Raw genomic sequence first — 71,322 nt, 5'->3', positions numbered from 1 at the left:
ATACAAAATTATATATATATATACGGTGAATACGAGTAATATAAGGGAATATCTAATAACAAGCCCCTATTGTTTGTTGGTTAATTCTTTTTGTTAAGTTTCTACTTTTCGGTAAGGAAAACGTTAAAGAAAACGCGAGTTGCAACCGTTGTTATCCTTTACTCTGCACCTTATCTGTAGACATCCAGATGTCTTGGGAGGTTAGTCCATCGATCTTTGTCCATCTGGATGTCTATGACCTCTCTGTGACCGAAATCTTACCGTTTTAATGGCCCTCCATGTTTCATGGATTCCTGGTGTGCTTGTGAGGAGGAGTGGGTTGTTTTCATTATTAAATAAAAATAGAAGAAAAAAAATTTCTTCATTATTCTTAATATAAAAAGGGGGTATAAACACAACAGGAGGCACGTCCCGTGCCCCGCGGTGGGAATAGGCATTTCTGTTTTTTCGTCCGTCACCTTGAAATCGGTCCAATTTTCGATTTAGTGCGGTTTCTCTATATGTATTTATTTACTATTGCCGACCGGCACGTGACGAAGCACGCCGTTGCGCATGCGCGAGACGCCGACCAGGGCGGTTGCCCCTGGCAACGGGCAGCAACGCCGTCGCTGCAGGGTGGACGCCATTTTTAATTCGCGTTAAAAATATGCGCACGCATTAACACGCGACGCTGAGGTAAATTCATCAAAGTTTCACGTCCTCTTCACTCCCCCACCCCTCTCCCTCACCACTCTCCCTCACCACTCTCCCTCACCACTCTCCCTCACCACTCTCCCTCACCCCTCTCCCTCACCCCTCTCCCTCACCACTCACTCTCACCACTCACCCATCTCCCTCACCACTCGCCCTCACCCCTCACCGCTCACCACCCACGCTCATCCTCACCCCTCTCCCTCACCACTCACTCTCACCACTCACCCATCTCCCTCACCACTCGCCCTCACCCCTCACCGCTCACCACCCACGCTCATCCTCACCCCTCTCCCTCACCACTCACTCTCACCACTCACCCATCTCCCTCACCGCTCACCGCTCACCGCTCACCACTCACGCTCATCCTCACCCCTATCCCTCACCACTCGCCCTCACCACTCGCCCTCACCACTCGCCCTCACCACTCGCCCTCACCGCTCGCGAGGAATTTAGCATATGTATGGGAAATGCAGGAATGCGACTAGTACTACTTGTGAAATCCGCTTGATGCGGAGCTTCTCCAATTTTTTCATGCTGGAATTTCAGTCCACACACCCTGGCACTGACCAGAGTGTGGAAGATGCCCAGGCTGCTGGCCGGACGTTTCCCCTCCACGACCACCCTCCTTGCCCTGTATATGGTGAGCTTAGCGTAGCCCACCCAGTACAGTGACCAGCCCCTGAAGATGTTGGGATCTGTCGCCCTTTGGGTGTCCAAAGATGAGGAACGTTGGATAAATGGAGGTTGAACCTTTAGGCCTTAAATGTACGCTCCAGCTTCAAAATACGCTCCAAGCTTGGCGGCGTCTCATTCTTCACCTGAGGACGGCTGCTTGCGTTGTAGCCGAAACGTCGTGAGAATTCTGACTGTGGCAGAGCGAGGCAACTCTCAGCAGTGTGGAGGTGGAGGTGTGGGTGGACTTCCCCCGAGACAATAAAAAGTGAAATGGAGACCCTGTAGATGCGTAAGCTTGAGACGATGTCGCTCCAATAGATGCACCCTTGTCACAGGCCTTTAATGACAAGAATGTGAAGTTGAACACTCAGTTCCTAGGTTCAACCTGCAGGGTAAGAGCGGCCAGTCTTTGTGGACCTGTGGGTTGCGTAGATCTCTAACCAGGAGCGAGATCCAATAAGCTCCCAAGCATTCACTATGTTATCATAATTGCATTTATATGGTGCTCGCTTAATTGCCCCAGCAACACTGAGTTTTGTATCGTTTCTCGTCTCAAACACTCGAAGAGCATCCCCAAGTAGCAGCTGCCCCTGTGTGGCACAAGGTGGTGGCCCTGCACCGGCCTGCGTGTGGACAAGAGCCTGTCAGTAGGGGGCGATGGTTGATGTGGCATCTTAGTTGTGGAGTTTGTAGATAATTATTATTTGGTTCTTTTCGGTTAAGTCACGTCTAAAAATAAAATAATAAATTAAAATAACATATTACGACGTTTCGATTGCAACACAAGCAATCATCATCAGGTATAAAAGAAATAGCAACAAAAATCTAACTAGAAAACTATAGACAGACATACAAGCAGACAGACATCACAACGGCACACATGAGAGGACACAAATCGGCACAAAGAGAGGGGTCGTTTCTGTGACGGTCCCTTAAATATAGAGAGGGGGGGGGGCGGGGACGGAGAGAGGGAGGGGGCAGAGAGAATTAGCATATCAATGAGTGTACGGCAACGTACTGCTGTTGCAAGTAAGATGACAATGTGGAACGGGCACGCAAAATTGAAAACGGGAATGCAAAATTGAAAATTAGGAGACAGGCACACGAAAATTAAATAACCTAGCAAAATATCGAAATGTGATGTAATACAACACAGAGAGTTGGTTAACACACAATTAACGCATAGCCTGGTTGATTACGTGTTTCAAAATTTGCTAAGTTAGAATTTTAAGTGTGAAAATTCCAAAGAGAGGACACAGGCAGAGAGAACAAATAGCCAGAAAGAAAAAGGATAAGCTTAAAACTTCCCCGTAGAAGTGGTTCAATCTTAATTTAGGAGCTTTCGTGACTGCAGGAATTATTATTTGGTTCTTTTCGGTTAAGTCACGTCTAAAAATAAAATAATAAATTAAAATAACATATTACGACGTTTCGATTGCAACACAAGCAATCATCATCAGGTATGAAAGAAATAGCAACAAAAATCTAACTAGAAAAACTCTCTGTGTTGTCAGATCAGAATCTTGTCATAGCGCTCGGGTTCAATCAACCCGAGCGCGATGACGTCACCACACACGGGGGCGCCCCAACCAGCCCCCCCCACCCACGTGACCAGCCCCTCCACCCACTGCCCACGTGACCAGCCCCCCCCTGCCCACGTGACCAGCCCCTCCCCTCCCCCGCCCACGTGACCAGCCCCTCCCCTCCCCCACCCACGTGACCAGCCCCTCCCCCGCCCACGTGACCAGCCCCTCCCCCGCCCACGTGACCAGCCCCTCCCCTCCCCCGCCCACGTGACCAGCCCCTCCCCCGCCCACGTGACCAGCCCCTCCCCCCCCCGCCCACGTGACCAGCCCCTCCCCTCCCCCGCCCACGTGACCAGCCCCTCCCCTTCCACCCACGTGACCAGCCCCTCCCCCCCCACCCACGTGACCAGCCCCTCCCCCCCCCGCCCACGTGACCAGCCCCTCCCCTCCCCCGCCCACGTGACCAGCCCCTCCCCCCCCGCCCACGTGACCAGCCACTCCCCCCCCCGCCCATGTGACCAGCCCCTCCCCCGCCCACGTGACCAGCCCCCCCCCCGCCCACGTGACCAGCCCATGCCCACGTCACCAGCCCCTCCCCTCCCCCGCCCACGTGACCAGCCCCTCCCCCCGCCCACGTGACCAGCCCCTCCCCTCCCCCGCCCACGTGACCAGCCCCCCCCCCGCCCACGTGACCAGCCCCTCCCCTCCCCCGCCCACGTGACCAGCCCCCCCGCCCGCCCACGTGACCAGCCCCTCCCCCCCCGCCCACGTGACCAGCCCCCCACCCACCCACGTGACCAGCCCCTCCCCCCACCCACCCACGTGACCAGCCCCGCCCCTCCCCCAGCCCACGTGACCAGCCCCGCCCCTCCCCTCCCCCAGCCCACGTGACCAGCCCCGCCCCTCCCCCACCCACGTGACCAGCCCCGCCCCTCCCCCAGCCCACCTGACCAGCCCCTCCCCACCCACGTGACCAGCCCCGCCCCTCCCCCTCCCCCAGCCCACGTGACCAGCCCCGCCCCTCCCCCAGCCCACGTGACCAGCCCCGCCCCTCCCCCAGCCCACGTGACCAGCCCCACCCCTCCCCCACCCACGTGACCAGCCCCCCCACGCTGCTACTGCTGCGGCGGCGTTCTGGCGTTTGTCCCAAGCGGGTTGGCTGCAATGAAGCCGTGAAGACACCGAACAGTTCCACTGCTACAATTAGCGCGCTGAGGCGCTGCAGTTGCACTATGTGTCCACACGGTGGCGCTGCAGCAACCATGTTAAATTTCTTCTTAGGTTTTTTCCGGTAAAGTCACGTAGGTAAAACATCAAAATGAATGAAAATAAAATAAAATAAAATCAAAAATCACGACGTTTCGGAGGCAACACAAGTCTCCGTCATCAGGTGGGACCGTCACAGCCAGATTAGCTGCATCAAGTGAGGCAATGATTCAAGATGTAATCCCTTAAAAGCGAGTTGAGGGGGGGAGGAGAGGGAGGGGGGAGCTCATCAGACTATGGTAGCCAATGAATGGAACGTATCGGGAGGGAGGGGGGGCGAGGCCAAAAGGGTGGGCGACGGCGTGCAAGCGATTGTGCGCAAGCGGCTAATTACTGCACACGCCAACACAATGGAGCGATTGTGCGCAAGCGGCCAACTGCCGCACACGCCAACACAATGGGCAGAGAGGGGGAGGGAAGCTCTAATACACATGATAGACAAAATAACGAAATTGCCCATGTTAATACCAATGCTGGCTGAACAATGAAGAGAGTACTGTTAAAAAATAACTGGGGATGTTAACACTCGGTAAAGTAAAGTAAAATAGTGCCTGTCAGATAAGATGGTCCAAAAAATTGTAATTAAGTCTTTTTTGCGTGGTTGATAACATCTTTCCAATGATTACTAAGTTTGTACCCATCATCACGGTTGAAATTATGTCTGTGTTTGTATATTTGTATGGCTTCGTGTACAAACCTTTGATGTTAGCCGGGAGGTTTGCAGAGAACCTTGGTCTCGGAAAAGACAATTTCATGAGAGCCCACCGAGTTGTAGCAATGATCGGCAACGGCAGAAGAATCAGTTCTGCCGTGTTTCAGATCTGACTTGTGCTCGCGGACACGATCAGAAACATGACGTTTCGTTTCTCCAATGTAGCAATCACCACAAATGCAACTCAATTTGTAGACTCCAGGATACTGTAAGTCAGGAACGACATCCTTCACAGATGGAATCAGATCACGGATTTTATGCACTGTACTGAATCGGACTTGGATCTTATGTTTGTTTAGAATTTTGGAGATCTTTTTGGTCACGCCAGCTATGTATGGTAACGTGATGGTTTTGGTCGGAGTTTCATGTGGCTGTTTCTGTGTGGTGGGAGAGACAGCTTGGCTGATAGTACGGTCAGAGTATCAGTGCCGGCCCGAGCCTCTTGGGGGCCCTAAGCAGAATTTGATTTGGGGGCCCCCCTCCCACCACGCAGACTCATCTGTGCTAGAAGATTATTGACACAAATGTCACACTATAATGTTATAGCGAATATTATAAACGAATACAGTGAGGTTATGTATTAATAAAAAATAAAAACAACACTTAAAATACTTCACTCTTTTATTAAAACTTCTGAATACAAACGGTCACAAAAAACATATTAAATAAATTATTTGCAAATGTGCATTAAATGTGCAATCTTTTAAATAAAACCAAAATAGACAAACATTAATCTAATCAAAAATAGAATGTTACAAAAAAGCCGTGACATCCGTGAGCCGTGACAAAGCAGCAGTTGTCGACAGAATTTTCTTGTCTTGAATCATTTATTCATTCATTCATTAATTCATTTATATCACTTGTTTAAGTTATTTAATTGTAAAAAAAAAAAACGATTCGGGGGCCCCCTGGTGGCCAGGGGGCCCCAAGCAGCCGCTTAGTTCGCTTATGCCTCGGGCCGGCCCTGCAGAGTATCCGTTCATCCTGAGGGCCCGATGTACATGTCTTAATTCACCAGTCAGGTGGTGTTTGTCAGAAATGCCATGGGCTCTGTGGTATAGCGTTTTGAATTTCGATTTAAAGCTTTCGTGACTGCAGCAGGGATTCATCTTCTTGGTTCTTTCGGTAAAGTAACGTAGAAAGGAAATAAATTAAATAATAGAATAGGACGTTTCGATTGCAACACAAGCAATCGTCATCAGATAGAAAACAAACAGTAAATCTTCTTGGTTCTTTCGGTAAAGTCACGTAGAAGGGAAATAATAAAATAATAAAAATTTAACATAATAAAATACAATTCTCACGACGTTTCCCTGTCCCCAGACGACCTGCTTGTCAGTTTTGATGTGGTTTCCTTATTCACCAAAGTTCCTGTACCTGACACCATCGCAATCATTGAAGACTTGGTTCATCAAAGCCTGAATGCTGGGGTACCCCCCCTGGTGAGACACTGCTTAACCAATACATACTTCACCTGGAATGGAACTTTCTACAAGAAAACTGAGGGCACCCCAATGGGCTCCCCCCTATCTCCGGTTGTAGCCAACGTCTTCATGGAGAAATTTGAGACTGACGCCATCCAGACTGCCACTCTACGCCCGACCTTGTGGAAGAGGTACGTAGATGACACTTTTGTCATCTGGCCACATGGCCGGCCTGCTCTAGACCAATTCCTCAACCACATAAATTCCATACACCCAGCCATCACACAGTGTACACACACACAGTGTACACACACAATGTACACAGTGTACACACACGCAGTGTACACACACGCAGTGTACACACACACAGTGTACACACACACAGTGTACACACACACACAGTGTACATACACACACACAATGTACACGTGTGTACACACTGTCCATGTGTGTGTACACACACAATAATGTCCACATTGTTGAGCTGAGCTCACACACCCAAGGGGTCTCTGTTCAAGGGAGGGAGCAATGGAAAATTAATCTTAATCAACTTAAACTCTAATCCCGCTACGTGACGTCACCACTCAGCATGACCTCATCGGCGTGAAACGCCAGGGGGAGGTGTACCTTGCTAGTGACGTCATGTCACCAAAGATTTCACCCCAACCCGTCTCAAGGGAGCGTGACGTCACCTCTGCCTGGGTCACTTCCGTTATCTGTTCAAGTACTATCCTTATTTGGGCAAAGCCACACCCACTGACTGGCGGCTCATTAACATAATTTATTCGTGAAAGACGTCACGAGTTCGTTGTGACCGGTTCGGCACCAACGGCCCATCCCTCCACGATTGGGCCAGGCTCATTAACATAATTTATGTAAGTTATAGAGCCGCTCATTGTGGGAAGGGAGTGTCTTGTACCCCACAAGTGACGTCATGTCACCTGCAGCTGCCGCCGCGTGACGTCACGAGGTAACGGAAAGTTGACGCTCCGCGCGGGAACTGAAATCTGAGGTGAGAAATTCTCATCGCGGTTGTGGTTGTTGTTGTTGTGGTGGTTGTTGTTGTTGTTGTGGTTGTTGTTGTTTACCGAGGTAGAGCCTCGCTCTCTCTCTCGTAGGGATGTCAATTGAGTAGCAGCGAGCATGGAAGCGATGTCCAAGTTGGAACTTTACAACGCGGGGCCTTGCCTCCTGCCCTCGCCTGGTCGCGTTCGCTTCAATTCTCTCGCTTAGTTGAGCAATTTCGATTTAAAGCTTTCGTGACTGCAGTGATTCATATTCTTGGTTCTTTCGGTGAAGTCACGTAGAATAGAAATAAAAAAATAAAACAATAAAACTATACAATTTAATTATGTTTTATATCACGTAGAATGGAAATAATGAAATAATATTCCCTTTTATTTTTTAGTATTTCCATTCTAAGTGACTTTACCGAAAGAACCAAGAAGATAGTTGAGCAACCTGTGGAAGAACGCGATCAGCCAGGCGACGCGTTAGTTCTAGGTGAAGTCACCGTGTAGGTAAGAAATGAATACAAATTCATAAAAGTAAAAATAGAATAAAATATAAACAAATCACGACGTTTCGGAGGCAACACAAGTCTCCGTCATCAGGTGGCACCGTCACAGCCACATTTGCTGTATCAAGTGAGGCGTTTTTATTAATTTAATCTATAATGTAGACTAGCCTGGTTATTAAGCTGGGTGAGTGTACTGGCAGTCTATAATGTAGACTGTAGCCTGGTTATTAAGCTGGGTGAGTGTACTGGCAGTCTATAATGTAGACTGTAGCCTGGTTATTAAGCTGGGTGAGTGCACTGGCAGTCTATAATGTAGACTAGCCTGGTTATTAAGCTGGGTGAGTGTACTGGCAGTCTATAATGTAGACTAGCCTGGTTATTAAGTTGGGTGAGTGTACTGGCAGTCTATAATGTAGACTGTAGCCTGGTTATTAAGCTGGGTGAGTGTACTGGCAGTCTATAATGTAGACTGTAGCCTGGTTATTAAGCTGGGTGAGTGTACTGGCAGTCTATAATGTAGACTGTAGCCTGGTTATTAAGCTGGGTGAGTGTACTGGCAGTCTATAATGTAGACTGTAGCCAGGTTATTAAGCTGGGTGAGTGTACTGGCAGTCTATAATGTAGACTGTAGCCTGGTTATTAAGCTGGGTGAGTGTACTGGCAGTCTATAATGTAGACTATAATTTTCTGCATCAAGTGAGGCGTGATTTATTATAATTTTATTATTTTATTTCTATTTTTACTTTTATTAATTTTAATTTCATTTTTTACCTACGTGGTGACTTTACCGAAAAAACCTAAGAGTACGTTAGTTGGTGTGTTGACCGACTCTGTGTTGCATTACATGAAGTGTCTCTCTCTCTCTGTGCAGTCACCAAACCTCGAAGTCTCTCATTGACACAAGGCCGTCATTATAACATGTTATAATAAGTATAATATTATGTTAAAATATATAATAATTATAATGTTATAATAAGTATAATATGTTATAATAATTATAATAATATATATGTATTATAATGTTGTAATAAGTATAATATGTCATAATTATAATGTTATAATGTGTTATAATAAGTATAATAATCAAATATGCCCCCCAATATGTTTCTGTAAAAATATTTGTAAATAAAAATTGCGATGCTCTGTTAATAAAGACAACAATTTGCTAAACCTTGGCCACGAAATCTGGACTTGTCTTCATATAACAATGCATAGATTCCTGTTTATAGGATTGCGTTGTACTTTATGAATCCCTAATCTCTGCCATTACATACTATGAAACAAGAAAGGTTAAAAAAAAACAGAGCAATGTATTACAATACACTATTAGACATTGTATCAAATAAAACAAAGTCCATCCCATGTGTTAGTGAACTTTTAAAAATATTTTAGGGAGGAAATGGCAGGAAAATAGTTTTCAAATTTAGATATTTTTCTGGGGGGGGGACCCCAGACCCGTGGAATATTTGGTCTCCCCCAATGTTGACTTCATGGCTACGGCCTTGCATTGACGTGCTAATTTCTCTACCCCCCCTCTCTCTATTTAAGGCCTCAACACAGAGGCGTTGTTTCTCTGTGTGCCTATGTGTGTCTCTCTCTGTGTCATCTCTCTCTGTGTGTCTATATGTGTGTCTCTCTCTGTGTGTCTCTGTGTCATCTCTCTCTGTGTGTCTATGTGTGTGTGTCTCTCTCTGTGTGTCTTTCTGTCATCTCTCTCTGTGTGTCTATGTGTGTCTCTCTCTGTGCGTCTTTGTGTCATCTCTCTCTCTGCTTATGTGTCTCCGTGTCTCTCTCTCAAATTGAGCAATCTTTGGAAGAACGTTATCAACCAGGTAGGGTGTTGACTGTTATGTTAGCTGACTCTAAGTTTAATAGGTTTTTTTTCTCTTTCATTTGTACCTGATGATGATTGCTTGTGTTGCAGTTGAAACGTCGTATGCTATTACATAATGTATTTATTTATTCTATGTGACTTTACCGAAAGAACCAAAGAGTATCTTGCTTAAGTTTTAATTTCCCTTCACCTGGCTCGCTACTTTGTAACTTGTTTTGTTTTAAATATTCACACAGTTTTTTTTCATTTTTTACCAGGCCACACCCGCTTGAGCTGCTATACCGCTCTTGTTTTCAGAAGCGACCTGCCCACAACCACAATAACAAGGTGAGGCACGTCAACAGCGTGGTGGTGTTCACTCTAGACACGTGGCGGTGTTCACTCTAGACACGTGGCGGTGTTCACTCTAGACACGTGACGGTGTTCACTCTAGACATGTGGTGGTGTTTACTCTAGACGCGTGGTGGTGTTCACTCTAGATACGTGGCGGTGTTCACTCTAGACACGTGACGGTGTTCACTCTAGACACGTGGCGGTGTTCACTCTAGACAAGTGACGGTGTTCACTCTAGACGTGGCGGTGTTCGCTCTAGACGCGTGGCAGTGTTCACTCTAGACACGTGGCGGTGTTCACTCTGAACGTGTGGCGGTGTTCACTCTGGACGTGTGGCCATGTTCGCTTTGGACTCGTGCTGGTGTTCACTCTAGACGCGTGGCGGTATTCACTCTAGATGCGTGGCGGTGTTCACTCTAGACGCGTGGCGGTGTTCACTCTAGACATGTGGCGGTGTTCACTCTAGACGCGTGGCGGTGTTCACTCTAGACGCGTGGCGGTGTTCACTCTCTACATGTGGAGGGGAAACCCGGGGATCGGGAAGGAAATCCACGCGACAACGGGGAGAGAGAGAGACACGTAAACTACAAATATACAGCAGGCGTCAGGGTCGGGATCGAACCCACGACTTCCTGTATGCCAGGACAGGTTGTTAACATCTCACCACAGAGAGACACGCAGCCTCGGCTGTGTTGGTTGATCCTCAATGAATTACTTGGTGGAGTGAGGAAGCATTAATACTGAGCAGGTGAAGGTGGCCAGGCGTGGGTCTTGACACACCACCACCTGTGAACCATGCCAGTGTGTGACAGTGGTGGAGCCAGTGGGGGTGGGGTGGCACGTGCCCCCCCAACGATCCGATAGAAATCCCTAATTTCGATAGGATCATTGGGGTTTATTAGTAACTAGCTTCACTACCCGGCTTCGCCCGGGACTTGGATTCTTGTCTTGGATTAATTTAATATTCCCTCATAATTCAATGAAAAACCCTGAAAAAATTGATGCTTGCAAGAAAGAAGCCGAAACACTTCAATTTACCTAAATCGGATGTTTTCACTCAAGGAAATTCAACCTGAACCCACTGCTACGTCAGGTCGATTTTTGCCACTCGGGAAGGGAATGACGTGGCGTTCGCTTAGACATTCCAGACAGCATAAGCTGTGAAAATTTCATGACGCCAGAGCTCAGCGTTGGAGAGTTTTTGCTGCTTCACACAAACAAACAGGTGTAAGTTCTGCTTTATATTTAAGATGGCAGTTGTACCTGTTCTTCACACGGATTTGTATTGAAACTCCGAGAAGACAATGATTTAATCGGCCAGGAGCGAAGCGCCACCTAAAATCTCCCGGCACGCTGTGAACAGCTGTAGAAGTACGGCGCGCGAAGAGCCATGTGGTAGGGGGGTTAGCATTGCAGAGCGCTTAGCTCAGGTGTGATGCGGGTTGATGCCACATACGTCATGGTCATTCCCCCCCCCCCCCCCCCAAAATACAAAAGTCTATTTTTCTTTCCTGAAGGCATCAACACGTTCAGCGAGCGCGATGACGATCACACGCGTCGAATGAAAAGCAAGGGACAAGTCCTTTCTTACTAACAACTCCTTTCTCACTAACAACTCCTTACTTAATAACAACTCCTGTAATTTTTCATTGCTGGAGGGGTTTCCCCCCCCTACCTGAAAACCCTGGCTCCACCTCTGAGTGTGTGACAGTGTCAAGTTTGTATTTGCAGTTAAGTCTATTAACTCTATTGAGCACAGAGGTTATATCAAAACAGTAGTTTATTTTAGTTTTCCTCTGGAACTCTTTGTAAGAATGGAGTCAGGAAGTGATCACAGCACATGTGCAGCAGCTGAAGTCGGAACTGTTCATCCCAGCAATCAAGGACATCTGAGCCTGGCTTCACACCTCTAAGTTGTGATAGAACATTCATTTATGCATTTGTGCATAATACAAATAGTATTATTTTCAACACCCTTTGCTTTGTCAGCTAAATGTAGCTTTCATAAACATTTATTTTGAAGCCAGACAGCCGAAATTGTGTGCTCAGAGTTTTGGGTTAACGTTTATTTTGAAGATACAAGGGTTTCCAGGCATTTTATGACCATTTGCCCTCTCATTGTGTGCCATAACAGCCCTTGTGATGAATTTGGGACACTTTTTCACTATATCATGAATATATGAATAAGTATAGACGTGTAAGTCACGTGTGACTTTATATATAGGCATTCCTCTGTGCATTGATACTGACGTGTAGATGGTGTGGATATTATATTTTTCTGTCTGCAGCTGTCGCTTCCTCTGCAGAATTTGTCTGATGGTGCAGAGGCAGTCGGCGCAGCTCGGTACGACAAGGCAACAATGCGGCTGGTGTGCATACAGCACGGATCATATTGAACATTTGACACAGCACCAGAGAACTCACACAGCAGAGAAACCCGTCAAGTGCAGTGTGTGTGGGAAGGCGTTTGCAGGGTCATCTACTCTTCATATACACCAGAGAACACACACGGGAGAGAAACCCTTCAAGTGCAGTGTGTGTGGGAAAACGTTTGCACAGTCATCTACTCTTGTAGCACACCAGAGAACACACACGGGAAAGAAACCCTTCAAGTGCATCCCCCTTTATACTCAACCCCCGCTGAGGGGTGGGGCCCCGGGCTGCCTGGTGCGGACGTCGTTGAGAGCACCCCCCCCCCCCGTGCACTCACGTAGCCCCGCCCACTGTTTGTTTCCCATAAGCTGCCATGCATAACGGCTCTCTCTCTAACACCCCTACACCTCCAACAAGGTTAAGAACCACTGCCTTAGACGATGCCGCTCCAATAGATGCACCTTTATCACAGGCCTGCGTGCGGGGTGAACGCGCCTGCGTGCGGGGGTGAACGCGCCTGCGTGCGGGGTGAACGCGCCTGCGTGCGGGGTGAACGCGCCTGCGTGTTGTGTTCGTAGGTTGGGGTATGCGGGGGGGTGATGTTCGTAAGTTGGGGGAATGCGGGGGGGAGGTGTTCGTAAGTGGGGGTATGCGGGGGGGGGGGTGTTCGTAAGTGGGGGTATGCGGGGGGGTGGTGTTCGTAAGTGGGGGTATGAGGGGGGGGGGTGTTCGTAAGTGGGGGTATGAGGGGGGGGGGGGGTGTTCGTAAGTGGGGGTATGCGGGGGGGTGGTGTTCGTAAGTTGGGGTATGCGGGGGGGTGGTGTTCGTAGGTGGGGGTTTGCAGGGGGGAGGTGTTCGTAAGTGGGGGTATGCAGGGGGGAGGTGTTCGTAAGTGGGGGTATGAGGGGGGGGGGGTGTTCGTAAGTGGGGGTTTGAGGGGGGGGGGTGTTCGTAAGTGGGGGTATGCGGGGGGGGGGGGGTGTTCGTAAGTGGGGGAATGCGGGGGGGGGGGTGTTCGTAAGTGGGGGTATGGGGGGGTGGGGGTGTTCGTAAGTGGGGGAATGCGGGGGGGGTGGTGTTCGTAAGTGGGGGAATGCGGAATGCGGGGGGGTGGTGTTCGGTAAGTGGGGGAATGCGGGGGGGTGGTGTTCGTAAGTGGGGGTATGCGGGGGGAGGGGGGGGTGTTCGTAAGTGGGGGAATGCGGGGGGGTGGTGTTCGTAAGTGGGGGAATGTGGGGGGGTGGTGTTCGTAAGTGGGGGAATGCGGGGGGGTGGTGTTCGTAAGTGGGGGAATGCGGGGGGGTGGTGTTCGTAAGTGGGGGAATGCGGGGGGGGGTGTTCGTAAGTGGGGGAATGTGGAGGGGTGGTGTTCGTAAGTGGGGGAATGCGGGGGGGTGGTGTTCGTAAGTGGGGGAATGCGGGGGGTGGTGTTCGTAAGTGGGGGAATGCGGGGGGGTGGTGTTCGTAAGTGGGGGAATGCGGGGGGGTGGTGTTCGTAAGTGAGGGTATGCGGGGGGGGGTGTTCGTAAGTGGGGGTATGCGGGGGGGGGGTGTTCGTAAGTGGGGGTATGCGGGGGGGGGTGTTCGTAAGTGGGGGAATGCGGGGGGGTGGTGTTCGTAAGTGGGGGTATGCGGGGGGGGGGGGTGTTCGTAAGTGGGGGTATGCGGGGGGTTGGTGTTTGTAAGTGGGGGTATGCGGGGGGGTGGTGTTCGTAAGTGGGGGTATGCGGGGGGGGGGTGTTCGTAAGTGGGGGAATGCGGGGGGGTGGTGTTCGTAAGTGGGGGTATGCGGGGGGGGGGTGTTCGTAAGTGGGGGTATGCGGGGGGGTGGTGTTCGTAAGTGGGGGAATGCGGGGGGGTGGTGTTCGTAAGTGGGGGTATGCGGGGGGGTGGTGTTCGTAAGTGGGGGTATGCGGGGGGGGGGTGTTCGTAAGTGGGGGAATGCGGGGGGGGGTGTTCGTAAGTGGGGGAATGCAGGGGGGTGGTGTTCGTAAGTGGGGGTATGCGGGGGGGTGGTGTTCGTAAGTGGGGGAATGCGGGGGGGGTGTTCGTAAGTGGGGGGTATGCGGGGGGGGTGTTCGTAAGTGGGGGTATGCGGGGGGGGGGGTGTTCGTAAGCGGGGGACCGCCCACCACCACGAGCGCGATGACGTCACCACGCACGTGGGCGCCCGCCAAACCGAGCGCGATGATGTCACCACGCACGGGGGGCCCGCCAACCCGAGCGCGATGACGTCACCACGCACGGGGGCGCCCGCCAACTCGAGCGCGATGACGTCACCACACACAGGGGCGCCCACCAACCCGTGCGCGATGACGTCATCTCACACGGGGGCGCCCCAACCAGCCCCCCCCCCGCCCACGTGACCAGCCCCCCCCCCGCCCCTCCCCCAGCCCCTCCCCCAGCCCCTCCCCCAGCCCACGTGACCAGCCCCGCCCCTCCCCCAGCCCACGTGACCAGCCCCGCCCCCTCCCCCAGCCCACGTGACCCGCCCCTCCCCCAGCCCACGTGACCAGCCCCGCCCCTCCCCCAGCCCACGTGACCAGCCCCCCCCCACCCACCCACGTGACCAGCCCCCCACCCACCCACGTGACCAGCCCCCCACCCACGTGACCAGCCCCCCCCCCGCCCACGTGACCAGCCCCTCCCCGCCCACGTGACCAGCCCCCCCCCCACCCACCCACGTGACCAGCCCCCCACCCACCCACGTGACCAGCCCCCCCCCACCCACGTGACCAGCCCCCCCCCACCCACGTGACCAGCCCCCCCCCCACCCACGTGACCAGCCCCCCCCCACCCACCCACGTGACCAGCCCCGCCCACGTGACCAGCCCCCCCCCCGCCCACGTGACCAGCCCCTCCCCCCCACCCACCCACGTGACCAGCCCCTCCCCCACCCACCCACGTGACCAGCCCCCCCCCACCCACGTGACCAGCCCCCCCCCCACCCACGTGACCAGCCCCCCCCACCCACGTGACCAGCCCCTCACCCCCCCCCACGCCCACGTAACCAGCCCCTCCCCCCCCGCGCGATGACGTCACCACGCACGGGGGCGCCTATCTACCTGAGCGCGATTACGTCAGCACGCACGGGGGCGCCTACCAAACCGAGCGCGATGATGTCACCACGCACGGCGGCGCCCACCAACCCAAGCGCGATGACGTCACCACGCACGGGGGCGCCCACCAAACCGAGCGTGATGACGTCACCACGCACGGGGGCGCCCACCAAACCGAGCGCGATGACGTTCACACGCACGGGGGCACCCGCCAACCCGAGCACGATGACGTCAGCACGCACGGGGGCGCCCACCAACGCGAGCGCGATGACGTCACCACGCGCGTGGGCGCCCTAAACAACCCCTCCCCCAGCCCACGTGACCAGCCCCGCCCCTCCCCCAGCCCACGTGACCAGCCCCGCCCCTCCCCCAGCCCACGTGACCAGCCCCGCCCCTCCCCCTCTCCCAGCCCACGTGACCAGCCCCGCCCCTCCCCCAGCCCACGTGACCAGCCCCGCCCCTCCCCCAGCCCACGTGACCAGCCCCGCCCCCCTCCCCCAGCCCACGTGACCAGCCCCGCCCCTCCCCCAGCCCACGTGACCAGCCCCTCCCCCTCCCCCAGCCCACGTGACCAGCCCCGCCCCTCCCCCAGCCCACGTGACCAGCCCCGCCCCTCCCCCAGCCCACGTGACCAGCCCCGCCCCTCCCCCAGCCCACGTGACCAGCCCCGCCCCTCCCCCAGCCCACGTGACCAGCCCCGCCCCCCTCCCCCAGCCCACGTGACCAGCCCCGCCCCTCCTCCAGCCCACGTGACCAGCCCCGCCCCTCCCCCAGCCCACGTGACCAGCCCCGCCCCCTCCCCCAGCCCACGTGACCAGCCCCGCCCCTCCCCCAGCCCACGTGACCAGCCCCGCCCCTCCCCCAGCCCACGTGACCAGCCCCGCCCCTCCCCCAGCCCACGTGACCAGCCCCCCCCACCCACGTGACCAGCCCCTCCCCCCACCCCCCACCCACCCACGTGACCAGCCCCCCCCCACCCACGTGACCAGCCCTCCCCCCCACCCACGTGACCAGCCCCCCCCACCCACGTGACCAGCCCCTCCCCCCCACCCACCCACGTGACCAGCCCCCCCCACCCACGTGACCAGCCCCTCCCCCCCACCCACCCACGTGACCAGCCCCTCCCCCCCACGTGACCAGCCCTTCCCCCTCCCCCAGCCCACGTGACCAGCCCCGCCCCTCCCCCAGCCCACGTGACCAGCCCCCCCCCACGCTGCTGCGGGTTGGCTGCAATGAAGCCGTGAAGACACCGAACAGTTCCACTACTACAATTAGCGCGCTGAGGCGCTGCAGTTGCACTATGTGTCCACACGGTGGCGCTGCAGCAACCATGTTAAATTTCGATTTAAAGCTTTCATGACTGCAGCAGGGATTCATCTTCTTGGTTCTTTCGGTAAAATCGTCGCGTAGAAGGGAAGTAATAAAATAATATAAATAAAACATAATAAACGTCGTGAGAATTATTTTATTATGTTTTATTTTTTATTATTTTATTACTTCCCTTCTACGTGACTTTACCGAAATAACCAAGAATAAGCAACCATGTTGGTAAAGTTATTTCAGCGAATTTTCATTTTGCTTTTTGGTTCTTTCGGTAAAGTAACGTAGAAAGGAAATAAATTAAATAATAGAATAGGACGTTTCGATTGCAACACAAGCAATCGTCATCAGGTAGAAAACAAACAGTAAATCTTCTTGGTTCTTTCGGTAAAGTCACGTAGAAGGGAAATAATAAAATAATAAAAATTAAACATAATAAAATACAATTCTCACGACGTTTCCCTGTCCCCAGACGACCTGCTTGTCAGTTTTGATGTGGTTTCCTTATTCACCAAAGTTCCTGTACCTGACACCATCGCAATCATTGAAGACTTGGTTCATCAAAGCCTGAATGCTGGGGTACCCCCCCTGGTGAGACACTGCTTAACCAATACATACTTCACCTGGAATGGAACTTTCTACAAGAAAACTGAGGGCACCCCAATGGGCTCCCCCCTATCTCCGGTTGTAGCCAACGTCTTCATGGAGAAATTTGAGACTGACGCCATCCAGACTGCCACTCTACGCCCGACCTTGTGGAAGAGGTACGTAAATGCCACTTTTGTCATCTGGCCACATGGCCGGCCTGCTCTAGACCAATTCCTCAACCACATAAATTCCATACACCCAGCCATCACACAGTGTACACACACACAGTGTACACACACACAGTGTACACACACACAGTGTACACACACACAGTGTACACACACAATGTGTACACACACAGTGTACACACACAATGTACACACACAGTGTACACACACAGTGTACACACACACAATGTACACGTGTGTACACACACACACTGTCCATGTGTGTGTGTGTTCACACACAATAATGTCCACATTGTTGAGCTGAGCTCACACACCCAAGGGGTCTCTGTTCAAGGGAGGGAGCAATGGAAAATTAATCTTAATCAACTTAAACTCTAATCCCGCTACGTGACGTCACCACTCAGCATGACCTCATCGGCGTGAAACACCAGGGGGAGGTGTACCTTGCAAGTGACGTCATGTCACCAAAGATTTCACCCCAACCGGTCTCAAGGGAGCGTGACGTCACCTCTGCCTGGGTCACTTCCGTTATCTGTTCAAGCACTATCCTTATTTGGGCAAAGCCACACCCACTGACTGGCGGCTCATTAACATAATTTATTCGTGAAAGACGTCACGAGTTCGTTGTGACCGGTTCGGCACCAACGGCCCATCCCTCCACGATTGGGCCAGGCTCATTAACATAATTTATGTAAGTTACAGAGCCGCTCATTGTGGGAAGGGAGTGTCTTGTACCCCACAAGTGACGTCATGTCACCTGCTGCTACCTCGTGACGTCACGAGGTAACGTAAAGTTGACGCTCCGCGCGGGATCTGAAATCTGAGGTGAGATTCTCATCGCGGTTGTGGTTGTTGTTGTTGTGGTGATTGTTGTGGTTGTTGTTGTTTACCGAGGTAGAGCCTCGCTCTCTCTCTCGTAGGGATGTCAATTGAGTAGCAGCGAGCATGGAAGCAATGTCCAAGTTGGAACTTTACAACGCGGGGCCTTGCCTCCTGCCCTCGCCTGGTCGCGTTCGCTTCAATTCTCTCGCTTAGTTGAGCAATTTCGATTTAAAGCTTTCGTGACTGCAGTGATTCATCTTCTTGGTTCTTTCGGTGAAGTCACGTAGAATAGAAATAAAAAAATAAAACTATACAATTTTATTATGTTTTATATCACGTAGAATGGAAATAATGAAATAATATTCCCTTTTGTTTTTATTATTTCCATTCTAAGTGACTTTACCGAAAGAACCAAGAAGATAGTTTAGAAACCTGTGGAAGAACGCGATCAGCCAGGCGATGCGTTAGTTCTAGGTGAAGTCACCATGTAGGTAAGAAATGAATACAAATTAATAAAAGTAAAAATAGAAATAAAATATAAACATCACGACGTTTCGGAGGCAACACAAGTCTCCGTCATCAGGTGGCTCCGTCACAGCCACATTTGCTGTATCAAGTGAGGCGTTTTTATTAATTTAATCTATAATGTAGACTGTAGCCTGGTTATTAAGCTGGGTGAGTGTACTGGCAGTCTATAATGTAGACTGTAGCCTGGTTATTAAGCTGGGTGAGTGTACTGGCAGTCTATAATGTAGACTGTAGCCTGGTTATTAAGCTGGGTGAGTTTACTGGCAGTCTATAATGTAGACTGTAGCCTGGTTATTAAGCTGGGTGAGTGTACTGGCAGTCTATAATGTAGACTATAATTTGCTGCATCAAGTGAGGCGTGATTTATTATAATTTTATTATTTTATTGATATTTTTACTTTTATTAATTTTAATTTCATTTTTTACCTACGTGGTGACTTTACCGACAAAACCTAAGAGTACGTTAGTTGGTGTGTTGACCGACTCTCTGTGTTGCATTACATGAAGTGTCTCTCTCTGTGCAGTCACCAAACCTCCAAGTCTCTCATTGACACAAGGCCGTCATTATAACATGTTATAATAAGTATAATATTATGTTATAATATATAATATTTATAATGTTATAATAAGTATAATATGTTATAATTATAATGTTATAATATTTTATAATAAGTATCATAATGAAATATGCCCCCCCAATATGTTTCTGTAAAAATATTTGTAAATAAAAATTGCGATGCTCTGTTAATAAAGACAACAATTTGCTAAACCTTGGCCACGAAATCTGGACTTGTCTTCATGTAACAATGCATAGATTCCTGTTTATAGGATTGCGTTGTACTTTATGAATCCCTAATCTCTGCCATTACATACTATGAAACAAGAAAGGTAAAAAAGAAAAAACAGAGCAATATATTACAATACACTATTAGACATTATTGTATCAAATAAAACAAAGTCCATCCCATGTGTTAGTGAACTTTTAAAAATATTTTAGGGAGGAAATGGCAGGAAATTAGTTTTCTAATTTAGATATTTTTCTGGGGGGGGGGACCCCAGACCCGTGGAAGATTTGGTCCCCCCCAATGTTGACTCCATGGCTACGGCCTTGCATTGACGTGCTAGTTTCTCTACCCCCTTCTCTACCCCCCCCCCTCTCTCTCTATTTAAGGCCTCAACACAGAGGCGTTGTTTCTCTGTGTGCCTATGTGTGTCTCTCTCTGTGTGTCTCTCTGTGTCATCTCTCTCTGTGTGTCTATGTGTGTCTCTCTCTGTGTGTCTTTGTGTCATCTCTCTCTGCTTATGTGTCTGTCTGTGTCTCCGTGTCTCTCTCTCAAATTGAGCAATCTTTGGAAGAACATTATCAACCAGGTAGGGTGTTGACTGTTATGTTAGCTGACTCTAAGTTTAATAGGTTTTTTTTCTCTTTCATTTGTACCTGATGATGATTGCATGTGTTGCAGTTGAAACGTCGTATATTGCATGTGTTGCAGTTGAAACGTCGTATGCTATTATATAATGTATTTATTTATTCTACGTGACTTGACCGAAAGAACCAAAGAGTATCTTGCTTAAGTTTTAATTTCCCTTCACCTGGCTCGCTACTTTGTAACTTTGTTTTGTTTTAAATATTCACACAGTTTTTTTTCATTTTTTACCAGGCCACGCCCGCTTGAGCTGCTGTACCGCTCTTGTTTTCAGAAGCGACCTGCCCACAACAACAATAACAACAAGGTGAGGCTCGTCCACAGCGTGGTGGTGTTCACTCTAGACACGTGGCGATGTTCGCTCTAGACGCGTGGCGGTGTTCACTCTAGACGTGTGGCGGTGTTCACTCTAGACGCGTGGCGGTGTTCACTCTCTACATGTGGAGGGGTAACCCGAGGATCGGGAAGGAAATCCACGCGACCACGGGGAGAGAGAGAGAGACACGTAAACTACAAATATACAGCAGGCGTCAGGGTCGGGATCGAACCCACGACTTCCTGTATGCCAGGACAGGTAGTTAACATCTCACCACAGAGAGACACGCAGCCTCGGCTGTGTTGGTTGATCCTCAATGAATTACTTGGTGGAGTGAGGAAGCATTAATACTGAGCAGGTGAAGGTGGCCAGGCGTGGGTCTGGACACACCACCACCTGTGAACCATGCCAGTGTGTGACAGTGGTGGAGCCAGTGGGGGTGGGGTGGCACGTGCCCCCCCAACGATCCGATAGAAATCCCTAATTTCGATAGGATCATTGGGGTTTATTAGTAACTAGCTTCACTACCCGGCTTTGCCCGGGACTTGGATTCTTGTCTTGGATTAATTTAATATTCCCTCATAATTCAATGAAAAACCCTGAAAAAATTGATGCTTGCAAGAAAGAAGCCGAAACACTTCAATTTACCTAAATCGGATGTTTTTACTCAAGGAAATTCAACCTGAACCCACTGCTACGTCAGGTCGATTTTTGCCACTCGGGAAGGGAATGACGTGGCGTTCGCTTAGAAATTCCAGACAGCATAAGCTGTGAAAATTTTATGACGCCAGAGCTCAGCGTTGGAGAGTTTTTGCTGCTTCACACAAACAAACAGGTGTAAGTTCTGCTTTATATTTAAGATGGCAGTTGTACCTGTTCTTCACACGGATTTGTATTGAAACTCCGAGAAGACAATGATTTAATCGGCCAGGAGCGAAGCGCCACCTAAAATCTCCCGGCACGCTGTGAACAGCTGTAGAAGTACGGCGCGCGAAGAGCCATGTGGTAGGGGGGTTAGCATTGCAGAGCGCTTAGCTCAGGTGTGATGCGGGTTGATGCCACATACGTCATGGTCATTCCCCCCCCCCCCCCCCAAAATACAAAAGTCTATTTTTCTTTCCTGAAGGCATCAACACGTTCAGCGAGCGCGATGACGATCACACGCGTCGAATGAAAAGCAAGGGACAAGTCCTTTCTTACTAACAACTCCTTTCTCACTAACAACTCCTTACTTAATAACAACTCCTGTAATTTTTCATTGCTGGAGGGGTTTCCCCCCCCTACCTGAAAACCCTGGCTCCACCTCTGAGTGTGTGACAGTGTCAAGTTTGTATTTGCAGTAAAGTCTATTAACTCTATTGAGCACAGAGGTTATATCAAAACAGTAGTTTATTTTAGTTTTCCTCTGGAACTCTTTGTAAGAATGGAGTCAGGAAGTGATCACAGCACATGTGCAGCAGCTGAAGTCGGAACTGTTCATCCCAGCAATCAAGGACATCTGAGCCTGGCTTCACACCTCTAAGTTGTGATAGAACATTCATTTATGCATTTGTGCATAATACAAATAGTATTATTTTCAACACCCTTTGCTTTGTCAGCTAAATGTAGCTTTCATAAACATTTATTTTGAAGCCAGACAGCCGAAATTGTGTGCTCAGAGTTTTGGGTTAACGTTTATTTTGAAGATACAAGGGTTTCCAGGCATTTTATGACCATTTGCCCTCTCATTGTGTGCCATAACAGCCCTTGTGATGAATTTGGGACACTTTTTCACTATATCATGAATATATGAATAAGTATAGACGTGTAAGTCACGTGTGACTTTATATATAGGCATTCCTCTGTGCATTGATACTGACGTGTAGATGGTGTGGATATTATATTTTTCTGTCTGCAGCTGTCGCTTCCTCTGCAGAATTTGTCTGATGGTGCAGAGGCAGTCGGCGCAGCTCGGTACGACAAGGCAACAATGCGGCTGGTGTGCATACAGCACGGATCATATTGAACATTTGACACAGCACCAGAGAACTCACACAGCAGAGAAACCCGTCAAGTGCAGTGTGTGTGGGAAGGCGTTTGCAGGGTCATCTACTCTTCATATACACCAGAGAACACACACGGGAGAGAAACCCTTCAAGTGCAGTGTGTGTGGGAAAACGTTTGCACAGTCATCTACTCTTGTAGCACACCAGAGAACACACACGGGAGAGAAACCCTTCAAGTGCAGTGTGTGTGGGAAGGCGTTTGCACGTTCATCTACTCATAAAAAACACCAGCAAACACACACGGGAGAGAAACCCTTCAAGTGCAGTGTGTGTGGGAAGGCGTTTGCACGTTCATCTGCTCTTAAAAAACACCAGAGAACACACACGGGAGAGAAACCCTTCAGGTGCAGTGTGTGTGGGAAGGCATTTGCAGGGTCATCTACTCTTCATGTACACCAGAGAACACACACGGGAGAGAAACCCTTCAAGTGCAGTGTGTGGGAAGGCGTTTTCAGATTCATCTACTCTTGTAAAACACCAGAGAACACACACGGGAGAGAAACCCTTCAAGTGCAGTGTGTGTGGGAAGGCGTTTTCAGATTCATCTACTCTTGTAGCACACCAGAGAATACACACGGGAGAGAAACCCTTCAAGTGCACTGTGTGTGGGAAGGCGTTTGCACATTCAACTGCTCTTGTAGTACACCAGAGAACACACACGGGAGAGAAACCCTTCAAGTGCAGTGTGTGTGGGAAGGCGTTTGCACATTCATCTACTCTTGTAGAACACCAGAGAACACACATGCATCAGAAGATCCACAAGGAGTGGAGTCTGAAATCAGCTTGTGAAAGTCAAAGTGTTGCAATGAGCCCATCCCTCATGAAACAAGAACTGGAAGAAAATCCCAGCATGGACACTTTTAACGGTAACGAGGTGAAATATGAAGAGGTGAAGGTGAAATGTGAAGAAGTGATGGTGAAGAGTGAAGAAGTGAAGGTAAAATGTGAAGATGAAGATTCAACTCCAAAATCGGACCTTCACATCGATGGAGGCAACGTGAAGCAGGAGGAGAATTCTGACTGTGAGGCAGAGCGAGGCAACTCCCAGCAGTTTGTGGAAGTGGAGGTGTGGGTGGACTTCCTCCGAGACAATACAAAGTCAAATGGAGACCCGGTAGATGCGTAAGCTTGAGACGATGTCGCTCCAATAGGCGCACCTTTGTCACAGGCCTTTAATGACAAGAATTTGAAGTTGAACACTCAATTGCTAGGTTCAACCTGCAGGGTAAGAGTGGCCAGTCTTTGTGGACCTGTGTGTTGGGTAGATCTCTAACCAGGAGCGGGAGCCAATAAGCTCCCAAGCTTTCACTATGTTATCAATTGCATTTATATTGTGCTTGCTTAATCACCTCAGCAACTCGGAGTTTTGTATCGTATCTCGTCTCAAACACTCGAAGAGCATCCCAAGTAGCAGCTGCCCCTGTGTGGCACAAGGTGGTGGCACTGCACCGGCCTGCATGTGGACAAGAGCCTGTCAGTAGGGGGCGATGGTTGATGTGGCATCTCAGTTGTAGAGTTTGTAGGTAATGTTTAGAATTTATAAATGTTGACCCACACGCCAGCATGCAATGGCCTACTCGTTTTGAATGACACAATAGTATGTTGTACATACACTATTAAGCAGACAGTGTTTTTTGTTTATCTTGGTAATACGATGTAACCTGATGCAGCATATTTCAGTGCAGTAATTTAACTTCATAAAAATGATTGTCAATAATTTAGAATGAATACTTGTCTGATGGTGTGCGTACGTGTAACATTTTGTCTATAAGGGTCAAACATTGATTAAGTGATGTTAGGACAAAGTGTGTGTTTTTGGAGTAACCTGTACAGATCACTCAGGTGAGATTCATTGTTCTTGTGATACAGGTCTAAGGGTATTTTTGTGTTTTCAGGAAGCATCTCCCTCTGGAACAACTCATTGTCTTTGAAATAGGGAGCACACTCGGATCATTCATCAGTTACAAGGCAAACCACTTAAAAGTTAAACGTAGAGGAGGTACATTCTCTACAACACGAATTATAATTTTGCATTACGTGTTGACGTAGATTTTGTCTAACTTGGACTAGAAATGTTCCTTGCTGATTAACGTCTGGATGTCCGTAACTATCGGTTGAAACAAGCCCGGCTGCTGTTGAGACGCTGTGCACCAATAAGGGTCCACAGGTGGCTTGCACTGAATCATTGACGCACTCCCAGACGGCTGTGCTAGTTATAGTTTGTGTAAAACATTCATTTGTTTCGTGGAGAGATCGATAAATGAAAGATGTCGTGTCTGCTGATCTGCTTCATAGCAAGGAGGTAATTCTAAGAGCACATTTGAAATGCATTTTTGGTACAGATATGTATTCGGTTACAAGGCAGAGCACATCTAGTAGATACATTCTCCACGACACTCATAATTTTGCTTGATGTCTTATATGTTGGCGAACTTGGACAAGAAATGGTTCTTGCCGATTAACGTCTGGATGTTCACAACCATGGGGTGAAGCAAGCCTGACTGCCTGTGATGCCCCTCGCAACGATTTACGGCCTTGGGCCAGGAAAGTCACGAAAAAATTGCATACGAACGATCCATCCACGCAAGCACCCGATGCTGCGTTTTGAAGTTTTAAAATGAAACAACTTTGAATTGTATTGTTTTGAATTGTGTTTCTTCAATAAAAGCTTATATCATTTTACATCTGGAAGACTTCGTTGAAAACGACATTTCATTTGATTTTTCTCCAGTTAACTAGATGGCCTTACCGGGGTTCGGTTCGATGCGGACTTTCACCTGGTTGGGATCGCGGGGTGGAGATGAGGCGACACAGAGCTGGCCGTGCGAGAAGACCGCCGTCTACAGTTCGATTCCAACGCGATCGAACGTCTGTCCCTGTACCTCCGTCGTTCATACAGGGTGCGTGTAGGTTTGCAGCGCCCCCTGCATAAAAACGATGGAAAGTGCAGCGTTCATCACAGATAGATGAAGTGTGCTTATATAAGAGTACTCGCGGGAAGTACCCGGCGTTGCCCGGGCGAAAAAGACACATGGACTTAGACCCACAAACATCGACCCACACACACAAACACATCGACACACAGACATTCGCTTTAGATACACACACATGTAGTTACACACAAATCGACGTACACACCTACAGCGACTCGAACACACACACATCGACTTACAACACATGGACTCGCATACAAATGTTGAGGTGCAAATGACGACGCGGAGACAGGTCTTCAGTTAAGGGCTTGCGCCAGTTATTTATTAAGCGTTTCGGGTAATTTCCCCAGGGGTAGGGGTCCTTCACACGAACCTTCACTCTGTTCCTGGCTCGGCTAGCTCCAGGGCTCTCTCCCTCGAGTCGGATCGGGGGTTCAGCCAACACCGACCAGGGAGAGCAGCACCTTCTTCTATCACTACGGCCGGCTTGTCTCCAGACTCCTTGAGCTCTACCCCTGGCTGGCTCTTCAACCGCTCTCTATCCCGGGCTCCCAAAGTGACCCTACTTTCGTCACGGGGTCCCCCTTAAGTACCTAGAGGAGACATGACGTCATCGCCTCGCCCAGCAAGCATAACGCCACATCCCATGACGTCATTGCACTGGACAGCGAGCATGACGTCACATCCCCATATTACTCCTCTACACATAAACTCACACTTGGCCAAAAACGGCATAGGTTAGTATGCCGATTTGCTTCTTAAATCCTTTATATTAAGTTCACTTCCTTGCTTGCTTGTGCGCTTACGACCGTGCAAATCTTTAGGTCGTTTTTTAACCCACTTCCCGTGATCCAATCGAGCTCGTTGTGCGTGAAAATTTATTTTCGTGAAAATTTTTTTCCAAAATTTTACACTTTTTAGGACATTTTTTTTAAATATTTAATTACCAATTGCTTAATGGTGGCAGGCAATCATCTGACCCATAGGTGGCAGCCATCTCAAGCCAGAGGACGAGAGGACTTTGTTTTTACGGGTTAATTTTTTTTTTTACATGAAATGTTCATGGTGAAATATCCTACTTTTAATGCAATATATAGCATACTAATGCTAAACAAAAGGGAGGAATTACCTTTTGTTGAAAAAGAAAGCTGTAAAAATTTGGCCACTATTGGCCAAAAACGGCATAGGTTAGTATGCCGATTTGCTTCTTTTTTACATGAAATGTTCACGGTGAAATATCCTACTTTTAATGCAATATATAGCATACTAATGCTAAACAAAAGGGAGGAATTAACTTTTTCTTGGAAAATGTAGCTATGAAAATTTGGATGATTTTGGCATAAAACTGCATAGGTGCCCTAATCCTTACTAACCCTAACCCTTTGCCCTAACCCTAACCCCTAAACCCTAGCCCCTAACTCTAAACTTAACCCCTAACCCTACCCTAAACCCCTAACCATTACTCTAACCCGCACCCTAACCATAACCCTAACCCGTAAACCTAATTCTAACCCCTAACCTAATTCCTAAACCTAATCCCAAACTTTCGATTTAAAGCTTTCGTGACTGCAGGGATTCATCTTCTTTGTTCTTTCGGTAAAGTCACGTAGAAGGGAAGTAATAAAATAATAAAAATAAAACAATTCTCACGACGTTTTGGCCACAACGCAAGCAGCCGTCCTCAGGTGAAACCAGGTCTGTCGAGGCGACAGCGTCATTCAGACATCATTCAGACGCTGTCGCCTCGACAGACCTGGTTTCACCTGAGGACGGCTGCTTGCGTTGTGGCCGAAACGTCGTGAGAATTGTTTTATTATGTTTTATTTTCATTATTTTATTACTTCCCTTCTACGTGACTTTACCGAAAGAACCAAGAAGACTAATCCCAAACCCCAATTGATATGCCTTTAAACGCGTCTCAGCGAGATGAGTTGAATTGTATATGGCGCGACTCTGTCGGGTAGAGTCGAAGGGCACACACCACTTGCTTGTTGTGTGACTTGTGGAACCGGGGCGGCATTTTGCATTGAAGTCAATGATGGCTGTGATTGTTGCCGATTTGAAGCGCACTGTTTGGGAATGCAGTGCGTTTCACTATTTCAGCACCGATGTTCACCAAATATGCAACGGTGTAAACGTATGGGACAGCTTGGGATGTCAATGCAGTAGTTTGTTACTTGAAAATCCGTGAAGAAATAAAGAATTGCGGAGCAAATCGGCCGCAGAGTTTAGTTTTTTTTTCTCCCGGCGTTTGACGTGTTACGTGTGCCCTCTAGTGGACAAGTGCAGTACCACAAGCATTCAATTCGTGGTGACGTCTGCTATGTGGTGGACATGTGCAGTGTAGGCCAACACAGTTCGCCAGCAGTTGCCGCTGTCAGACGTCACCCCGCGCGTTCCCCGCAGTTGTGAGTCGCTGCTGCTGCTGCGGCGTCCTGGCGTTAGTCCCAAGCGGGTTGGCGGCAATGAAGTCGTGAAGACGCCGCACAGCGCCACTGCTGCTGTCACCGCGCCAGGCACTGCAGTGGTACCACGTGACCACACGGTGGCGCTACAGCACCATGTTGGTTAAGTTATTTAGCGAGTGTCCATGTTGGTTAAATTTCGATTTAAAGCTTTCATGACTGCAGCGATTCATATTCTTGGATCTTTCGGTAAAGTCACGGAGAAGAAAAATAATAATAAGTTATGTTTTATTTTTTATTATCTTATTATTTCCCTTCTACGTGACTTTACCGAAAGATCCAAAAACATGTTGGTTAAGTTATTCAGCGAGTATCCATGTTGGTTAGGTTATTTAGCGAGTGTCCATGTTGGTTAAGTTATTCAGCGAGTGTCCATGATGGTTAGGTTATTTAGCGAGTGTCCATGTTGGTTAAGTTATTCAGCGAGTATCCATGTTGGTTAGGTTGTTTAGCGAGTGTCCATGTTGGTTAAGTTATTCAGCGAGTGTCCATGATGGTTAGGTTATTTAGCGAGTGTCCATGTTGGTTAGGTTATTTAGCGAGTGTCCATGTTGGTTAAGTTATTCAGCGAGTGTCCATGATGGTTAGGTTTTTTAGCGAGTGTCCATGTTGGTTAAGTTATTCAGCGAGTATCCATGTTGGTTAGGTCATTTAGCGAGTGTCCATGTTGGTTAGGCTATTTAGCGAGTATTCATGATGGTTAGGTTATTTAGCGAGTGTCCATGATGGTTAGGTTATTTAGCGATTGTCCATGATGGTTAGGTTATTTAGCGAGTGCCCATTTTGGTTAGGTTATTTAGCGAGTGTCCATGTTGGTTAGGTTATTTAGCGAGTGTCCATGATGGTTAGGTTATTTAGCGAGTATCCATGATGGTTAGGTTATTTAGCGAGTGTCCATGATGGTTAGGTTATTTAGCGAGTGTCCATGATGGTTAGGTTATTTAGCGAGTGTCCATGTTGGTTTGGGTATTTAGCGAGTGTTGGTGTTGGTGTGCATGTTGAACTTCTTTCACACCGTACATAGCCAACCATGCTCATCTGAGGTGTGGGGGAAGGACAACAAACTATACACAAAAAGCAGTTCTAAAGAAAATGCATTTTAAATCTAGATTTAAAAAATGTGTAGCTCCAGTGACTTCCTAATATCGGAAGGAAAAACATTCCAGACGGCTGCAGAAGTGCATCTGAAAGCGTGCAATGCAGAGACCGTCCTTATTCGATGACTAGCCTAAAGCTGCTGCGAGGATGACTAGAGTTTGCGTGATGGTTTATGGTCTTTGATAATATCAACAACGTATTGTGGTTCATTTGTGGCAAGCGCTTTGTATGTAATGAGTGCCACCTTATAATGTATGAGTTCGGCAACAGGAAGCCAAAGCAGTTTTGTTGATAAATAAAGCTGTGAAAATTTGGCTTATTTTGGCTTAACACGGCATGGGTTAGTATGCCGATTACCTTTTTTTTACCTGAAAGTGTCACGGTGAAATGTCCTACTTTTACTGTAATATAGGCTAAACACAACTGAGGAATGCCTTTTTGTTGAAAAATAAAGCTTTAAAAATTTGCCCAATTTTGGCCAAAAATAGCATAGGTTATATATTCTTGGTTCTTTCGGTAAAGTCACGTAGAAGGGAAATAATAAAATAATATGAATATAAAACAATAAAAATTCCCACGACGTTTCGACTGCAACACAAGCAATCATCATCAGGTGTGAAATCCACAACAAGAAATTTGTGCCGATTTTTCCTAACGTCAGCACCATAGACAGTGATTTGGCAGTTTGCAAGATGGACGAGTCCATCTATGTTCGGAAAAGGGGAGGGGGGAGCAGAAAATGGAATGCGGTCTGAAAGTCACCGTAAGCGTGAACACAATCAATTGAGACCCGAAATATTTATATTATTTTATTATTTCCCTTCTACGTGACTTTACCGAAAGAACCAAGATAATAAATCCCTCCAGTCACGAAAGCTTTAAATCAAAATTTTGCATAGGTTAGTATGCCGATTTACTTTTTGGGACGTGAAAGTTGAATGGTGAAATTTACCACTTTTAATGTAATATATAGGATGCTAAGACTTAACACAACCGAGGAATTAACTTTTTGATGAAATATAAAGCTGTGAAAATTTGGCCAATTTTGGCAAAAAATTGCATAGGTTAGTATTTCGATCACGTAGTTCGTGAAGCCTTCAATAGCTGTCCCGGAGGAATTTCCACCTGGTGCAGATACAATGGGAGGCTGATCGATGCCCGGGTGCGGTCAAGGGATGGCTCCCGATTGCTCAACTTTGTTACGTATGCCGAAGATCTGGTAATTGCTGCTCACTCAGAGAAGGAGTTGGAGGCGCTGCTGCTGAACCTGGAGCTTGCCACTAAGAGGTGGGGCCTTACCATTAGCCCCACCAAAACTAAGCACCTGCGTGGGTATTTTGTACCATTGGACACTCCACCCCACAACTCCCAATTGGTGATAGGGCAGTTGTGGAGAGAGTGGAGAGTTTCCCATACCTGGGCAGTGTGCTCATGATCGGTTCTGGTTTAACAGCAGAGGTCTCACTCCGAATCAGTCGAGCGGCATTATCTTCCTGGTCTGTCGCTCCACACGAATCTTCAGGTCTCCTCAGCCAATGTCATTCCCTCCCTTCTCTACGCTTGCGAAACGTGGACCCTCTGAATGGAACATCTTCGCCGGTTAAAAACATTTAGGCTGGTCTGCCTACGATCGATCCTGGGTTTAACCAGGCTGGATTGTGTGAGGAGCTCACACATCCTTGAAAGATCTGGACAAGTCCCATAAATGAGCTCCTCCAGCAGGCAAGGCCGGATCGAGGGTGCTAAATGGGTGCGGCACGGGATAGAGAAAGATGGAGTGATGTGGTACAGGAGGATGCGGAGCTGAGTGGACTTGCCGATGACTGGTACCAGCGGTGTCAAGATCAGCCTCTGTGGAGGAGGCTCGTGAAGGACGCTACTGGGCAGTTGGAGGCAGTTGCTCTCCAACAACAACGGAGAAGCGATGCTCACAATGAGCGGAAGGCCGGGTGGCTAAAGCACAGCAAGTTGGCACAGTAGGGGGCACAGGTGGTGCATCAGCCAGTCGTCTCAGTCAGTCGACCCGTGGCACCTGGGTCTGCCCCATGACCTGCCAGCGGGCGTTCGACACTTCACGTGACCTCAAGGTGCACATAGCCTGGCACAAGCGTCGTGATGACGTCACCGCCTCTTAGTTGCGAAGGTCGGTTGTTGTTGTTCTGTGCATAAGTCGATATGTGTGTGTGCGTGAGTCAATATGTATTTGTGTGAGTCGATGTGTGTGTCTAAGTCGATGTGTGTGTGTGTGTGTAAGTCCATGTGTGTGTGTAAGTCAATTTATTTGTGTGTGTGTAGTGAGTCCAACTGAGTCGACGTTATCTTGGGATCAACACTATTTATTATACAACAGCACGCAAGATAACACGATCTACACTCGGGTCTCGAATGCCCATATAACCACGCTCCAGCAGAACTAGACACGATTTGCGATCCCGTCCCGGATCACAAGCTGGGTCCCGGACCGCATGGCTAGAGGCTTCTTCTCCCCGACGTGGATCTTCATAACACCACGAGCACACGAAGAACCTCGAGCTCCTCGCGGGACCCTCGTTAGATACCCCCGGGCCGGGGCTGGCTCCGCCCTTCGCCCCGCCCACCTTCCAGGTCTCTCGAGCTCCTTCTTGAAGGTTCCCGAGAGCTCTTTTGGACCACGTGACCACCCCGCGGTCCCCGTCCACCGGTGGCCCCCCTCCAATATCATCCGGTCACGTGTCAGCAGGTCAGCCAGCGTATCATGCCCCAACGTAGCCCTGGCTGGCTGACGGTCTCTCTCGCTCCCTCACCGGGAGCCCGCACCGCACACTGCTCGCGGTGCCTCCACGCTAACCAGCACTCACCCAAGCCCCGCTAGGGTTGGTACTACCCCCCGTTTTCCGGGCTGCCCATACCTACAACACATTACATTGGTCAACACACTTTTTCTGGCATAAGGTATTACAACGGTTTTTGAGATATCAATTATTGCATTTTCAATAAAAACTGCAGAAGAAAAATATTAAAATGTGGATATCTACATAAAATGATATTATAAACACACTATCCTAAAAATACAGCACCATATTTTAACACTAAAGCAGTCACTGACTCGCAACAACTTGCAATCATAAGTGATAGAGTTAATTTCGGGTAAAATAAATGAAAATGGGGTATGCCGATGGCATAAAAATGATATGTGATAGAGTAAATCTGAGATCAGATTTGGAATCAGCACCCTGAAATTAGTCTAAAACAGCTGCAAAAGTCCAGGCCAGAAAAAAATGTTTTTTTGTTGACCAGTGTTATCCGCCGTGGCTTCGTAAGCCCCGGCACCATACAGTGACAACCACAGTCACTACATGTGTGTAAGTCCATGTATGTGTGATTCGATGTGCGTGTGTATAAGTAAAAATAAAAAAAATGTGTGTGCGTGTAATTCGCTGTGTGTGTGTGTGAGTCGATGTGTGCGTGCATAAGTCGATGTGTGTGTGAGTCGATGTGTATGTTTGAGTCTATATGTGTGTGCAAGTTGATGTTTTTGTGTGTAAGTCCATGTATGTGTGTGTAAGTCGATGTGTGTATCTTTTTCGCCCAGACAATGCTGGGTATGTCCCACTAGTTGTTAATAAGAATATGCAAAATAGTCATATTGAAACCTTTTGACCTTAGCTGCATCATCATATCGCATTACATTATATAATCAAATTAACGTTTAATATCATATTTGAAAATATTCCTAAGCGGTGGTGGTCAATCTATACTTTACAACTTTTCCAAACCAAACAGCTGAAGCAGCATGGAGTGCTCCTTTGGCATTTGTTGTTTCAAGGGAGGAGTTCACAGGCCTCCATTGCTGCGTTTTTTAAATCATTTATATTAAGTTCGCTTGCTTGCTTGCGTGCTTGCGTGCTTGCTTGCTTGCGTGCTTGCTTGCTTAGGACCGTGCAAATCTTTCGCTCGTTTTTTAACCCACCTCCCGTGATCCAATCGAGCTGACATTTTCCACACAGACTCGTTGTGACAGACAATTAATGTTCGTGAAAAAAAATTCCCAAAATTTTACATTTTTTAGGCAAAAAAAAAATATTTTACATATATTCAAATATAACTCATTCATCACTTTGGCTGAACGTCACAGTATAAGAGCCCAGAGCGTAACCCCTCCACAGGCCGTGGCGGAGTAGCGCAGTTGGTAGCGCCTTCGCTTCCCATGCCAAAGGTCGCGGGATCGATCCCCGCGTCCTCCAGAGGCGAATATATTTTAAATCCTTTATATTAAGTTCGCTGCCACGCATATAAAGGATTTATAGTGAAAAACTTTGTTTTTACGGGTTATACTTATTTTAGAACAAGCTAAATCCAGATATGTGTGAAAAGAGAACTATTATATTAAAAATAGGCAATATAATTTTTGGAAGAGGCATATATATAACAGTCCCCCTTTTAAAAATTAGTAATGGTCTATTGGCCACCAGTCATTATTAAACAAAATCAATGCCTTTTCTATAGTTAACCAACAATTATCCTGATTAAATCTCTGGACTGCTATTTTCCTTACAACATATGCATACTTATCACGAACTTATCATGGTTACATCTGAAATAAACAACATTATCAAGGCAACACGTTTAATATATTTCCCTCCTCTTTGGATTTTTTAATGAAAATTTCCAAGCAATGTCTTTCAGATTTCCCTATTTTGTTAGGGCATTTTCCTGGTGAATCAATTTTTTAAAGGGCTAAAAATATAACAGTGGAGAGTCCTGGGTCCCCCTGGTAGAGAGTGCTCGGGCTCCAAAAAGAGAGTGACAGTTCCCTGTTGGAGAGTGCTGGGTCCCTTGGAAGAAAGTGCTGGACTTCCTGGTAGAGAGTGCAGCTGCCCCTGGTGGAGAGTGATGATTTTCTGGTGGAGAGTACTGGGTTCCCTGCTCGAGGGTGCAGCGGTCCCTGGTAGAGAGTGACGATTCCCTGGTGGAGAGTACTGGGTTCCCTGGTAGAGAGTGGCTGGTGGCTCACCCCTGAAGAACTGCCCCAAGGAGATTGGCAGAAGCAAATCCGCACACTCGCAGTCGAAACTCACACGAGTTTGAGCGGAATCGATTCCGCTAATCTCCCTGGGGATGCTGGGCCGGCCAAGGAAGAAGCAACGGTGATCCCACACGCGCAGAGGCAACAGAGACGACTGGAAATAGAATGACACGTGGGGATGTGGCGTGAGAAACAGAGAGTCGAGGGGACATGGTGAGAGTCGAGGGGAGACGCGGAGACGTGAGGGAAGATGTGAGGAAACAGTTCATAATGATGAGACGTAGGGAACAATGCGAATAGGTTTTACCCTTTCTGGCAATTAGATACCTTTTTGCAAGGCATCAAATCTGCATTTATCACACGTATTTGTGACAAAACATGCCTTTAGGTGTTGTTCTCTGGGTTAAAACCTTTGGATAGACGAGGCCATAAATAAGATTTGGCCAATGAGTTTCAAAGACCATGCATACATTTATTATCAGAGCATGTGTGTGTAGTGGCATAGCGCTGGCTGCTGGCGGAAAAGGGTAACTGCGGTGTATAGGAGTACCCACGTCAGCAGGCCACGATAGACACGAGAGGGGAAAGGCCACAAAGGGGGGCCATCAGGAAGCCTTGGGAACCCGTTAGTAGGTTCCAGAGAGGAGGGGGCCGGGGCGGAGCGAGGTCTCGCTGACAGCATCTCTATGAGTCTTTATGCATCTCTATGAGTCTCTATGTTTCTCTATGAGTCACGATGTATTTCTATGAGTCCCTATGTATCTCTATGAGTCTCTATGTTAGTTTAGTTTATTAAGTTTTGCTGAGCCAGCTGACAAGGATTAGGCAAAAACCTAGCCCACGTTCACACAATCTCTACATATCTCTATGAGTCTCTATGTATCATCTAAGAGTCTCTGTGTATCTCAATGAGTCTGTTTCTCGATGCGTCTCTATGTATCTCGAGGTCGCTATGTATCTCTGAGTCTCTATGTATTGATGAGTCTCTATGTATCTGTATGCATCTCTATGTATCTCTATGTATCTCTATGTATCTCTATGCATCTCTATGTATCTCTATGTATCTCTAGGTGTATCTCTATGTATCTCGAGGTGTATCTCTATGTATCTCTATGTATCTCTAGGTGTATCTAGATGTATCTCTATGTATCTCTATGTATCTCTAGGTGTATCTCTATGTATCTCTATGTATCTCGAGGTGTATCTCTATGTATCTCTATGTATCTCTATGTATCTCAATCAGTCACCATGTGACTTTACTACGTGTGTTGACCAATCTGGCGTCGCCCTCTGGTCTAACGCCGGTGGTGAGACGAGGCCGTGAAGGAGGCTGTCTCTGGTGCAGGCCAATCAGATCTAAAGACAATGCGGACATTATTATTATCAGAGATATGTTTGTGTGCACGTTTTATCACAAGTACGTGTGGTTAATGCAGACGTCATGCCTTCCAAAAGAAATATCTTCACCACCTCCTGCTTCATTGCCAGGCAAGGGTACATCCCATTCCGATCGTTCCATCAGCTGGAGCCGAGTCCGCACACTTTTCTCTCGCGCCATCTCCTGCCAGCGTCAGGGGGCGCGCCTCCTCCTGGACACCCACGTGACCCACCCACGGGCAGGGACGTGCTGTGCGTGTCGCCCGTCCTCTCCCCGCCGCCTGCTCTGCAACGGGTTCATTCCTCCGACGGAAACATGTCGAGTCGACAACAAAACGTCTGATAGAATCTACGGAACATTATTGTTGTTGCCAGTATCAAATATAATGGGAAAAAACCCAATAATAGCTTCGTTTACCCCTTCACGACAGTGAACGCAGGAGGTGTGCTCAGATTTATGGCCAGAAAGGGTAAACACCCGATTCTTATCGTTCATCATTTTTGAACCTGGCAAAAGAGGTATCCCATTAGTGAAACTGCTCGACTCGAGCTATAAGTCTTCCGATACTTGCACTCTCGGTGTGCTATTCGCCGTCTGGCGTTGTTCTCCGGTCTAATACCTGTGGCGTGGCAAGGCGGTGAAGAAGACTGGCGGTGACGGCCAACCAGTGCCAAAGCCAATGCGTGACAATGTCGGCAGAGCACGTGTGGATTGCACGTCCACCACAAGCACGTGTGTGCGTGTGGTTCATGCAGACGTCACTGACACCTTGCAAAAAGGTACCTACGTGGTTGTTTGAACATCCGAGCACACCTCCTGTTTTACTGCCAGAAAGGGTAAAACACCTATTATTATATGGCCATTAAAAACCGGTTTTGTTTACGGTAACCGGTTTACGGCATGGAAACCGGTAAAGCAGGTGTATTTGCGCTCAGAGTAAAAATGTCAACATCGGTGCTGTGCACGTGACGCGTGTAACCTTTGAAACCACTGGTCGGCACCTTTCAAAGAAGAAGTGGAGCCATTCTCGATTTAAAGTTACACCTTTGACAACAATGATAGTTGCCAGTCCCTCCTCCCCCACCACCTCCCGACCTCTCCCCCTCACCACCCCTCCTCCCCCTCCCTCCTCCCCTCACCACCCTTCCTCCCCCTTCCTACCCCACCTCTCACCACCTCTTCTCCTCCCCTCACCCCTCCAACGCGCATATCGGCACCAATGAGGTCGTCCCGCGTGGTGTTTGTTCCGCAAAGGGTTGCCATTCGAGAGCGGTGTGTTCATTACTGACTGGTCGTGGAGAAGCATTGTGTTGTCCCTTAAGTTGCATGGATACGGTCGTTGAGAAGTATTTTAGTCGTTTGTTTTCTTTGCATCACATAATCGTACGAATGAATTCATTGATGCCCCCTTTTGCCATTGAGCATGTTTCTTTGGCACGGTTGCGCATGTCTGCTGTCATTTCTAAGGACCTTGCTACCGTCGTAGATTGTCGCGTTACTATGAGCAGTTCGCCTGTTGTTCGACTGCTCAGTTTAACAACGTAAGGATTGAGGTTTTAATTGTACGGATCGATGAGTATGATATCTGCAGGAGTCCTGTCGTGGCAATTCCGATCATAAGTGTGTTCGCATATTAGAGTGTTTTTAGATATTAAAGTTGCTTAACACAGAAGAGTCTGAGTGGTTCCTTCCTAAGTTCATGCATAATTATCTTAATATCCTCTCCCCACCCAGCCCCTCCCCACCCTCCCCTCCCCTCCCCACCCTCCCCACCCTCCCCACCCAGCCCCTCCCCACCCTCCCCACCCAGCCCCTCCCCACCCTCCCCACCCAGCCCCTCCCCACCCAGCCCCTCCCTCCCCACCCAGCCCCTCCCCACCCTCCCCACCCTCCCCACCCAGCCCCTCCCCTCTACCCACCCAGCCCCTCCCCACCCTCCACACCCAGCCCCTCCCTCCCCACCCAGCCCCTCCCTCCCCACCCAGCCCCTCCCCACCCAGCCCCTCTCCACCCTGCCCACCCAGCCCCTCCCCACCCTCCCCTCCCTCCCCACCCAGCCCCTCCCCACCCGCCCCACCCAGCCCCTCCCCACCCTCCCCACCCAGCCCCTCCCCACCTTCCCCACCCAGCCCCTCCCCGCACGACGGACGGACAGAATAATCCCCTGTGGGCTGGTGTAACCAGAGGTTCCTACTGTATAAGTGTGTGTGTCTGTGTGTGTGTGAACTGTGTGGTGGAGGGAGCTGTAGTGTAGCGGTTAGCGCGCTGCGCTATGAACCTGGCGACCCAGGTTTGATTCCCGCTCACGGCCAGCACCAGTGACGACTATTTTAACTGGTCAATGGGCCTCCCCGAGGTCGACTCAGCCTCAAATGAGTGCCTGGTACACGAGAGTCTTCCCATCTGGTCAGTTCACAGAGTACAGGGTGGTCCGGATGTCTCGTGCCTCCCCCACCCTCACCAACCCCCACGATTGAATAATTCTCTACAACGTAATAATTTTATTTAATATGTAAGGTTTTATTTAAAACACAAATGAATATGCAACACAATATTAGGAGTTAATTGAGGGGAGGGAGGGAGGGGTCACGAGACATCTGGACCACCCTTGTGGTACACTGTGTCGCAGTTCGCGGACTCAAGTTCAGCATGGAGTTGCTGCCATCATTTGGACGGACTCGAGCGAGTAATCACGTGTAAGGCTAGAGGCTCTCTGTTGTGCGGGGAACATAACAACGCATTGTGTGTGTGTGCAGCACTGTGTGTGCAGCACTGTGTGTGTGTGCAGCAGTTAGCGCGCTGCGCTACGAATCCGGCGACCCGAGTTCGATTCCCACTCACGGCCAACACCCGTAGTGGTTATCTGAACCGGTCCTGGGCCTCCTCTAGGTCAGCCTAAAACAAGTGCCTGGTGTGGTGTGTAAACATTTCCACTTGGGAGACAAAGGCGGCCGGGCGTGATGTTGGCCACCCACCCCCCTCGTGTGCCGTGCCGGCCTTCATAGCAGCTACTCGCTAACAGCACTTGCCCCAGCAGCTTGTTAAATACGACATGGGGGACCTTTGTCTTGTTTGTCTATTGACTATAAACGCCATTTTTACTCAAATCACTGCTCCGGTCAGAGTTCAATCCCCGTTTACAGCTCAACGATCCAACCACCTGACTCGTCACTTGATGAGTGAGTGGGTGTGTGTGTGTGAAAGTAGGTGTATGTGTGTGTGTCTATTTGTGTGTGCATGTGTGTGAGTTGGTGTGTGTGTCTCTGTGAGTGGGTGTCTACGTGAGTGGGTATCTATATGAGTGGGTGTCTATGTGGATGTGTGTGTGTGTCTATGTGAGTGAGTGTCTATGTGAGTGGGTGTATATGTGTACGTGAGTGGGTGTCTATGTGTACGTGAGTGGGTGTCTATGTGTATGTGTGTGTGAGTGGGTGTCTATGTGTACGTGAGTGGGTGTCTATGTCTATGTGAGTGGGTGTCTACATGAGTGGGTGTCAATGTGTGTGTGTATGTGAGTTGGTGTCTATGTGTATGTGTGTGTGAGTGGGTGTCTATGTGTATGTGTGTATGAGTGGGTGTCTATGTGCGTGTGAGTGGGTGACTAAGTGTGGGGGATGTCCATGAGTGAGTTTATTTGGTCGCTTGCTTTGCCAGGTCCAGTCCCTCGCATCTCTCCCACTTCTGGTTGATGGTGATCAACTATCGAGGAGAGAGTGAGGGGGAGAGACAAGGAAAGGGGGCGAGAGAGAGATAACGATTAGTTAGAGTCACCCCAGTGAGTGTGTGTGGTTGGTCCTGCACAGATGCGAGTGAGGGGAGCGGTGGTGCTGTGGTTTGCGCATCGCACTATGAACCCGGCATAGACCAGAGTTCAATTCCCAATCACGGCCACCAGCAGCGGTGGCGATTATCATCGGTGCGACACGCTGCCGGCACTTCCCCAACAGTCTGTTCAAGGCTATACGGGGGGACTTTGCATGCATGTGTGGTGGTTCAGTTGTTAGCGTGCTGCGTTACGGACCAGGCTGGATTGTGTGAGGAGCTCACAGATCCTTCAAAGATCTGGGCACATTCCCATCAGTGAGCTCCTCCAGCAGCCAAGGCTTGCATTGGCTGAGGTATATAGCCCACGCGCCCAGCCACCGCATGCCCAAGCAGCTTATTTTTAAATCCTTTATATTAAGTTCGCTTGCTTGCTTGCGTGCTTGCGTGCTTGCTTGCTTGCTTAGGACCGTGCAAATCTTTCGCTCGTTTTTTAACCCACTTCGCGTGATCCAATCGAGCTGACATTTTCCACACAGACTCGTTGTGACAGACAATTCATGTTCGTGAAAAAAAATTCCCAAAATTTTACACTTTTGAGGCAAAAAAAAATATTTTACATATATTCAAATATAACTCATTCATCGCTTTGGCTGAACGTCACAGTATAAGAGCCCAGAGCGTAACCCCTCCACAGGCCGTGGCGGAGTAGCGCAGTTGGTAGCGCCTTCGCTTCCCATACCAAAGGTCGCGGGATCGATCCCCGCGTCCTCCACAGGCGAATATATTTTTAAATCCTTTATATTAAGTTCGCTGCCACGCATGTAAAGGATTTATAGTGAAAAACTTTGTTTTTACGGGTTATACTTATTAGCTGCATAAAGATGGGTTAATGGGCACGACATGGGCTGGAGAAGAGAGTGACTGATGCGGTATAGGAGGATGTGGAGCTGAGTGGACTTTCCGACGACTGGTACCAGTGGCCTCTATGGAGCAGGTTCGTGAAGGACGCTACTAGGCAGTTGGAGGCAGTCGCCCTCCAAAAACAACGGAGAGCAGAGGAGCGACGCTCACAACAACGAGCAGAGTGCCGGGCGACTAGAGTGCAGCAAGTTGGCACAGTGGGGAGCACAGGTGGTGCATCTGCCAGTCATCTCAGTCAGTCAACCCATGGCACCTGGGTCTGTCCCGTGACCTCCTTCCAGCGAGCCTTCCACACTTCACGTGGCCTCAGAGTGCACCTGGCCTGGCACAAGCACTGTGGTGACGTCACCTCTACTTATTGGCGAATGACAGCTGTTGTTGATGTGTGATTGTCTGTCTATGTGAGTGTTTGAGTATATGTCCGTGTGAGTGTGTGTCTGTGTGAGCGTGTGAGCGTGTGATTGTGTGATTGTGAGTCTATGTGAGTGAGTGAGGAGCGGTAGTGCAGCGGTTAGGGCGCTGCACACGTACACGGCGACCCGAGTTCGATTTCCCCGCACGGTCAACGCCAGTGACACTTATCTGAACAAATCCTGGGCCTCCCCTGGGTCGCTGCTCGGGGGACAATGGCGGCCGGGCATGGTTCCAGCCACTGCACCCCCTGGTGTGCCGTGCCGGCCTTCATAGGCAGGGCCGGATTAAGATTTTGAAAGCCCCTGGGCTACAGGTCCTGTGAGGCCCCCAGTAATATTTTCAAAAAGAAAACAAAGTTAAAGAAAAATACAATTTATTTTTACAAGGCTAACAGAAAATAAAATTCAGCTTTCACAAGCGAAACAACTTTTCACTTAATGTCTGGAGGCCCTCCAGCTGGCAGAGGCCCCTGGCCTGCAGCCCTTAAAGCCCCCACGCCTTCATCCGGCCCTGGTCATAGGTGCTCCTCTCTAACAGCACTTGCCCCAACAGGCTGTTCAGGCTATACGGGGGATCTTTGTCTGTCTGTGTAAGTAATTATGTGATTGTGTGAGGCTATGTGAGTGCGTGTTTGTGTGAGTGTATGTCTATGTGAGTGTGTCTGTGTAAGTGTGTGTCTTTGTCCGTGTGAGTGCATGAGTATTACCTTCTGTGGTTTGGTTGGATCAATTTTCTCCCATGGGCACGGGTTCCCAGATTTATTCACCCTGATGAGACACACGACACACAACACACGCATAAATGCTACAAAGACAAAGAATCCCAGGATAGCATCTAACAGGCTGTTTGGGCAAGTGCTATTAGCACACCACGCCCAGCCGCTTTTGTCTTAACACACCACACCAGGTACTAATTTGAGGCTCAGTCGACCTAGGGGAGACCCAGGACCGGTTCAGACAATCACTACTGATGTTGGCCGTGAGTGGGAATCGAATTCGGGTCACCGGATTTCTCGCGCAGCGCGCTAACCACTCCACTACTGCTCCCCACTCACTCTCAATAACAGCAACCGCCATTCGCTACGAAGTGGCGGTGACATCACCACGACGCTTGTGCCAGGCTATGTGCACGTTAAGGTCACGTGAAGTGTCGAAAGCTCGCTGGCAGGAGGTCACGGGGCAGACCTAAGTGCCATGGGTCGACTGACTGAGAGTCATATGAATGACCGATGCACCACCTGTGCCCCCTACTGTGCCAACTTGCTATGCTTTAGCCACCCGGCGCTCCGCTCGTTGTTGTGAGTGTCGCTCCTCCCCCCTCCGTTGTTGTTGGAAGGCGACTGCCCCCAACTGCCCAGTAGCATCATTCACGAGCCTCCTCCACAGAGGCCGATCTTGACACCGCTGGTACCAGTCATCGGCAAGTCCACTCAGCTCCACGTCCTCCTGTACCACATCACTCCATCTCTTCTCTAGCCCATGCCACGCCCGTTTACCCCCCTCGATCCGGCCAAACAAAAGCTGTTTAGGCATGCGGTGGCTGGCCATGCAGGCTACATGACCCAACCAATGCAGCCTTGCCTGCTGGAGGAGCTCACCGATGGGGCTTTGTTCATATCTTTCAAGAATTTTGGAGCTCCTCACACAATCCAGCCTGGTTAAACCCAGGATGGATTGTAGGCAGGCAAGTCTAAATGTTCTAAACGGCGAAGATGATCCATTAAGGGGGTCCACGTTTCGCAAGCATAGAAAAAGGAGGGAATGACTGTGGCCGAGAAGACCTGAAGCTTCATGCCGAGCAACAGACCAGATAGCTTCCACACAGCGTTACGCAACCGATGAAAAGATAATGCCGCTCGATTGATTCGGAGTGAGACCTCTGCTGTTAAACTGGAGCCAGTCCTGAGCACACTTCCCATGTATGGGACACTCTCCACTCTCTCCACAACTGCCCTATCACCAATTGGGAGTTGTGGGGTTGGAGTGTCCGATGGTACAAAATACCCAGGCAGGTGCTTAGTTTTGGTGGGGCTGATGGTAAGGCTCCACCTCTTGGTGGCAAGCTCCAGGTTCAGCAGTAGCACCTCCAACTCCTCCTCTGAGTGAGCAGCAATTACCAGATCATCGGCATACATAGCATGGTTGAGCAATAAGAAGCCATCCCTTGACCGCACCCGGGCATCGATCAGCCTCCCATTGTATCTGTACCAAATGGAAATTCCTCTGGTACAGCTATTATAGGCTTCACGAACTACGTGGTCGAAATAGATGTAAAATAATGTGGGAACCAGAGGACATCCCTGTCGCACCCCAAGGTGTACAGGGAATGGCTCCGACTCTCGGCCACGTACTTTTACCTGGGCCCGCTCACCATCATGAAGGTCCTTAATGATCGTGAGCAGTAGGTCAGAGCCCAGGCCAACTGATGGTTTCATAGGCCTTGACAAGACCAATAAAGCAACGATGTAGGTCTTGTTAGAATTGCCTACACCTCTGCTATAGAAGACAGACAGAAAATATGGCATCTGAGCAGGACCGCCCTGTCCTGAAACTGCATTCGGGCTCGTCAAGCCTCTCCTCAGCGTGCCTAGCAAGGCGATGTTGAATAATCCTTGCCAGGACCTTTCCCGGCACACTGAGGAGTGACATGCCCCTGTAGTTGTTACAGTCTATGCAGTCCCCCTTCTTAAAGAGGGAAACCACCAGGGCATCCTTCCAATCCTGCAGAACCCGTCCAGTGGTCCAGACTGTTGTTATGATGTCATGTAGGGCAGTCTGGGCACAAACGCCACCCTCCCTCAGCATTTCGTTTGGGAGATCATCTCTGCCCGGTGCCTTTCCTGGTCTCAGACTCTGGATCGCCTTCAATACTTCCTCAACAGATGGCACCTCAGCCAGCCACTCACAGGGGGTGACTTCTTCCAATATTTGAGGCACCGCAGCCTAAGCAGGGTCATCCCCACTTTGTCCCACGTTATTTTCCAGGCTGAGGGATTTCCTCTACTCCAGGACCTCACATAAATGCTCAGCAAATCCTAAAACTTGTTCCTGGGTGTTGAAGATTGGATCACCGTTCTTTCCCCTAATGATGGTAATAGGTGTGGCGCTGCAGGTTACTTTTTTTTTATGGAATTAAAGAGTGATTTGTGATCGCGGACCATTGAGGCAGACTCCATCTCCTCAGCAACCCACAACCACCACCCATCCTTGCAGTGCCTCACGGCTCTCCGAACCTCCTAGCGAAGGCTGCAGTAAGCCTCCTAATTCTCCGACGTGGGATGCTGTAGCCGATGAGAGTGGGCCTGTCGCTTTTTCTCAGCCAGCCTGAAGACCTCCTTTGTCAGCCAGGGTCTCTTGGGAGGTCTGGACCGTGTACTCAAAGCAGCCATTGCAGCTGCATGAGCCACAGTCCTAAACCTCCCCTATTTCCCTCGACATCAGGAGAAGTGGGGGACGATGCCAACCCCAGCCGCAAGCGATGATGACATTCTCGCTTGCAACTTTCATCAGCGAGCTGAGACCATGCCACTAAGGGTTTGAATGGGGTCCTGGGTGTACACCCACTACCAGAGTGGAAGAATGGTATGCGCATCTTATACATGACAAGTCGACGGTAAGTGGGCAGATCAGCTCCACGGTAGGTCCTGGTGTCAAGGACATGGGCCCGCATTTGCTGTTCTGTCACTATGTAGTCCAGCAGATGTTCTTGCTTGGACCCGGCATGCATCCATGATGTTGTGTGGATGCGCCAATGCCGGAACAGCGTGTTGGTAATTACAAGCCCATGGGCTGCACAAAAATCTAGCAACCTCCTGTCATTGTTATTGAGCTGATCTGGCCCATGCCTTCCAATCACTCCAGACCAGGTGCCAGCATCATGACCAACTCGGGCATTGAAGTCACCCAACAACATGACTCTATCATGAGGGGCCACTTTAGCTAGCACCTGTGACAGGAGGTTATTAAAGGCATCTGACTCATCGGATTTGCCTGCATCCCTCCACGTATGTTCGTCTTCGGTGGGGGCATGAGTAACCACGACCACCACTTCTCGCCTCTGGTTGATGGGAAGGTGAGCCCAAAGTAGCCTGTGGTTTACAGCTTCCCACACCTCACTGCCACGCTCCCACGCCCCCTTAATTCTTTTGTTCAGAATAAGGGCCACTCCCTGTTGTTTGGCAGTCTCCTGCCCCGAGAAGAGGACTGTCCACCCCACATGGTGGCAGGAGCCAGAGCCGGTCCACCAGACCTCCTGAATATCACAGAGATCCAGGCGGTACCGGTCCAGCTCCCGACAGAGGAGTGGCAGCCTCTCCTCCACAGTGAGCATTCGAACATTCTACATGGCCACACGTAGTGTTTTTTTTTGTTGTTTCTGGAGGAGCTCCGACGGTAAGGATTCAGTTTCCTGGCTCCGCCAAATAGGGTTTGGCCAGGGGACGTCATAGACGCCTGTCCCCCCGGGGCCTCTGGTACACGCTTATTAATAAAATATTTCAGTCATGGTTTAGTGGTAATTAATTGAAGGTGGAGGGATTACCAGCACATCGCACCCATCCAGAGCCCCCATTTGGCCGCTGTCGTGGTTACCAACGCCACAAGGGGAAAGGCCAATTTAAATTGGCCCTCCCGCCACGGCACTGCCCACTACAGCGTTGCCGTCAAGCACCATGAGGAGGGAGGGGGTTGTTTTTGCCGGATAACAAACACACTAACTCACACTCACTCTCTCACACACTCACTCACTCTCAGACGTTCACTCACTCACACACTCGCTCTCTCACACACACTCACACTATGACAGTCAATTACTATCACACACTCACTTACTCTCACACACGACAAAACAGGGAGAGAGAAACCCCCCTCATGCACACACTCGGAGTACAGAGTGTGCTAACCACTGTGCCACCGCTCCCCCTCACCAACCCCCACCGCGGAGGCCATGACAGTTACTTACACGACGTCAGTCTTGGTGAGCAGTGCATAGATGCTCATGGAGGTGCTCATGCCCACGGCGAGACTCAGGAATCCGAACAGAGGGATCAGCTGTAACACACACGCGACACGGTCATTCTACACCTGACACTCAGTCACTGGGGTGTTTCTCCAGTGTGATTGATTCAGTGGGTGGGTTCAGTAGGCGAGCGAGTAAGAGAGGTGGGGAGTGGGTTATTAGGTGAGTTGATCGGTGAGTGGGTGAGCGCGTAAGGGAGGTAGTGAGTTTCAAGTTTCATTTATTTGGTATAGCCCTGTGAGCCATTCGGCTCTTGAATCGGGTGCAACCGCAACAACAAAAAACAAAAACATGAACCAAAAACCATCTTAAAGTGAATATGTAAGTGGGTTTTTTGGGCAAGTTGGTAAGTGGGTGGGCGAGTAAGTGGATGGGTTAATAACTGGATGAGTAAGTGGGTGGGTAAGTTAGTGAGCGGGTGAGTGAGTGGGTGAGTAAGTAAGCGGGTGGTGAGTGAGTGGGTCAGCGAGTGAGTGGGCAAGCAAGTAGGTGGGTGAGTGAGTGGGCAAATGGGTGGGTTGGTGAGTGAGTGGGTGAGCGAGTGAGTGGTCGAGTGAGTAAGTGGGTGGATGAGTGGATGGGTGAGTGTTACTATATCTGGCTTGTGAGATTCTCTAACTCGCCACAGGGTGAGCTGAGCCATGTCAATCATAGTCAGATAATTTAATTTCGTGCGGCTACGTCGGGTGGTGGAGGCTCGTACGACACAAAAGCAACCAAAAGTTATTTACGTGGCCCAAATGCAACTCACCCCCGCAACCCCCAAAATAAATAACGTCAATTAAGAGTCATAATCGATGGCTTTTAATTAGTCGTTAGCTTGCATCATCGATTAGTCAACGTCGGCCCTCAATCATCGTTCTGGGAGCCGTGCTGGGACGTTCCACTCACCCCCTTGTGCTTGCGCAGGTATTGCACCGCGGAGGCCATCGTTGTATCACTCCTGCGCGTCGCACCAAGGAACTACGTTGTTGTGTTAAATCTGTGGAGAGTTGGAGATTGATTTCCTGAATAACATATATATACAATTACCAGTCGTGACATCAACACAGAGGCAGGAGTTGGAAAGTGCGAGTTGACCTTTGAACCAAGGTCGCAAAGCGTACGCAATGAAGAAATCAGCAGCATTGATTCAATGCAAGCAAACCTCTGGTCCGGTTTCGATATTCAGTGTCTCATCAGCAGCAGTAGCAGAGTCATCAGGCTTTGCTCGCACCAACGCTGGTGAAGTGCCCAGATGTTTGTGGGCAAGGTCTCCCTCTGTTATGTGGACGAGGCGTAGCTGTGGCAATGTGTTTGTGTGTTTAGTCTGTAACCCATATTCTGTTACAACCACGCTAATGGCCGCGTCATGTTACATACTCCGGCAGGCTACACGAGGCCCCAGATGACGTTTCGGCCAAAGGCCCTTTTTCCCTGGCAACGTGAATTGCGTTGGCGAGGACTGTAGAGAGATGGAGGTGGATGATAAGAGGTTGGAGACTGCAGCTCTGTTTACCAAAGACAAAGATCCCCGTGTAGCCTTAACAGACTTGGGGCAAGTGCTGTTAGCGAGTTGCACCTATGAAGACCGGAACGGCACACGGAGGCGGTGAGTGGCCAGCACCACGCCCGGCCGCCTTTGTCTCTCCAGTGGCGATGCTTACTACACATCACACTAGGTGCTCATTTGAGGCTGAGTCGACCTAGGGGACCGGTCCAGATAATCGTCACTGGTGTTGGTCGTGAGCGGGAATCGAACTCGGGAAGCCGGGTTCCTTGCGCTGCGCCGAGAACCGCGACACGACCCCTGCCCCTCACACTGCCCCTACCCCTCACACTGCCCCTACCCCCTTACCCCACCTCTCACACTACCCCTCACAATACCCCTCACCCCTTACCCCACCCCTCACACTACCTCTCTACCCCTCACCCTACCCCTACCCCTCACACTACCCCTGCCCCTTACACTGCCCCTCACACTACCCCTACCCCTCACCCCTCACACAACCCCTCACACTACCTCTACCCCTTACACTGCCCCTCACACCAACCCTGCCCCTTACCCCACCCCTCACACTACCCCTTACCCCTCACCCTACCCCTCTACCCCTCACCCTACCCCTCACACTACCCCTGCCCCTCACACTACCCCTCACCCCTTACCCCACCCCTCACACTATCCCTCACACTACCCCTCACACTACCATTCACACTACCCCCACCCCTCACACCACCCCTCACACTACCCTTTACACTACCCCCTACCCCTCACACTACCCCTCACACTACCCCTCACACTACCCCTGCCCCTCACACTACCCCTCACACTACCCCTCACCCCTTACCCCACCCCTCACACTACCTCTCTACCCCTCACCCTACCCCTCACCCTACCCCTACCCCTCACACTACCCCTCTACCCCTCACCCTACCCCCTACCCCTCACACCAACCCTGCTTAATAGAAGTGCAGCATCGAAGGTGTTTCCCGTTTACAGCCCCTGCAGAACCGGTGGTGGAAATTCCACGTTGCTATAACAGACGGCGGGTCGAGCCTTTCCCTAGGACAACCACCGTTGATCTCCCCCACAAAGCGGTACTTATTTTATCGACCTATACACATGGAGGATGATGAGCCGAGTCGCCCTCTCTTGGAGGCTCAATCGACGTGGGTGCAAGGAGCAGAGGGAGGAGGGGTGGCGCAGCGGTTAGCGCGCTACATTACGCAATGAACCCGGCCCACTGGAAGTCACAATCAGAATATTTATTTATACTGGAGGCGAAATCCGATGAGCTATAAAGCTCTTTTCCACAGAACGTTACAACAAGAAACGATACAAAAACACGATCGGATTGCAAAGTGTAGGCACGGTAAACAAATCACGTAAAACCATAAACCCGAATTAAGCTAAACAATTTGTTTCGTCTTATCAGGTAAGGACCCCACTGAACTATGAGACTATGAGCTTATTTTTCAGAAGCGACCTCGCCATCACCACCACAAATGATTGCTCAACGAAAGAGGACATTTATGTCGCTAATTAGTCGAAATAATACAGACCAAGGCCGTAGCCATGGAGTCAACATTGGGGGGATGTGTCCCCCCCAATGTATATTATAAATACGACCTTGATACAGAGCCACGTGTCTCTCTCAATGGTCGCTATCATCAGCGGTGGTCCGGTGGTCATCGTCGTAGGCGGTCCTGGACTCAACCCTTCGTGCGATTCGACAACGAGGCAGTGACCGGCGCGGTGAAGTATGGTCGACTGTACACCGTTACTGTCCCCCTTTCGCCCCGTGAGCAGCGCGTTTTTTAAACGAAAGTATATGATTATAAAGTTAATGATGATGATGTTGCAAATGATCGATTATCGCAAAGTAGATAGCACTTGCCTCACTCACTCACCTGCTCACCTCACGCGCTCACCCTCTCACCCTAACTCATCACCTCACCCTCACGCACCTCACCCTCTCACTCACCTCACCCTCACTCATCTCACCCTCACTCACCTCACCCTCTCACTCACCTCACCCACCTCACCCACTCACTCTCATTTACCTCACCCTCGCCCACCTCATGCTCTTACTCACCTCACACGCTCACCCTCTCACCTCACCCTCTCACTCTCACCCTCTCACCCCCACTCACCTCACGCGCTCACCCTCTCACTCTCACCCCTCACTCACCTCACGCGCTCACCCTCTCACCCCCACTCACCTCACCCTCTCACTCTCACCCTCTCACCCCCACTCACCTCACCCTCTCACCCTCTCACTCACCTCACGCGCTGACCCTCTCACCTCACCCTCTCACTCTCACCCTCTCACCCCCACTCACCTCACCCTCTCACTCTCACCCTCTCACCCTCTCACTCACCTCACGCGCTCACCCTCTTACCTCACCCTCTCACTCTCACCCTCTCACCCCCACTCACCTCACCCTCTCACCCTCTCACTCACCTCACGCGCTCACCCTCTCACCTCACCCTCTCACTCTCACCCTCTCACCCCCACTCACCTCACCCTCTCACTCTCACCCTCTCACCCTCTCACTCACCTCACGCGCTCACCCTCTTACCTCACCCTCTCACTCTCACCCTCTCACCCTCTCACTCACCTCACGCGCTCACCCTCTTACCTCACCCTCTCACTCTCACCCTCTCACCCCTCACACACCTCACGCGCTCACCTGGTCTCGCCTCGCGTTTGGAGTCCGCGTGGGCAGCGCGGGGGGTCTTCATATAGCGAGGGGCGGGGGCTGGGGGAGGTGGGGTGGGGCTGGAGGGAGGGGGGGAACGGGGGGGGAGATTGAGTCATGGTATAGAGAGGTGGGGGGAGGAAGGGGCTGGGGGAGGAGGGGTGGGGCTGGGGGGGAGGTATTGCCCGAGGGAGAGGAGGAAGAGGGCGTCAGAGGGAAGGGGAGGGGGGAAGGCGGAATGGGGCGCTTGGGTCAGTTTATAGAGAAGTGAGAGAGGGGCGAGAGGGAGGGAGGAGGGAGGGAGGGAGGGGGAAGGAGGAGGGCAATTAAGGAGAGAGGCTGAGATGGAGGAGAGACTTGGTGCTGCCTGGAGAATGCAGGAAAGAGCGAGAGAGACGAAAGAGAGAGGAGGGGGAAGAGGAGGTGGGGAGGGTGGGGGGTTATTCTGGGTGAGAGATGGCATCAGAAGGACGCTCGTGTTGATGCACAAGGACAAAGGGGCCCCGTCTCGACCCGCGCGCTGTCACACAGACGGGTCGTAGTTAGCGAGCATCTATCTATTCAGGAAGGCGAATTGGTGGTGTTGGCCGAAATTCAAGTCCCAGCCGCCTTTGTCTCCCCTCCACACCGTGGCAGTCGACCTCAGGGTTCAGATATCCGCAAGGGGTTCACCGTGCGGCGCGCTAACCACCGCGCCGCCGCTCCCCACAATGTTAACACGCACATACACGTGTGCGGGTGTGTGTGTACAGCCTCAAATGAGTACCTGGTGTGGTGTATAAACATCGCCACTGGGGAGACAAGGGCGGTCAGGCGTGGTGCTGGCCACCCACCCCGTCGTGTGCCGTTCCGACCTTCATAGGTACTACTCGCTAACAACACTTGCCCCAACAGTATGTTAAGGCTACACGGGAGACCTTTGTCTTTGTATATACAGGATGTTGAACTTTTATCGCGCCATACGAAGCCAACCGTGAGAACTGGAGGTGCGCGCGCGTGAGAGAGAGGAGGAACCGCAGACGAAGAGCGGGAAGGCGGCAGCAGCAGCAGCAGCCACGCGGTGGTCAGGAGGCGGCGCTTACCGACAATCGCCCTCCAAGCTCTGCGCTGGCGAGGAGATGTTCACTACCTCGCCTGGTCTACAGGAGGTCGTGGGTCCGATCCCGACCCTGCCGCCTGCTGCTGTGTATGTTGGAGTTTGCGTGTCTCTCTCTCTCCCCCCGTGGTCGTCTGGATTTCTCTCCGGGTCCTCCCGTTTCTCCCTCCACATTTAGAATCAACATCACGCATTTAAGAGTATTTGGCTGCGATACATTTCCACATGACAAGCCACTTCGTTGAGCTCTTATTCGTGATAGCTACATAGCAGCTCAGTGGGCCTTACCTGGTAAAGACAAAATGTGTAATAGTTTAGAGACGGAACAGGCGCCACGTTGTTGACGTGTGGCCGCTCTGCTCCTGGCAGAGCCGGAGGGACGGCTCCTCCACAAGCGCCTGGTGGGGTGATCCACCAACCCCTCGCCGCAGCGCTACCACCACCACCACTACCACCACCACTACCACCACCACCACTACCACCACCACTACCACCACCACCACTACCACCACTACCACTTCCACCACTACTACCACCACTACCACCACCACTACCACCACCACTACCACCACCACTACCACCACCACCACTACCACCACTACCACTTCCACCACTACTACTACCACTACTACCACCACTACCACCACCACCACTACCACCACCACCACCACTACCACCACCACTACCACCACCACCACTACCACCACTACCACTTCCACCACTACTACTACCACTACTACCACCACTACCACCACCACTACCACCACCACCACTACCACCACTACCACTTCCACCACTACTACTACCACTACTACCACCACTACCACCACCACCACCACTACCACCACCACCACTACCACCACCACTACCACCACCACCACTACCACCACTACCACTTCCACCACTACTACTACCACTACTACCACCACTACCACCACCACTACCACCACCACCACTACCACCACTACCACTTCCACCACTACTACTACCACTACTACCACCACTACCACCACCACTACCACCACCACCAGCACCACTACCACCACCAGCACCACCACCACGACTACCACCAGCATCACCACCACTACCACCAGCACCACTACCACCACCACTACCACCGTCGCCGCTACTCGGCTGGACTGGCTCATTGAGCCAGACGAAGGCAACTCTGAGGCAATCTCAGGACGGTTCGTTCAGAGTGAAATGACAGGAGCTACGATCAGGGAGCGATGCCGAATCAGAATTCGTATTTATATTGGAGGAACTCGATGAGCTACCAAGCTGTTATCATCGCTCCAATCTGGAATTGGTTTTCTCGCTTAACTCGTCAACTGGGTGAGTTCGGCTGAGATACACCATTAATTACAACAATAACAATGCCCGAGCTTAACATCTCTTATTCACAGATGTCCAGTAGGGGCACGATACAAAGACACGATAAAAGTGCAAAGTATAGGGAAGGTAAACAAATCACCTAAAACAAGAAATCCTATTCAAGCTAAACTGGCAGGGTGGGGGGGGGGTGGCTGGCGGGGAGTGATTCAAGACGAGACGTTCCGAGGTCGCCGGGACTCCCCGCAACAGTCGACGACAGCTCCACGTGGAGCTGCACGTGGAGGAGCGATGCCGCTGGCGCTGTGCGCCAATTGGATTGGTCCGTGGATGAATGTGCTGTGACGAATTCAAGTGGGCGGGGTCACCCTGGGCATACCCCCCGACTCTGCCAGGAGAAGGCGGTACAGCAACATGTGTGGACTAATCTCCATCTGTTCCATGCTCCCTTCTCATAGGCATCGAGGAGGAGGCGTACCCCTCGCTTGTCAGTAGTCTCATATCCGTAGCCTCTGATCATATACCTGCTGCCAGTAGCCTCTGATTGTTTACCTGCTGCCAGTAGCCTCTGATTGTTTACCTGCTGCCAGTAGCCTCTGATTGTTTACCTGCTGCCAGTAGCCTCTGATTGTTTACCTGCTGCCAGTAGCCTCTGATTGTTTACCTGCTGCCAGTAGCCTCTGATTGTTTTCCTGCTGCCAGTAGCCTCTGATTGTTTACCTGCTGCCAGTAACCTCTGATTGTTTACCTGCTGCCAGTAACCTCTGATTGTTTACCTGCTGCCAGTAGCCTCTGATTGTTTACCTGCTGCCAGTAACCTCTGATTGTTTACCTGCTGCCAGTAGACTACCCCCACGGTTCGGTACCAGGCGGTCCCAAGGGAAAACCCCCAACCATCCACGGGGCTCTCAGAGTAAACCACCCCTCCAAACCACCCGTCCACACACATGGAGTGTTACAACCACGTGACACGGTGCGTGGTGTTTATCACGTCGCCCCCCTCATCCTCCCCCATCCTCCCCCCATCCTAACACCCCTCCCCCCGCCACCCCCCGGTGACGTAGGGGTCACTCCAGGCACGACGGCCCCGCCTTGAGCAACCTCAATCCGAGTCACGTGGTCCCGCACCTGTCTCCCTGGACACGCGTGTGTGTGTGTACACGTGTGTGTGTGTACACGTGTGTGTGTGTACACGCGTGTGTGTGTGTACACGCGTGTGTGTGTAAACTACGGAGACAAAGGCGGCCGGGCGTGGTGCTGGCCACCCACCCCCTCGTGTGTCGTGGCGACCTTCATCGGTGCTGCACGCTAACAGCACTTGCCTCCAAAAGTACGTGGAGGTTATACGGGGGATCTTTGTCTTTATGTGCATGGGGAGCGGTGGCGCACCGCGCTACGATTTCCGCTCACGACCAACAACAGTGGCGACTGAGCCAGCCTCCAGTGATGCCGTGGTGCGGTGTTGGTCCACATCGCCACTGGGGAGACAAAGACGGCCGGGTCGTGGTGCTGGCCACCCACCCCGTCGAGTGCCACAGTGCCGGCCTTCATCAGTGCAGCGACTCGCTCACCGCAATTGCCCCAACAGCCTGTCTCTCCAGCGGGCGAGGGTTACTACACACCACACAAGGGACTCATTTGAGGCTGAGTCGACCGAAGGGAGGGCTCAGGTGATGTTGGAACACAGCGCGGCTAACCGCTGCTACACCGAACACGGGACACACACAAGACCACACGATGCGCTACTAAACATCTTAATATGTAGAGGACGGCGGAGCTCAGACGAAGAGTGTCTGCCTCAAACAAAACAACGGTGTAACTCGGTCACGACATATTTTATGTTTATGCTGGTACAATCCAAGTGTCGATATTTGCGTGGGTTTTGTTTACTGTTGAAATATTCATTTTCCTCATGTGTGGTAGGAGAATCGATTCTCGCACGATGCCATCGCCGAACCGATGGAATCGATTGGTAATCCCTCGCGAGTCACAATGCAAATTAGCGTGACGTCACTGTAAGTGCCCCGCCCCCAACTCCCCGCCCTCCCCCCGCCCACGTGCGGAGGGAACCACGTCGGTCACGTACACAGCGGTCAATGCACACACGCACAGGGGGGTAAAGCCAAAGCTCCCCCGTGTAGCCTCGGCATACTGTTGGGGCAAGTGTTAGCGAATAGCGCAGCACCTATGAAGGCCGCCATACACTCGTATACATGCACACACTCATATACATACACACTCATATACATGCACAGACTCATACATACACACTCATATACATACACACTCATATACATACACACTCATATACATACACACTCATATACATACAACAACAACAACCGCCATTCGCCACTAAGTGGCGGTGACGTCACCACGACGCTTGTGCCAGGCCATGTGCACCTTGAGGCCACGTGAAGTGTCGAACGCGCGCTGGCAGGAGGTCACGGGGCAGACCCAGGTGCCACGGGTCGACTGACCGAGATGACCGAGATGACTGGCTGATGCACCACCTGTGCCCCCTACTGTACCAACTTGCTGTGCTTTAGCCACCCGGCGCTCCGCTCGTTGTTGTGAGCGTCGCTCCTCCGCCCTCCGTTGTTGTTGGAGGGCGACTGCCTCCAACTGCCCAGTAGCGTCCTTCACGAGCCTCCTCCACAGAGGCCGATCTTGACACCGCTGGTACCAGTCATCGGCAAGTCCACTCAGCTCCACGTCCTCCTGTACCACATCACTCCATCTCTTCTCTAGCCCGTGCCGCGCCCGTTAAGCCCCCTCGATCCGGCCGAACAAAAGCTGTTTAGGCATGCGGTGGCTGGGCATGCGGGCTACATGACCCAGCCAACGCAGCCTTGCCTGCCGGAGGAGCTCACTGATGGGACTTTGCCCAGATCTTTCAAGGACTTGTGAGCTCCTCACACAATCCAGCCTGGTTATACATACACACACACACTCATATACATACATATATACACACACTCATAGACTTTTAACAGACTTTTGGGACAAGTGCTGTTTGCGAGCATCTAGGAAGGCCGACACTGCACACGAGGGGGTGGGTAGCCAGCACCACGCCCGACCGCCTTTGTATCCCCAGTGTTTATACACCGCGCCAGGTACTCATTTAAGGCTGATTCGATCTAGGCCAAGGACCGGTTCAGATAAACGTCCCTGGTGTGGGCCGTGAGTGAGAATCGAACTCGGGTCGCCGGATTCGTAGCGCAGCGCCCTAACCGCTGCGCCACCGTTCCCCATACACTTTTCATACAAACACACACACACCATATATTATTCATACATAAACACCATATATTATTCATACACACACCATATATTATTCATACATATACACGTATACACACATTCATGCATACACACGTATACATACACACATTCATACATACACATATACATATTCACATTCATGCATACACACGTATACATACATTCATACATACACACGTATACATACATTCATACATACACACGTATACATACATTCAAACGTTAATTCATACAAACTCACGTGGGTCCATACATAAATATGCATTCATACCTACACATACGGTACAAAAACACATACACTCAGACACACACACTCGGCATACATACATACACACTCAGACACACACACACTCGGCATACATACACACACACCTACATACATTCCAGCCATACTTACACACAAAGGCAAATTACTCATAAAGGCAAGTAGTCCATACAAAAAATAACAAAGATAAAGATCCCCGGTATGGCCTTATCAGACTTTTTGGGCAAGTGCTGTTCGCGAGCATCACCTATGAAGGCCGCACGACACACGAGGGCGTGGGTGGCCAGCACCACACCCGGCCGGCCGCCTTTGTCTCCCCAGTGGCGATGTTCGCACATCGCACCGGGTACTCATTGAGGCTGAGTCGACCTAGGGGAGGCTTAGAACCGTTTCAGTTTAAGGTCACTGGTGTTGGTGGCCGTGAGTGGGAATCAAACTCAGGTCGCCAGGTTCGCAGCGCAGTTGACTCAGCCCATCATCCTCCCTGCCTGCGGGGGTCGTTAAAACAAGTACCACTTTGTGTGGTTGTTTGTCCTATGGAATGACGTTCTCTCGTCACAGGAATGTGGAATCCTGCACCCACCGCTGGCTCATGCCGGGTGGGGGCAAGGTGGGTGCAGGGAGGGTGCAGGGAGGGTGCAGGGTGGGGGCAGGATGAGTGCAGGGAGGGTGCAGGGTGCAGGGTGAGTGCAGGGAGGGTGCAGGGAGGGTGCAGGATGGGGGCAGGATGAGTGCAGGGAGGGTTCAGGGTGCAGGGTGAGTGCAGAGAGGGTGCAGGGAGGGTGCAGGGAGGGTGCAGGGAGGGTGCAGGGAGGGTGCAGGGTGGGAGCAGGATGAGTGCAGGGAGGGTGCAGGATGGGGGCAGGATGAGTGCAGGGAGGGTGCAGGGTGCAGGGTGAGTGCAGAGAGGGTGCAGGGAGGGTGCAGGGAGGGTGCAGGGAGGGTGCAGGGAGGGTGCAGGGTGGGGGCAGGATGAGTGCAGGGAGGGTGCAGGATGGGGGCAGGATGAGTGCAGGGAGGGTGCAGGGTGCAGGGTGAGTGCAGGGAGGGTGCAGGGTGGATGCAGGGAGGGTGCAGGGAAGGTGCAGGGAGGGTGCAGGGTGCAGGGTGAGTGCAGGGAGGGTGCAGTGTGGGTGCAGGGTGGGGGCAGGGTGGGTGCAGGATGAGTGCATGGAGGGTGCAGGGTGCAGGGTGAGTGCAGGGAGGGTGCAGGGTGGATGCAGGGAGGGTGCAGGGAGGGTGCAGGGAGGGTGCAGGGTGCAGGGTGAGTGCAGGGAGGGTGCAGTGTGGGTGCAGGGTGGGGGCAGGGAGGGTGCAGGATGAGTGCAGGGAGGGTGCAGGGTGCAGGGTGAGTGCAGGGAGGGTGCAGGGTGGATGCAGGGAGGGTGCAGGGAGGGTGCAGGGAGGGTGCAGGGTGCAGGGTGAGTGCAGGGAGGGTGCAGGATGGGGGCAGGATGAGTGCAGGGAGGGTGCAGGGTGAGTGCAGGGAGGGTGCAGGGTGGATGCAGGGAGGGTGCAGGGAGGGTGCAGGGAGGGTGCAGGGTGAGTGCAGGGAGGGTGCAGTGTGGGTGCAGGGTGGGGGCAGAGAGGGTGCAGGATGAGTGCAGGGAGGGTGCAGGGTGCAGGGTGAGTGCAGGGAGGGTGCAGGGTGGATGCAGGGAGGGTGCAGGGAGGGTGCAGGGAGGGTGCAGGGTGAGTGCAGGGAGGGTGCAGGATGGGGGCAGGATGAGTGCAGGGAGGGTGCAGGGTGCAGGGTGAGTGCAGGGAGGGTGCAGGGTGGATGCAGGGAGGGTGCAGGATGGGTGCAGGATGAGTGCAGGGAGGGTGCAGTGTGGGTGCAGGGTGGGGGCAGGGTGGGTACAGGATGAGTGCAGGGAGGGTGCAGGGAGGGTGCAGGGTGGGGGCAGGGAGGGTGCAGGGAGAGTATCGCACACAGACGTGACATTATATTATCTGCGCGGGGCAATGACGCCACGTGTAATTTATAGCTGCTGCAACGTCTCCCCATCACATTCTACAAAGGTCCCCCATATAGACTCGAGCAGGTTTTCGGGGCAAGTGCTATTAGCGAGTAGCACCTACTAAGGCCGGCTCAATAGACCAGTTCCACGACTGCCCGGCCGCCTTTGTCTCCCCAGTGACGATGGATCACTCATACATTCTTACACAAAGACACACAACCACAACAACAACAACAACCGCCATTCGCCACTAAGTGGCGGTGACGTCACCACGACGCTTGTGCCAGGCCATGTGCACACACCCACACACACCCACACACACACCCTCAGCCTGCTGAGCAGTTGGAGGCAGCATCCTTCCACCAACAGCGGAGGGCGTCGGATCAACGCTCACAACAACGAGCGCAGCGCCGGGCGGACAAAACGTGACGAGGTGGCACAGAAGGGGGCACAGGAGGTGCATCTGCCAGTCATCTGTCAGTCAGTCAACGCATCTGGCTCTGTCCCGTGACCTCCTGCACCTAGTCTGGTATAGCAGTCAACCCATAGCACATGGGGTCTGTCCCGTGACCTCCTCCTGCACCTAGCCTGGTACAGCAGAGTCTGGCTTCTATGAGCCCTGCGGCATTAACACCGCACCCCAACACTCAGTCCTCATGGTGCCTGAGCCTGGTTCCGATGGGCCCTGTGGCATTATGACTGCACCCCAAGACTCATTTCTCAGGATGCCTGAGTCTCTGGAATGGGCCAGTTACTTTGGCCATGTAAGGACATCATTTCTCTTAGACGGTAACAAGTGATGAATGACCTTGAAGAGTTTTCAATTCGTACATTTTTTGTCAAAATAAAGAAAAACTTCCTATAAATACTTTAATTACCGAGTGACAGTGGCAGTTGCAGCGTAGGAACAATTATAGCAGCAAAGGGGCAAACGGAAAATATGTCCTGGAAATGTTTGTGGAGCAATTCACATTCAATTAAGTTGGGGGGGCGGTGGCGCAGTGGTTAGCGCTGCGCTCTTTTTATGAACCCGCCGAAATACCAGAGTTCGATTCCAGCTCATGGCCACCACCAAAAATACAAAGAGAAAGGTCCCGTGTAGCCTAAACATGCTGTTGGGGCAAGTGCTGTTAGTGACCATGGCCAGCACCACGCCCGGCCCGCCTTTGTTTCCCCAGTGGCGATGTTTACACACCACACCAGGTACGCATTTGAGGCTGAGCCGACCTAGGGGAGGCCCAGGACCGATGCAAATAATCGTCACTGGTGTTGACCGTGAGCGCGAATCGAACCCGGGTCGCCGGGTTCGTTATGCAGTGCGCCAATCGCTACACTATAGGGCCATAGACCCACACAGGCCCAGACTCAGATACCCACACAGATACCCACACTTGCATACTCAGAGACCTAAAGACTCACATAGAGACCCACCCTCACATAAAATTCCACAGACTCACACAGACTCACAACATAGACTCACGCAGAGACCCACAGACTCGCACATAGATTTACGGAGAGATTCATACTCATAAACTCGCATAGACTCACAGAGAGACCCATAGACTTACGCACAGACTCACACAGAGACCCATACTCACACACATATTCACAGACTTATACTGACATAAACTCGCATAAACTCACAGTGACCCATATACTCACACATACTCACATAGACTCCCGTAGACTCGCACAGAGAATCACGCCGTCAGCCAGCGGTGTGCGGAGTGAGGGAGTGGAGGAGCTATTGGAGGGGCGCGCGTGAGCGCGCGCGAGGAGACACTGGTCCGCTGTCAGGACCAGCGGGGTGCGGAGAAAGAAACTAAATAAAAGACCAACGGAGATCAGCAGTGCCTGACGAAGTCTTTTATTACACAGAGATCTATACTCACACACAGACTCACAGAGACCCATAGACTCACACAGAGACTAATACTCATAGAAACTCCCATAAACTCAGATTTCAAGACTCACACAGAGACCCATACTCACATACTCAGAGATCAAAACACTCCCATAGACTCACACAAAGATCCGTAGACTTACACAGAGACCCATACTCTCATCGACTCACACAGATCCAAAGGCTCACACAGAGATCCAGACTCCATTACAGACTCGGGCTTTGTGAATACACATGTAACAACATTGCCACGATATTACAAAGCTGACATTGTATTTATTCATCTTATCTCAAGATACAGCTTAATACAAAATCACCACCACCACAAAGTCATGAACGGTCACTCTCACTCAACCTTCAGATGTAACTATAGAAATATTCATGATAATTATTAAGTTATAATAATTTTCCGAGTTGTGTTTAATTCATTAATCATCACCACGATCGTCATTAATTTGCTATCGTTCTCTATCATCATTAATATTCATCTCTGTACTTCATCCGTTTGTCATCATCGTCACCACCAAAATACGTCATTATCATCACGTCATCACCACCATATCATCACCGCCATGTCATCATCACCACCATATCACATCATCATCACCACTATCACCACATCACGTCATCTCCACGCCATCACGATCACTTCCATCATCACCACCACAATCATCTCCGCTATTATCACTACCACCCTCACCATCACCACCACTCTCACCATCACCACCACTATCACCACCGCTATCATCAACCACCACTCACCATCACCACCACTATCACCATCACCGCCATATCAGCACCTGAATAACAACTAATTCTCAAATCATCAGCATCCTCGTCAGTCATGAAAATCGCACCATTAGCACACTTTGTAAAAGTTACATTTTGGTCCTTGAATTCACACCCCCCTTTGATAAACCATAAATTAGCTTCTCAATAAATATAACGCGGTGTAGATATCGCGCGTTCTCTCTCACTCAGTGGCACCAATCGGCCAATGTGCTTCGTGGTTATGGGGCCTCCCTCCCTTAGGTCGACCCAGCCTTAAAAGTACCCGGTGCTGTATAAAACAAAAAAAACGGCATCAGCACTGGGGAGACAAAGGCGGCCGGGAAGTTATTGCCGGGCCACACCACAACCCTGGTGACCCCGAATCCCACTCACAGCCTTCCTCCCTTCCCCCAGGTCGACTTAGCATAACAAATGTACGATGGTGCGGTGTGCAATCAACATCAGCACTAGGGAGACAAAGGCGGCCGAGCAGTAGTTGTGTTGGAGCCACACCAGTACCGGCCTTCATAGGTGCTGCTGCTACTGCCCCATTAACAGCACTTGCCCAACAGCTTGTTCAGAGGCTACCCGGGGGATCTTTTCCTTTGTGTGGATGTAGTCACGAGTCCCATTGAATCCCCTTGCCCCCCCCCCCTCCCCGAGCCCTCAAGATTCACAAGGCCTGGGAACCAAAGTCCAGTGATGGGTGCCCTGAGGGCCAAACCCCAGGGGGGCTGGGTGCCCCCAGGGCCGAATGTAGCCACTTGTGCCCCCGGGGCAGCCCGTGCAAGCTAGCCGATGGACTTGGCGGTCCTGCCACTCACCACCACCGCCGATGGTTCTTCTTTTAGTTTTGTTTAGGGCGCCCAAAATGTCGCGAGGCCCTCCACCACCCAACAGACACGCGAGTCACGTGGCGCCGGCTAATTATTATTGTAGAAACGTGCGCCGAGGTGAGATGATTGTGCCGCTATAAATTCGCACGTGATGACCAGCCCACTTGTTTGAGCTCTCGTTTGTGACGGCCAAAATATAGCTCAGTGGGGCCTTACCTGAAAAAGCAGTTTGAGTATATTTGGAGTTGCGTGGATTTTCCTCCAGGTCCTCCAGTTGACCCCTTCCACATTTAGAATCGACATCATGGCCAGGTCGCTTATGAAAAGAATAACGTCATAGGCCCGCGGGTGCTCTCGCCTGGTAGGATGGGGGGTGGTTTAGTTGGATTTCTATCCTTTTCGGTGATTTGTTTGCCTTTCCTGTACTTTGCACTCCGATCACGTTTTTATAGTTTGTTGTTGTGACGGTCTGACCCCGTGACCTCCTACTGCACCATCTGTGAAAAAGAGCTTCATAGCTCATCGGATTTCTCCCCCAGCATATTGCACATTCTGAAATTGGTATTGTTGATGATGTTGTTGTTGATGAGGTCTCTCAGCCCGGTTGAGTTCAGAGAGAAAACAAATTGCCAGATGGGAGCGGCGACGTGATCGCAATGTTTGGATGCGACGATGGCAGACCCTCTCCCCGCCAGCTTCCAATCGCCACGCCGGCCCTTCCCATCGGTCCGACCACTCCCGTTGCACGAGGTGGTGGCTTCAGCAATGTCGTTGTTGTGTAGGAGATCCATGTCCCAAGTGTGCTGCTGCTGCTGATGATGAGGCACTGCACGTCAATACCGGTCCTTGCCTATAAACATCTGGGCAGTTCACCGCATTGGTTCAAGCAAAGCCTGACTCTGCTGCTGCTGCTGATGAGACACCGGAAGTCGAAACCGGTCCACAGGTTTGCTTGCATTGAACCAATACTGCTGATTTATATATTGCTTCTGACGTCAGCATCAATGTTGTTGTTTTGCAGGAGATCGATGTCCCAGTGTGGAGGTCGTGCTGCTGCTGCTTTGTGTATTTGTGTGTAGTGCAATAGCGCTGGCTGCTGTCTACAAACTGTAACTACAAGACACGGCAGTGCGCACGGCAAGAGGCGACACCGTAGTATACACACACGGGGGGGGGGGGGGGGGGGGTAAAACATCGCGGCAAAGTTCATGGAGGGGGCCACCTGGAAGCCCCGGGAACCTGCTAGTAGGTTCCAGAAGCGAGGCGTGTTGAGGGCGTGGTGAGGGCGTGGTGAGGGCATGGTGAGGGCGTGGTGAGGGCATGGTGAGGGCATGGTGAGGGCGGAGCGAGGCGTGGTGAGGGCGGAGCGAGGCCGCATGGTGAGGCGTGGTGAGGGCGTGGTGAGGGCGCGGTGAGGGCGTGGTGAGGGCAGGGCGGGGCGTGGTGAGGGCAGAGCGAGGCCACGTGGTGAGGGCGTGGTGAGGGCGTGGTGAGGCGTGGTGAGGGCGTGGTGAGGGCGTGGTGAGGGCGTGGTGAGGCGTGGTGAGGGCGTGGTGAGGGCGTGGTGAGGGCATGGTGAGGGCGTGTTGAGGGCGTGGTGAAGACATGGTGAGGGCGGAGCAAGGCGTGGTGAGGGCGGAGCGAGGCCACGTGGTGAGGGCGTGGTGAGGGCAGGGCGAGGCATGGTGAGGGCGGAGCGAGGCCACGTGGTGAGGGCGTGGTGAGGGCGTGGTGAGGGCGTGGTGAGGGCGTGGCGAGGCGTGGTGAGGGCGGAGCGAGGCCACGTGGTGAGGGCGTGGTGAGGGCGTGGTGAGGGCGTGGTGAGGGCAGGGCGAGGTGTGGTGAGGGCGGAGCGAGGCCACGTGGTGAGGGCGTGGTGAGGGCGTGGTGAGGGCGTGGTGAGGGCAGGGCGAGGCGTGGTGAGGGCGGAGCGAGGCCACGTGGTGAGGGCGTGGTGAGGGCGTGGTGAGGGCGTGGTGAGGCGTGGTGAGGGCGTGGTGAGGGCGTGGTGAGGGCGTGGTGAGGGCGTGGTGAGGGCGTGGTGAGGGCAGGGCCGGGCGTGGTGAGGGCGGAGCGAGGCCACGTGGTGAGGGCGTGGTGAAGGCGTGGTGAAGGCGTGGTGAGGCGTGGTGAGGGCGTGGTGAGGGCGTGGTGAGGGCGTGGTGAGGCGTGGTGAGGGCGTGGTGAGGGCGTGGTGAGGGCGTGGTGAGGCGTGGTGAGGGCGTGGTGAGGCGTGGTGAGGGCGTGGTGAGGGCGTGGTGAGGCGTGGTGAGGGTGTGGTGAGGGCATGGTGAGGGCGTGGTGAGGGCATGGTGAGGGCGTGGTGAGGCGTGGTGAGGGCGTGTTGAGGGCATGGTGAGGGCGTGTTGAGGGCGTGGTGAGGGCGTGGTGAGGCGTGGTGAGGGCGTGGTGAGGGCATGGTGAGGGCGTGGTGAGGCGTGGTGAGGGCGTGTTGAGGGCATGGTGAGGGCGTGTTGAGGGCATGGTGAGGGCGTGGTGAGGCGTGGTGAGGGCGTGTTGAGGGCGTGGTGAGGGCGTGGTGAGGCGTGGTGAGGGCGTGGTGAGGCGTGGTGAGGGCGTGGTGAGGCGTGGTGAGGGCGTGGTGAGGCGTGGTGAGGGCGTGGTGAGGGCGGAGCGAGGCCACGTGGTGAGGGCGTGGTGAAGGCGTGGTGAGGGCGTGGTGAGGCGTGGTGAGGGCGTGGTGAGGGCGTGGTGAGGGCGTGGTGAGGCGTGGTGAGGGCGTGGTGAGGGCGTGGTGAGGGCGTGGTGAGGCGTGGTGAGGGCGTGGTGAGGGCGTGGTGAGGCGTGGTGAGGGTGTGGTGAGGGCATGGTGAGGGCGTGGTGAGGGCATGGTGAGGGCGTGGTGAGGCGTGGTGAGGGCGTGTTGAGGGCATGGTGAGGGCGTGTTGAGGGCGTGTTGAGGGCGTGGTGAGGGCGTGGTGAGGCGTGGTGAGGGCGTGGTGAGGGCGTGGTGAGGGCGTGGTGAGGCGTGGTGAGGGCGTGTTGAGGGCATGGTGAGGGCGTGTTGAGGGCATGGTGAGGGCGTGGTGAGGCGTGGTGAGGGCGTGTTGAGGGCGTGGTGAGGGCGTGGTGAGGCGTGGTGAGGGCGTGGTGAGGCGTGGTGAGGGCGTGGTGAGGCGTGGTGAGGGCGTGGTGAGGCGTGGTGAGGGCGTGGTGAGGCGTGGTGAGGGCGTGGTGAGGCGTGGTGAGGGCGTGGTGAGGGCATGGTGAGGGCGTGTTGAGGGCGTGGTGAGGGCGTGGTGAGGCGTGGTGAGGGCGTGGTGAGGCGTGGTGAGGGCGTTGTGAGGCGTGGTGAGAGCGTGGTGAGGCGTGGTGAGGGCGTGGTGAGGGCGTGGTGAGGGCGTGGTGAGGCGTGGTGAGGGCGTGGTGAGGGCGTGGTGAGGGCGTGGTGAAGGCGTGGTGAGGGCGTGGTGAGGCGTGGTGAGGGCGTGGTGAGGGCGTGGTGAGGGCGTGGTGAGGGCGTGGTGAGGCGTGGTGAGGGCGTGGTGAGGGCATGGTGAGGGCGTGGTGAGGGCGTGGTGAGGGCGTGGTGAGGGCGTGGTGAGGCGTGGTGAGGGCGTGGTGAGGCGTGGTGAGGGCGTGGTGAGGGCGTGGTGAGGCGTGGTGGGGGTGTGGTGAGGGCATGGTGAGGGCGTGGTGAGGGCATGGTGAGGGCGTGGTGAGGGCATGGTGAGGGCGTGGTGAGGGCGTGGTGAGGCGTGGTGAGGGCGTGTTGAGGGCATGGTGAGGGCGTGTTGAGGGCGTGGTGAGGGCGTGGTGAGGCGTGGTGAGGCGTGGTGAGGGCGTGGTGAGGGCATGGTGAGGGCGTGGTGAGGCGTGGTGAGGGCGTGTTGAGGGCGTGGTGAGGGCGTGTTGAGGGCATGGTGAGGGCGTGGTGAGGCGTGGTGAGGGCGTGTTGAGGGCGTGGTGAGGGCGTGGTGAGGCGTGGTGAGGGCGTGGTGAGGCGTGGTGAGGGCGTGGTGAGGCGTGGTGAGGCGTGGTGAGGGCGTGGTGAGGCGTGGTGAGGGCGTGGTGAGGCGTGGTGAGGGCGTTGTGAGGCGTGGTGAGGGCGTGGTGAGGCGTGGTGAGGGCGTGGTGAGGGCGTGGTGAGGGCGTGGTGAGGGCGTGGTGAGGGCGTGGTGAGGGCGTGGTGAGGGCGGAGCGAGGCCACGTGGTGAGGGCGTGGTGAGGCGTGGTGAGGGCGTGGCGAGGGCGGAGCGAGGCCACGTGGTGAGGGCGTGGTGAGGGCGTGGTGAGGCGTGGTGAGGGCGTGGTGAGGCCACGCCGGGAGGATAAGAGGGGGGCCCTGCGCGAGAGCTCGGGCTGTCGCTGCAAGTAGATGATGCCCTCGCCGAGCTGCCGTTCGTCACCGCCAAGGCCGCCGTCTTCGCCACCGCTGGGCGCCACGAGCTCGACGGCCTGTCAACTGTTGCGTTAGACGGTTGTGTGTGTACAGATGTATACACCCACGTAGAGTGTGCATAGTCCCCATTGTGAGTACATGTGTGTTGTCTCTATGGGTCTCTATGGGTCTCTATGGGTCTCTATGGGTCTCTATGGGTCTCTATGGGTCTCTATGGGTCTCTATGGGTCTCTTTGTCTCTATGGGTCTCTATGTGTCTCTATGGGTCTCTATGGGTCTCTATGGGTCTCTATGTGTCTCTATGTGTCTCTATGGGTCTCTATGGGTCTCTATGGGTCTCTATGGGTCTCTATGGGTCTCTATGTGTCTCTATGTGTTTCTATGTGTCTCTATGGGTCACTGTGTAGTGTGTAAGAGTGTTATTGTGTGTGGGAGAGAGTGATGGTGTGTGTTGTTATGGGTTGCGATCGCGCAGCAGTTAGAGCGTTGCCCTACGAAACCGGCGACCCGAGTTCTGGGTTTGATTCCCGCTCATGGCCAACACCAGTGACGATTATTTAAACCGGTCCTGGGCCTCCCGTAGGTCGACTCAGCCTCAAATGAGGACCTAGTGCGGGTATGTAAACGTCGCCAATGGGGAGACAAAGGCGGTCGGGCGTGGTGTTGGTCACCCACCCCCTCGTGTGCTGTGCCGGCCTTCAAACGTGCTCACTAACAGCACTTGCCACAAGTCTGTTAAAGGCTTTCCGAGGTATCTTTGTCTTTGGTGTGTGTGTGCCAGACTGTGACGGTGTGTGAGAGTGTGATGGTGTGTGTGTGTGTGATGGTGTGTGTGTGTGTGAGAGTGTGATGGTGTGTGTGTGATGGTGTGTGTGAGTGTGATGGTGTGTGTGTGTGTGTGAGTGTGATGGTGTGTGTGTGAGTGAGAGTGTGATGGTGTCTGTGTGAGAGTGTAATGGTGTTTGTGTGAGAGTGTAATGGTGTGTGTGTGAGAGCGTGATGGTGTGTGTGTCTGTGATGGTGTGTGTGAGAGTGTGATGGTGTGTGTGTGAGAGTGTGATGGTGTGTGTGTTTGTGAGAGTGTGATGGTATGTGTGATGGTGTGATGGTGTGTGTGTTTGTGAGAGTGTAATGGTGTGTGTGTGTGTGTGAGTGTGATGGTGTGTGTGTTTGTGAGAGTGTGATGGTGTGTGTGTGATGGTGTGATGGTGTGTGTGTTTGTGAGAGTGTGATGGTGTGTGTTTGTGAGAGGATGATGGTGTGTGTGTGAGTGTGATGGTGTGTGTGTTTGTAAGAGTGTGATGGTGTGTGTGTGAGAGTGTGATGGTGTATGTGTTTGTGAGAGTGTGATGGTGTGATGGTGTGTGTTTGTGAGAGTGTGATGGTGTGTGTGTGATGGTGTGTGTTTGTGTGTTTGAGAGTGTGATGGTGTGTGTGTGAGTGGTATGGTGTGTGTGTGTGAGAGTGTGATGGTGTGTGTGTGAGAGTGTGATGGTGTGTGTGCGTTTGTGAGAGTGATGGTGTGTGTGTGATGGTGTGTGTTCGAGAGTGTGATGGTGTGTGTGAGAGTGTTATGGTGTGTGTGTGTGTGTGTGAGAGCGTGATGGTGTGTGTGTGTGAGAGTGTGATGGTGTGTGTGTGAGAGCGTGATGGTGTGTGTGTGTGTGAGAGCGTGATGGTGTGTGTGTGTGAGAGTGTGATGGTGTGTGTGTGTGAGTGTGATGGTGTGTGTTTGTGTGTTTGAGAGTGTGCTGGTGTGTGTGTGAGTGTGATGGTGTGTGTTTGAGAGTGTGATGGTGTGTGTGTGAGTGTGATGGTGTGCGTGTTTGTGAGAGTGTAATGATGTGTGTGTGATGGTGTGTGTTTGTGTGTTTGAGAGTGTGATGGTGTGTGTGTGAGTGTTATGGTGTGTGTGTGTGTGAGAGTGTGATGGTGTGTGTGTGTGTGAGAGTGTGATGGTGTGTGTGTGAGAGTGTGACGGTGTGTGTGTGAGAGCGTGATGGTGTGTGTGTGTGAGAGCGTGATGGTGTGTGTGTGTGTGTGTGAGAGTGTGATGGTGTGTGTGTGTGAGAGCGTGATGGTGTGTGTGTGAGAGCGTGATGGTGTGTGTGTGAGAGCGTGATGGTGTGTGTGTTTGTGAGAGTGTGATGGTGTGTGTTTGTGTGTTTGAGAGTGTGATGGTGTGTGTGAGAGTGTTATGGTATGTGTGTGTGTGTGTGAGAGCGTGATGGTGTGTGTGTGTGAGAGTGTGATGGTGTGTGTGTGAGTGTGATGGTGTGTGTGTGTGTGTGTGAGAGCGTAATGGTGTGTGTGTGTGAGAGTGTGATGGTGTGTGTGTGAGTGTGATGGTGTGTGTTTGTGTGTTTGAGAGTGTGCTGGTGTGTGTGTGAGTGTGATGGTGTGTGTTTGTGTGAGAGTGTGATGGTGTGTGTGATGGTGTGATGGTGTGTGTTTGTGAGAGTGTGATGGTGTGTGTGTGATGGTGTGTGTTTGTGTGTTTGAGAGTGTGATGGTGTGTGTGTGAGTGGTATGGTGTGTGTGTGTGAGAGTGTGATGGTGTGTGTGTGAGAGTGTGATGGTGTGTGTGCGTTTGTGAGAGTGATGGTGTGTGTGTGATGGTGTGTGTTTGAGAGTGTGATGGTGTGTGTGAGAGTGTTATGGTGTGTGTGTGTGTGTGTGAGAGCGTGATGGTGTGTGTGTGTGAGAGTGTGATGGTGTGTGTGTGAGAGCGTGATGGTGTGTGTGTGTGTGAGAGCGTGATGGTGTGTGTGTGTGAGAGTGTGATGGTGTGTGTGTGTGAGTGTGATGGTGTGTGTTTGTGTGTTTGAGAGTGTGCTGGTGTGTGTGTGAGTGTGATGGTGTGTGTTTGAGAGTGTGATGGTGTGTGTGTGAGTGTGATGGTGTGCGTGTTTGTGAGAGTGTAATGATGTGTGTGTGATGGTGTGTGTTTGTGTGTTTGAGAGTGTGATGGTGTGTGTGTGAGTGTTATGGTGTGTGTGTGTGTGAGAGTGTGATGGTGTGTGTGTGTGTGAGAGTGTGATGGTGTGTGTGTGAGAGTGTGACGGTGTGTGTGTGAGAGCGTGATGGTGTGTGTGTGTGAGAGCGTGATGGTGTGTGTGTGTGTGTGAGAGTGTGATGGTGTGTGTGTGAGAGCGTGATGGTGTGTGTGTGAGAGCGTGATGGTGTGTGTGTGAGAGCGTGATGGTGTGTGTGTTTGTGAGAGTGTGATGGTGTGTGTTTGTGTGTTTGAGAGTGTGATGGTGTGTGTGAGAGTGTTATGGTATGTGTGTGTGTGTGAGAGCGTGATGGTGTGTGTGTGTGAGAGTGTGATGGTGTGTGTGTGAGTGTGATGGTGTGTGTGTGTGTGAGAGCGTAATGGTGTGTGTGTGTGAGAGTGTGATGGTGTGTGTGTGAGTGTGATGGTGTGTGTTTGTGTGTTTGAGAGTGTGCTGGTGTGTGTGTGAGTGTGATGGTGTGTGTTTGTGTGAGAGTGTGATGGTGTGTGTGTGAGTGTGATGGTGTGTGTGTTTGTGAGAGTGTGATGGTGTGTGTGTGATGGTGTGTGTTTGTGTGTTTGAGAGTGTGATGGTGTGTTTGTGAGTGTTATGGTGTGTGTGTGTGTGAGAGTGTGATGGTGTGTGTGTGTGAGAGTGTGATGGTGTGTGTGTGAGAGTGTGACGGTGTGTGTGTGAGAGCGTGATGGTGTGTGTGTGTGAGAGTGTGATGGTGTGTGTGTGAGAGTGTGATGGTGTGTGTGTGAAAGCGTGATGGTGTGTGTGTGAGAGCGTGATGGTGTGTGTGTGAGAGTGTGATGGTGTGTCTGTGAGAGTGTGATTGTGTGTGTGTGAGAGCGTGATGGTGTGTGTGTTTGTGAGAGTGTGATGGTGTGTGTGTGATGGTGTGTGTTTGTGTGTTTGAGAGTGTGATGGTGTGTGTGAGAGTGTTATGGTATGTGTGTGTGTGTGAGAGCGTGATGGTGTGTGTGTGTGAGAGTGTGATGGTGTGTGTGTGAGTGTGATGGTGTGTGTGTGTGAGAGCGTAATGGTGTGTGTGTGAGAGTGTGATGGTGTGTGTGTGAGTGTGATGGTGTGTGTTTGTGTGTTTGAGAGTGTGCTGGTGTGTGTGTGAGTGTGATGGTGTGTGTTTGTGTGAGAGTGTGATGGTGTGTGTGTGATCTTGATGCGAGTGAGAGTGATGAGTGTTGATGCGCACTCATTTTGTCTTCCTGTCAAAAACACATACATACGTACGCACACACACACACGGAAACATTACAATAGAGACAATATCACTACTACTACCGCTCATACCAACACCACAGGACCACTAATAACAACAATAAAGACAAAGATCCCCTGTATAGCCTTAACAGATTGTTGGGGCAAGTGCCGTTAGCGAGCACCTATGAAGGGCGGCACGGCACACGAGGGGGTGGGTAGCCAGCACCACGCCCGGCCGCCATTGTCTCCCCAGTGGCAATGTTTACACACCACACCAGGTAGTCGTTTGAGGCCAAGTCAACCTAGGGGAGGCCCAGGACCAGATCAGAGAATCATCACAACACAGCAAATTGGCACACAAGGGGGTACAGCTGGTGCATCGGCCAGTCATTTCAGTCAGTCAACCCATGGCACCTGGGTCTGTCCGGTGACCTCCTGTCAGCAGAGAGCCTTCGATGCTTCACATAGCCTCGGAGTGCACCGAGCCTGGCACAAGCGCCTTGGTGACGTCACCGTAACTTGGTGGCGAATGGCGGTTGTTGTTGTTGTGTGGGGAGCGGTAGTGTAGCGGTTAGCGTGCTGCGCTATAAACCCGGCGACCCGGGTTCGATTCCGAACTCACGGCCAACACCCAATGCTGTGTGTGTGTGTATGCTGTGTGTTGTTACCTGTGTGTGTGTACATTGTGTGTGTGTACGTTGTGTGTGTGTACATTGTGTGTGTGTATGCTGTGTGTATGCTGTGTGTGTACAGTGTGTGTACAGTGTGTGTGTAAGGTGTGTGTCGAGTGTGTGCGTACGCTGTGTTGTTACCTCTGTGTGTGTGTATGCTGTGTGTATGCTGTGTGTGTACGCTGTGTGTGTGTACGTTGTGTGTGTATGCTGTGTGTGGAGTGTGTGTGTGGATTGTGTGTGTACGCTGTGTGTTGTTACCTCTGTGTGTGTGGCTGAGTTGGGTGGGGGGGCGAGAGCTCCCCACTCTTAGTAAGGGCGGTTCGAGTCTCTGGACCTCTTCAGCTGCACCTTCAGCCTCTTCATGCCGATCTGGAAGCCATTCATGGCCTGGATGGCCGCCTGAGCACTCCCAGAGTTGTCGAAGCTCACGAACCCTACACCCATCAAAGACAAAGGTCCCCCAGGTAACCGTTAATAGGCTGTGGGGGCAAGTGCTGTTGAGCGAGTAGCAGAGACTAACAGAATCAGAATATTTATTCATACCGGAGGAATCCGATGAGCTATGAAGCTCTTTTTCACAGATATCCAGTGGGGGCACGGGGTCACAACAACAACAACAACACCATACAACAAACAGGATAGCAGTGTAAAGTGTAGGAAAGATTAAAAATATAACTTAAACATATACAAGTAAAACTAGATAATGTTTTTATCTTACCAGGTAAAGCCCACTGAGGTATTAACGTATTGTTCACGGGGGGGGGGGGGGGGGTGTGTGCATGGGGAGGGG

The 71,322-nt window shown here is 51.6% G+C and overlaps 3 protein-coding genes and 1 non-coding gene across 9 annotated transcripts in view; 2 read left to right on the top strand and 2 right to left on the bottom strand.

Moving 5' to 3' along the window:
* Positions 1 to 18,245: 18,245 nt before the first annotated feature.
* LOC144950882 (uncharacterized) lies at positions 18,246 to 25,311 on the top strand. The gene is given in 4 exon segments (XM_078881053.1): positions 18,246 to 18,336; positions 20,523 to 20,595; positions 22,502 to 23,083; positions 23,085 to 25,311. Coding segments are annotated over 2 exon segments (1,245 nt in total). The 5' UTR covers positions 18,246 to 18,336; positions 20,523 to 20,595; positions 22,502 to 22,529; the 3' UTR covers positions 23,776 to 25,311.
* Positions 25,312 to 33,295: 7,984 nt separating this feature from the next.
* TRNAG-CCC (transfer RNA glycine (anticodon CCC)) lies at positions 33,296 to 33,368 on the top strand. The gene has a single exon. It is a non-coding gene; the product is annotated as a tRNA-Gly (tRNA).
* A 5,325-nt stretch (positions 33,369 to 38,693) lies between these two features.
* LOC144950770 (normal mucosa of esophagus-specific gene 1 protein-like) lies at positions 38,694 to 46,623 on the bottom strand. The gene is made up of 4 exons (XM_078880850.1): positions 46,536 to 46,623; positions 45,588 to 45,676; positions 41,335 to 41,395; positions 38,694 to 39,227 (listed from the first exon to the last, which is right to left on the bottom strand). Exons 1-4 carry the CDS (start codon positions 46,572 to 46,574, stop codon positions 39,159 to 39,161), a joined length of 258 nt encoding a protein of 85 aa, XP_078736976.1. The 5' UTR covers positions 46,575 to 46,623; the 3' UTR covers positions 38,694 to 39,158.
* An 18,997-nt stretch (positions 46,624 to 65,620) lies between these two features.
* Positions 65,621 to 71,322, bottom strand: part of LOC144950879 (CUGBP Elav-like family member 3-A) — a 42,828-nt gene continuing 37,126 nt past the window's right edge. For 3 of the 6 annotated variants that reach the window (XM_078881045.1, XM_078881041.1, XM_078881046.1), the window contains 2 exons: positions 70,791 to 70,966; positions 65,697 to 66,037 (listed from right to left, as the gene is read on the bottom strand). In XM_078881045.1, coding sequence (XP_078737171.1) covers positions 70,839 to 70,966 — 128 coding nt within the window. In that variant the 3' untranslated portion in view covers positions 65,697 to 66,037; positions 70,791 to 70,838. Of the gene's footprint in view, positions 66,038 to 69,477; positions 69,864 to 70,790; positions 70,967 to 71,322 lie in introns of those variants that run through there. The other 3 variants (XM_078881042.1, XM_078881043.1, XM_078881044.1) reach the window with 3 other exon arrangements.

The sequence above is a fragment of the Lampetra fluviatilis genome, chromosome 59, assembly GCF_964198595.1.
Source record: "Lampetra fluviatilis chromosome 59, kcLamFluv1.1, whole genome shotgun sequence".
Taxonomy (NCBI): domain Eukaryota; kingdom Metazoa; phylum Chordata; class Hyperoartia; order Petromyzontiformes; family Petromyzontidae; genus Lampetra; species Lampetra fluviatilis.
This window is presented reverse-complemented; position numbering and strand designations above follow the sequence as displayed.

Coding starts and splice junctions, on each gene's coding strand:
- LOC144950770 (XM_078880850.1), bottom strand. CDS start 46,574: ATGGCCTCCGCGGTGCAATACCTGCGCAAGCACAAGGGG. Junction 45,677..46,535: donor ACCTGCGCAAGCACAAGGGG/GTGAGTGGAACG, acceptor TGTGTGTTACAG/CTGATCCCTCTGTTCGGATT. Junction 39,228..41,334: donor ATCCAACCAAACCACAGAAG/GTAATACTCATG, acceptor TCTCCTCGATAG/TTGATCACCATCAACCAGAA.